This window comes from Ceratotherium simum, chromosome 20 (genome assembly GCF_057802395.1).
Source record: "Ceratotherium simum simum isolate JZ-2026a chromosome 20, ASM5780239v1, whole genome shotgun sequence".
Taxonomy (NCBI): Eukaryota; Metazoa; Chordata; class Mammalia; order Perissodactyla; family Rhinocerotidae; genus Ceratotherium; species Ceratotherium simum.
In genome coordinates, this window is record NC_141919.1 from 7,708,909 (window position 1) to 7,764,332 (window position 55,424).

The following is a 55,424-nucleotide window of genomic DNA, read 5'->3' on the forward strand; positions in this document are numbered from 1 at the left end:
GGTAATAAACATGCTTGCCTGTAATGGAGTTTATCCATGGAGAGTAATGAGAGTGCAGCGTGACAGACAGACCAGGAGTTAGTTTGGCAGGCCTTGAAATCCTAGTTAAGAAGCTTGGGTTTTATCTTCCAGACAGTGGAAGCTTATGATGAATTTAAAGTACGAGAGTAAAATGATGATGCATGTTATTTACACCACTTCTTTGACATGACATATGTACTACCTTGTGTTGAAGTTATATAAGTTCCTGGACATAGGATTAAACTTTGCTCAATAAATTCTTGTTTATTGAGAATTAACTCATTCTGTCAAGGAAGTATTCTTCTACTATGTGAATAATAACCTCGTATACTTTAAGTTTGAATATTGGGACCTATAAAAAGGGACCTATCCAGTTAGAGCTGCCTCATATTGGCTCATGAAACTGACTGGTGAAATTTCAGGTTATTTTGTGAGCCAGTTGACCTCAAGTTGGTAGCTTGAGATTGGCTATTTAGCAAGTATTTATATCAAGGAACTTGGCAAATGCTATAAATTGGCTTGTTTTCTGGAGAGTTGCTTATTAAACATTTACCAGCACCTCACTGCTTATCTTCCCCTCCCTCTCTCCCCCCAACCTCCATCCAACTAGCCACTAAGTTTTTTGAGGGCAGAGACTGAGTCTTATTTGTCTTTGTTATCCTCAACAATATTTGGACATTAATTGTCCTCACTTAATGTTTGTAGAATTAAATAAATAAGCTCTTGTAATTTTTTTCCAGACTGACCATTTAATAAACAAAAATCATTCAGAAGAAAATGCCTCAAATAGACATCTAGACTCTGTGGGCCACATCAGATCCTATGCCTGTTGTTGTAAGTTGTTTTATTGGAAAACAGCCTCACTTATTCATGTATGTATTGTCTATGGTTGCTCTGTGCTACAAGGGCAGAGCTGAGGATTTGAGACAGAATGTATGGCCACAAAACATAACATATTTACTATCCAGTCTTCCCTGAAAGACTGCTGATCCCTGATCTAGACCCCCACCTCCAATGTTTCCTTAAAAAGTAGGATTATTTCTAAAAAGTGCCATACCAAATAACTAAATATACTGTATATTCTCACAGATAAATTATTTCATAATTTGTGCATACACATAAGAATTTTTTAGAAATTAATGTAGACACAGATAATTACACTTTTATAAGTGCAGGATTAGAGATAAATGATTGGTTGTCCAATGGTGGAACTTTCTACCTTGAGAAGTAACGATTACCCCACATCTAGACATAAACAAGAAGACATCCTTCAGCAGAGAGCCTTGTGTAATTTCATGTTACTGAACAATGCTGCAAGAAATTTAGCTGCTGTCTGATGATGTCTATGTATGTATTTGAACTTATACTTTCAGAACTTCTCTTACACCCAGATTCCAAAGGGGATCTGCTAAAAAGTAGTCTTAATGCAAGAGTATTTATTCCCACAACAGAGTTGGACATTTTAAAAACAGAAATACAGAGCGTATCTTTGCATATTTGGGTTATAGTTAGCTGTCAAGAGTTTACATTTGCGCAATGCTGATTAATAAAGTTAATGTTCTGGGTTGTATATTCCTTGCAAGTCATCTTTAAAGGCAAATGATGACGTCATTTCAAATTTAGAATTCTCAAGGGGAAATTAACTTCCTGTTTCTTATTTGTACCCATATTACAGGGAAAATAATTTTTGAACAACTATCTTGAACAGCACCTGAAGTGTGAAATGGCGCAGTAACTTAACCGGATAGAAGAATATAAAATGAACACCTCAGCTACATTAAACTGTTCCAGTGGGGCGGGCACTCCTTGGGCACCGTTTCCGTACCAAACATTCTGGGGGATAGTGTTCACAGACAACTCGGGGATGCTCGCGCACGGCTGTCGGCGCGGGAGCGGAGTCCACTGTCGACACAGGTGTTCTGATCACCTGACCGAACCTGGCTGACCCAAGGGCGGAAGCCCTGCCCAAGAAGCAATGACTCCGCGGGATTGCGCAGGGTGGCTACAGGCATCGACTCCATTTTCCTTTGGTTATGATGAGGCTCTTTCCCTCATTAATAACTCCCGCACCCCAGGCAGTACGATCAAGCATTTTAAGTCTTCCAAGTAGGCAAAAACAACCGTATTAAAATAGCAACAACAGAACAGCTCGCAGGCATTTACTACCCAGCCTCCTCCCAGCAGGGTACGCGACGCACGAAGGGGCGCTGCGGAGACGAAGACACGAGCACGGCCACCGCGGTGCCTAAAGTGACGGGGTGGGGAAACTTCCTGGACCACCAGCGCGCAGGCGCATCCCCGGCCGCAGCGCCCAGTGGTCGAGCCTTCTTTCTAGTAATTTCGCTAGCCGTGACGTCATCCCCGTGCGCCATTATAGTGCCTCCTAGAACCCGCGAATTTATTTTTGTAGTGAGAGGGGTGAAAAAAAATGAACTGACTTCTGCCGCTCCAGCTGGCTTTTAGTCCTTCTCTCTGAACGCGCCCAGACTTTGAGCAATGGAGCGGGAAAGGCCAAGAACAGCATCCGTGGCTCGAAGCGACGCCCGCCGAAGATGACTCGGCGACGCCGCCCGCCGCCTTACCCGGCGTGCTCCGCGCGGCGCCGGCGGAGGGACGTGGGGGGAGGGGCGGGAGGAGGAAGCGGCGGCTGCGGATGTCGCTGCGACCGAGCGGCGTCTGAACACACGGCGGCTGCCGAGCGCCCGACCCGGGCCTGCGCCGGAGCCCACACCGACTCCGCGGCCCCTTGCCCGCCAGGGTGGCCCCGCGCCCGTTGCCATTGAGGCGGCGTGCGCCGCATTCTCCGCTGCCCGGGCCGGTCGGCTCTGGCGTCTCCTGGCTCTCCCTCGCTCGCCTGCTCCCTCCTGCGCGCCTGAGTCACTGCCGCCGCCGCCATGGCCGAGAAGAGTGAAAGCGGCGGCCCTCCGAGCTCCCAGGACGGCGCCGCCGCGGCCGACGGTGCCGGCGCCCCCGCGACCGCTGCCTCTGCGGAGCCCAAGATCATGAAAGTCACCGTGAAGACCCCGAAGGAGAAGGAGGAGTTCGCTGTGCCCGAGAACAGCTCCGTCCAGCAGGTGCGGGCCGCCCTGGGCTCAGGCTGCGGTGGGGTGGGGATGGCGGCGGGACCTCCGCCCCCGGCAGGCGAAGGCGTTTTAGAAGGGCTTGGGAGGGGGTGTCCCCGGAGGTGCCCTCGGCCTTTCTCCGGGGTTTATCCCAAATGAGATCACACCCAAGTTCGTGGGTTTGCTCCTTGCGACACCGCAGAGGTTTGTGGCGGGGCCGCGCGGCCTGTTTGTGGGACGCGCCGACGCCGCGCCGTTCGCGCCTCCCTCCTGCTTCGGAGACCCCCGGCCTCCTCCCGGGCTCCCCGCCCCCAGCGCCTCCCTCTTGCCCCTCACAAAGGAAGGGACCCTCCACCGGCTCCGGGCGGGGTGGAGGCCTGGAGGCTGGGCTGGGGCGAGGGTTCGCTTTAGCCTAGTCTGCGGTTTTGTCTCGTGAATTAAAAAAAAAAAAAAAAAAAGCGGGGGATGGGGTGCTCATTGTTTTACCTTGCTGCGGGTTAAGGTAGATTTTGGGGTGAGGAGCACGTGTACATTTAGTTATGCGTTTTGACTGCTGAAATCTTTCCCACTTTCCAATTTTTAGAAATAAAATTATGACGTAGAAACTGTTTTCAGCCACATCTTAAGTAATAGTACTAGGCCTGAGGAGAAAGGTGGATGACTTTCATTGATGACTTGCTGTTTCCTTTTTACTATATTTGTCATCCCTCAGATGCCAGTCATTGGGGAGGTTTTTGTTTGACTTTAGACGGATGATAGCTATGTTATTCAGATAATAGCGGTTGCAATCCAATAAAAGAGAACAAAAGTGGAATTAGTGGAGAATATTACAAATAATTTACTATTTAAAATCTGTTGAGGAATACAAATTTTGCAGTTAACTAAGAATCTTGAAGAATTCAAATTGTTTTAGCTTATTCCTGAATATACATCCCAGGATATTTTCCATAATAATTGAGTTGATCTCTGATGATCTCAATGTGAAGTTTATCAGGAAACGGCAGTTCCCGAAATCGACCTTTGTTTCCCAGAGACAGTAAATGATTAGGGTATTGGTTTATATAGTTCCGAAAGGTGGTGTGTTTTGTGAAGCAGTAAGTAGTGTGTAGCATCAAGTGAGAGAAACTTTTACCAGCCAGGGAATCACATTTTTTTGTCTGTCAATTTTCCTGTAAAAATTTTCCTTAACGTTTTTATATTTTCCAACATACAAGAAAGTTGAAAGAATTGTACAGTGAACACCTGTATGTCCATCACCTACAATTAACATTTTGCTTTATTTGCTTTGTCACACAGCTAATCGTTTATCAGTCCTTTTTATTTTTTGGATGCATTTCAAAGTAAGTTGTAAATATCGGTACATGTTACCTTTAAGAGCACTTCAGCAATGTGTCCGTCATTAAACTGAGTGCAATTTTTTTTTTTTAGGTAAATTTGACATGCAATGAAATGCACACGGTTGCCATTCCATGAAATTTCACAAATACGTATACACCTCTGCAATCCAAAGCCTTATCAAGATGTATAACTTCATAATTGACTGGAAAGTTCCCTCTTGCTTTTTCTCAATCAGTTCAGTTGCTCTCCCCTCCATCAACCACTGTTGTGATTTTTTTCGCCATGGATTAGTTTTGGGTATTCCAAAACTTCATATAAGTGGGATTATATGCTATGTACTCTTTGGGGTAAGGCTCTTTACTCAGCATAACGTTTTTGAGGTTCATTCTTGTTGTGTATATCAGTAGTTCTTTTTTATTGTTGTGCTGTCTTCCATTGTGTGAATATACCATAATTTATCCATTTGTCTGTTGAGGGTCACCTGGGCTGTTTCCAGTTAGTTGGCTGTGAACACTCTTGTACAAATCTTTTGTTGGACAAAAGCTTTTCTCTCTCATGTTAAATACTTAGAAGTGGAATGACTGGGTTAGCTAGTTGTAGGTTTCATTTTGTAAGAAATTTTTAAAGGGACTTGTACCGTTTTGCAGCCCCATCTGTAGGTTTAGTTTTATAAGAAACTATATTTTTAAAGAGTGCTTGTACCATTTTGCAATTCTACTGACAGTGCGTGGGAGTTCCTGTTGCTCCACATCCCTGCTAACATTTGATAGTGTCAGTCTTTCATTTTAGCTCTAGTAGTGGGTGTGTAGCCATATTAACTTTTGAAGTCCTTGGATCTTCTTTCTAAGATTCCTAGTTCAGGCCTCCACTATCCTGGCTGCTTTCAGCATTTTACTGTAAAAGATTAGAAAGAGTCAGTGTTTTATAAGTAGGAAAATTCACTTAGGTCATTTTATAATGTTATATCTGTGAGGATTTTTAGTTTTTGTGATGGTGAAATTAGAATTTTAAATTTTGTGGAAGTTTTAATTTTATTGCTCTGTAACCAAAGTAAAATTTTGATAAGATAAAATTAAAGCTTTTCTGAAGCAACTTTTTCTGATGGCAGTTGAATTTTTATTTTGTTAAATGCTTTCTGTTGAAGCGGAAAACATGATGAAAATTGAAGCTCACCATTTGCATTAAGAACCTGAAGACGAATTATCTATGAGCTCTAAGGGAAGTACATAGAGGAAAATGTGCAAGAATAAGAAAAGCAGTTTTCAGATGATTTGTAAAATTCTACATGAAGCACAAAAGGATCTGTCATTTTGTAATTTAAATTTTTCTTAAAGAGTTTGATAGATTTAACCTATTTGCTACAGATTAAAATTTGTCATTAAAATATACTTAATGACATTGATTCCACTAAAAATGTTCAGGAAAAAATTGGGAAGTATTTAGTCCTAAAAATTCTTATCTAATCTTAGAGGTAAAGAGGGGGTAAGCAAGAGACCTACAAAAGGGTAATGTTAAAGGCTTTCTATTAGGCAAATCCCATGTTTTACAATTTAAAATCTCTTTCAATAAGTGTTCCTATATAGTGTAAATTCTCTTGATAGATTATACTGAAATAGTGTTTGCGCGAATGTGTTCTAATAATTGGATGGGATTGTATTAAACCTCCTGGCTCAATTGTAAAATAAGTTGTAAGGTGGTAATTAATTTTCTTATTTTTCCCTCTGTTTCTTTTTGCGTGTGTATCACCAACAGGCAGTAACAACATACTGTAATACATTGATATATAACAAATGTTACTTGTTTAAGATTGATAATGAAGTTTACACTTTTTTGAAATTAAAGTGAAATTTATTTTTCATTGAGCACTCAGAATCAATTGCAAAGTGTTTAAATTTCTACTTAAGAGTGGTTAGACTAAACTTCACTACGTATGTTCCAAGGTGGTTTCATTAGTAGGGGTTTTCATAATATAAGTAAATAGATTAAAAAAGTAGATACATGTATAGTGGTAAAGTCCCTGTGTATTAGATTATGTTTTCTATTAATTGTTCGTTATCTGTTTTTGGAAACAGTTTGAACGTTTCCAAGTGTCAACAAGCAAGATGAAGTCCAGAAAAAAGGTGTGTGTGTGTGTGATTAAAATTAGTGCAGAGAATGGAAGGGAGCTTCCATGTAACTTCTTACTAGCTTGATCTGGGATTTTGTAGCCCTCTAGGTTATAGTGTAAGATTTTGAAATACTGTTAGCTGAAATATTCAAGCAAGGTATATTCTAGTTTCAGAAAACATCCTCATCACTTGAAACTTTTAGAAAAATATTAACATACTTAGACATAATATAAATATTGTGTTGAATAGAATTGAGCCTTTCCTTGATAAGGGAAATTGCGGTGCCTCAGGGTCGTTATCATAAATATCATTTAACGTTATATTTTATAGTGTGGATCTAGAACTGCACTGTCTGCATTGGTACCAGTAGCCACATCCGACTATTCAGCACTTAAAATGTGGTTGGACTGATTTGAAATGTACTGTAAGTGAAAAATACACACGAGATTTTTAAAACTTGTGAATGGCTTCTTTCACTTAGCAAATGTTTTCAAGGTTCATCCATGTTGTAGCATGTATCAGTATTTCCTTTTTATTGCTGAATAGTATTCCACTGTATAGATATATATCACACTTTATTTCTCCATTCATCGGTGGATAGACATTTGGGTTGTTTGTACTTTTGACCATTATGAATAATGGTTCTGTGAATACTCATACTAGTTTTGGTGTGTACATGTGTTTTCGTGTTTCTTGAGTGTATACCTATGAGTGGAACTACTGGGTCATGTGGTAGCTCTCTGTTTAACTTTTTGAGAAACTGTCAAACTATTTTCCAAGGCAGCTGTACCGTTTTATATTCCCACCAGCAATGCATGAGGATTCCGATTACTGTATATTATCTGCAGCACTTGTTATTGTTTTTGATTATAGCCTTCCTAGTTGCTATAAATTGGTATCTCATTGTGATTACTTAGCTTTCTGTTACTCAAGCAGCAGTTCTCAGTATGGTCTGGGGTTCTTGAAGATCCTTCTAGGAGGACTATGAGATCAAAACTTTTTATAATAATTCTGAGATGATGTTTGTGTTTTTCACTCTTAATTCTCTCAAAAACGGACAATGCACTTTTCCAGAAGCTTTAAGATGTGAGATATCACAAAAGATGTGAAATCCAATTATCTTTTATTACGGGACTAAAGTGATTTGCAAAAATTTTAAACAATGCTACTCTTCATGCTAGGAAAGTATAGTTATTTTCATAAGGATGTTACTTATATTAACATGTAATGAGTTGATTGTTATTGTAAAATGAATATTTTTAAAGATTTCTTAGTTTTAATTTCTAATATAGTAAATATCAGTAGATATAACCTACATAAACAAAAACTCTTTGGGGTTTCAATTTCTAAAAGAGTGGTATCCTGACACCAAGAATTGCTGCTGTAGAGTATTTAATAGATTAAGTAGGTACTTTAAGATTGAGGATTGACTCCGTTAAGTTGCTATTTCTTCTTGCCTAGAAACTATGATAGCCTTCTGGTCAGCCTTCCCGCTTTTCTCTCTCGTTCCCCCCGCTATCCCCCCATTCATTCCTAGAGCAATCTCTGAAAAATGTTAATCAGATCATGTTACTGTCTGTCTACATGGAACTAATAGCTCCCCATTGATCTTAGACTTATATAACGTGGCTGTGAGGCCCTGTGTGGTATGGCTCCTGCCTACCTTTCTGTTCTGATGCATTCTTTCCTTCTTGGTCACTTGGCTCTTGCCATATTGACTTTTTAGTTCCTTGACCTGTTATAACATTTTTTTTTTTTTTCCACCTGCCTCAGGACTTTTGTGCAGTTGGTTCTTGTTACGTGGAATGTCTCCCACTCTTTGCCCATTGCCACTCATCCCTTAAATCTCAGTGTAAAGGTCACTTTCTCAGAGAAGTATTCCTGATTGTTCAGACTAGATTGGGATTCCTTGTTGTATTTTCTCATCCTGTTTTTGGTCATAATTCATCACAACTTAAGTTCTGTGTTTATGTGATTATTTGATTAATGTTTATTTCTTCTGGTAGAGAGGATCTGTGATTGTTCCCTTTGTGTTACCAGAGCCTAGCGCGTAGTATGGGCTCAGTAAATACGTCTTTACAAATGAATCTAGAGTATTATGCACAATAATATGTATTTAAGTAACTAGCAATTGTTGAGCCTTTACTGAGTGCGGTGTATACATGATCTCATGGCTTCCTGCACCCCTCTTGCAGCAGCTTCTTAAACTGCTCTCTCCTTAGCTCACCTCTCTCCAAGCACAACTCTTAACTGCCTCAGGACGTTCACTCTTGATTCTGGTTGCTGGAACATAATTCTTCTAGAACACCCTCTCTTAGCTGGGGATCTTCATCTGAACCACAGAACACAGAAAATAATTTGAGTGACTATCCATTTTTCTCAAAGATGGTTCACAACTAATGCATAGGAGAGAAGTTAATTCTTTATCAACAGTCAGTGGTGTGCTGGTAAACGTTATCAACCAGTTCTTCCGGGAAAAACAGCACTGATTTGTAGTGTTTGCTGATTTCTGTGCTGTAAACACTCTTACCATGGCAAATTTTAAGCTATCAATATTAAATTGGCCCAGAGAATTCCTGAAAATTTAGCAGTCTGAGCTGGTAGGAGCCATTGCTTACAGTAGATGTCTTAAAACAAGGATCAGCAAACCGTAGTGGGCCAAATCCACCATGTGCGTTCACTTATTTATTATCTATGGCTGTTTTCAGAACAGACCATGTGACCCACAGAGCTGAAAATATTTACTGTCTCACCCTTTACAGAAAGTTGCTGACCCCTGCCTTAGGGCAATAGGGCTTACTCTTCTAGATCTTCTCATATTGTTCCTCAAAACCCTTCTCATTGAAAAATTTTACCATGAGTTAAATAATAGTGTTCTCCAATAAAAATATAATGCAAGCCACATGTGTAATTTAAATTTTCTCATAGCCACTTAAAAGAAGTGAAATTAATTTTTTTTATTGTGAAAAATAGACATAACAAAATTTGCCATCTTAACCATTTTTAAGTGTACAGTTTAGTGCTGGTAAATACATTCACATTGTGCAGCCATGACCACCATGCATCTCCAGAGCTCTTTTCATCTTGCAGAACTGAAACCCTATACCTATTAAACAATAACTTTCCATTCCGCTCTCCCACCAGCACCTGAAAACAACCCTTCTACTTTGTCTTTATGAATTTTGACTGCTCTAGGTATCTCATAAAAGTGGAATCATAAGTATCTGTCCTTTTGTGACTGACTTATTTCATTAGCTTATTGTCCTGAAGTTTCGTGCATGTTGTAGCATGTGGCACAATTTCCTTCCATTTTAAGGCTGAAGAATAATCTATTTTGTGTATACCCCCCATTTTGTTTATCTGTTCATTAATCAGTGGTCACTTGGGTTGCTTCTACATTTTGGGTATTGTCATTTCAATAATATATTTTATTTAACCCAGTGTATCCTAAATTTCATTTCGACATGTAACTGATATAAAAAATTGAAGTATTTTACATTATTTTCATACTAAGACTTCAAAATCTGGTGTGTATTTTTTACTTATAGCACATCCTCAATTTGGATTAGCCATATTTCAGGTGCTCAATAGCCACGTTGCTAGAGACTTCCAAATTAGATAGCACAGCTAACAGAGTCTTCATGCTTTGCCTCCTGTTTATCTCTTCCCCTTTATTCACTGCATTTCAGCCATTTGTATGTCGTCTTTTCCCCCAAGTATCACTCACTACCTCTTTCCCCCTTTGGGCCTTTGCAAATGATGCTAATGACAGTAACATAATAACTAGTATTTATTCCAGGCTTATCAAGGCATAATGCATTATAAAGTTTCACAACTTTTATTATTCCCTTTTTAAAAGGAAGAAACTGAGACTCAGATTAATAATGTGATCAAATTCATACAGCTATTAAATATTGGAGCTTAGATTAAAATCCAGTGACTAATTTTGGAGCCCACACCTAACCACAGCTCCAAGCTGCCTTAATTTTTCTGTAGCTGGCTTTTTAGTCTTTAGGTTTATTCAGATGTTAGTTTATCAGAGGTTGATTGGACTCACCAATCTAAATTAGATCAAGAATTATAATCTTTGATACCATTTTGTGCTTATATGAACTTTTTTCTCCCCATTACATACTGCAAGAATTTACAAGACTATCTTGTTTACCTCCTAATCCTGTGGTGCCTACCTAGCATTGTGTTTGGCACATGTTGAGTAATGCAAGTGTTTATTCAGTGAATGAGCAAATAGTATTTCAAAGATTTATTTGCAATATTTTGTACTTATTTGGAAATATTTTAACAATGTGGTTTACTTAGAAAAATGTGATGTTTATTCTTAGTTTAATTAAATGTTTAATGACATCTTTTCACTTGTTTTTCATGTGAGCAGCTTCCACTATAGAAAAAGGAAAATCTCTTTAAATTAGGATTGCAAGTATTTTTATACACTAAAGTTGATAGCATCTATAAATCTGCTGTTTCATGCAAAAATTATTGGGTTAGCACATGAAACAGATTCCATTCTTTATAGGTATGAATAAAATGTATATATGTGTGCCTCCGTTTTGCAAAATATTTTCATTACCAGAAGATCTGCACTGGTTTTTCCGGGTACGTTTATGCCATTATGAGCTAGTTTGATGTCCTGTAGATATGACAACATAGACTGCTTGGTTTACTGGTTAAGCAGCTGCTATATAGATTTCTAGACTTGGGTATAATGGTTCCTGTTAAATTATTTTTATAGCCTTTAAAGCGCTCTCCAGTTTTCATAAAGGATATGGCTTTTATTAGTTTTTAAAAATATAGAATGCAAAGAAAACATTAAATATATTATGCATGCTATTACTTTAAGATTAGAAAATTCGAATGATGTAGAAAAGTATGAAATAAAAAGGAGACCAACTCAAAAAAAAGGTAATCTAACTTTATATATATATTTATATATATATATATAGGTGATTTTCTCCAGAAAAGTGCTTATTTGTATACCCATATATAATTTTCTATTTATTTCTGGTAAGTAGATGGATCATAACCCACACTTTTCTTTATCTTACTTTCTTTTTACTTGTATTTTTGTCGTCTTTCCATATTAGCATATTAGCATATGTAGCACTAACTCATTAGTTCTAACCAACTAAAATGTGGTCTGCATTTTGGAGAGAGCATGAAGCTTGGAATTTGAGAGGTCTGACTTAGGGCAAGGTGCTTCCTTTGAGCCTCACTGGCAACATTTTTAACATGTGATATAATACCTGCTTCGCTAGGTTGTTTGTAGGATTTCATGAGATAATATGTATAAAGTACCTGGCTGAGAGTTTATATGCTTTACTTGTATTGCTTTTCCTCTTGCACCCTTTTGTCTGCCAGTGAATTGAGTCAATGTTTTGCAGTAGAAGGAAGCGTAAAGAGTATCCTAGCACATGAATAGTGAAATATTTAGTTTGTTACTCTTTGTCAGATTTAGGTCATAGAAACTCTTATTTTTAAAAATACACGTTTGTTTCTGGATAATGCACTGTAACGTTTATGACTGAGCGTTCATTTTTGCTTATAAGAAGGGGCTCTTTTTTCATGTAGCTGCTTATGTCTCTGTAGTTATGCTCACACTTGACATCTTTGTGTAAGATTTATGCAATGTTTTTTAATGAGGGTATTAACTTTAAGCTTACTCAAACATCAGGCATTTGGAGAGTGATAACTGGTTGAACTATTGCATAGGACGATTTATTGAGCATGGATGTTTTTTCAAGAGATACTAGCAATATTGAGTAAGGAACTGATTAAAAAATAGAGACTCTTGGAGGGCCTGTGACTTAAAATACTGAAATAGCAGATGTTTGAGTGCACTGTATTATTCAGCTATTTAGAAAATTCTTGCTAAATGCTATTAATATGTGGTTCTTCAGGAAATGAAATTAATGTGTATGTTTTAATCTAAAGAGGTTTTTCTTCAGAGGTTACAAGGTTTTACTATTTTTTTCTGAGGATATTTAATATAGAGGAGCAGAGACTGGCTTTTAAAGGCAAGTTTGGTTTGCGGGATATTTGTGAAGGATGACGGTGCTTGTTTTAGCTAACTTAATATCAGATTAACTTAATTTAAAAAAATGTTTATAATTCAAAGTTTAGTCTCACATAATTAGGTTAGCAATATTTGAGCATTTGCATGTGTGTGAATACTGTGTCCAGGCATTTTACGTACATCTCCTAATTCTCCCATCAGCCCTGCAGAATAAATATTATCTCCATTTTACTGATGAGGAAACTGAGGCTCAGGGAGAGTTTGGTAACATCCTCAAGGTCACACATCTAGTAATTGGCAAAACCAAGATTTGAATTCAGATCTGCGTGTTTCAAAAACATGCTGTCTTTCCTAATATAGTAACTCTTTGTTTTCCCCCCGGCCCCCCCAACCATGTGTGTGTCTTGTTTTCTTCCCTTAAACAGAGAACAGGGAGTGAGTAAAGTAGGCCCTGAACAGCTGAGAACTGGTGTCATAAGTTGTTTTACTGAATATTATGCTTTTTCATTTCAGGACAGCGTTTTAAATCTTTCAGCATTCTATTTTATATGGTTTTTCTAATTCTTGATTATTTGCCTCTTCCTCCTCAGATTAAAAACAGCAAATTTAGAGGCAAGGGGAGGTATGCTGTCAAGGTAACAACTGACAATCTGGTTAAAAAGGGGAAATACAGGACACCTTGAGAGCCTGGAACAGTATCACTGTATTGCAGAACAGCAGTTGATATTTGCACCAGTAACTCAGCATTATCAAAAAATTAAATTATAATCGGTGGAATGGAAAAACAATTTTGGTGTTCACACGGGGGTAAACTTCAGTTAGCTGGAGAGTCCACTGATGTGAAATACCTGACTTTGGATTGATGCTGAGAATATGAGAGGTTACCGAATGTTGTTTTGTACATACTAAGTTGATTTAAAATCATTAATTTAAATTTTACTTATTTGAGGCACATTAGAGTTTTGATTCTTATGGTTATTGAGAAAGCATGTAGTAATTCTCAGTTTTCAACTCTTCTGGCCTATTGGTTATTACTGTAGATTGTCGGTGCAAGACCAGACTAGGCAAACATACATTTATAGGAAATACAGATCCTTAGGGGCCCATTATATCATGTATTTTTCGTTTTGAGTTAATGTTGGCCACATGGGCTTAAGGACAGAAATAAGTATATCCATTTAGGTACTTTAGAAGTAACTAAAGGAAATTAGAAAAATCTTTCTTTTATGGTTAGGATTTTTCTTTAGGTAGATGGAGATATTTTATATAATTTGTTGCAATAAGTTTTATGTTTTTGCAGAGGAATAGTGTTTGTGGACTGCCTTTGTCTTAAAGCAACTTTGAGAATTTTTAAGATTGCTAGTTTTCTTTTCGTATGTCAATACTACTGGCTTCTGATTTTTTTCTTGTTGTGTTCAATAAAAGTGTAGTAGACAAAACAGACATGGAATTAAAGTTTAAATGTTAAGAGACAAAATTTTTGAAGCCGTTATAAACTGAAACTATTTCCCTCTACCGTTTTTTAGGGTGCAGAATAAAAGTTTAAGGATATCTAAAGTATGTGCAGAATTTTTGGTTCTTCTATAAAAACATAACGTTGTTTAAATTGATCATATTTGGATTGAGTTTTCTAAAATACACCTTATTTGGAGAAGTGTATCATATCTGTTTCATATGGTACAATTAGGATTAAGACTTATTCACTTTTGTTTCAAAGGAAGTGGCAGGCAGCTGAGTATAGAATTGTAGTAATCCTTGGTTTTTGCTAGTTTGTCCTAGTTTGTTCCAAGCTTTGGATAATTTGCTCAGAATAAATCAATATTGCATTAGTCTTCTCTTTGGGAATGGTTCTAATAGCTAAATTGTTTGACATTGGTTGTTTGAAATACAAAATTTGTTTTTATAAGAACTGAATTATAATGGGTAGTCAGATTGTACAATTTCCTTTTGTACAGTACTAGAAGTATAGCTTTACCTTACTACCATGTCTAACATAATGCTTTCCAACTTTCACCATAAAATGCTATGAACTCATACTTGAATTGCTTTACGTGCCCTTCAGAACCAAGAGTTCCGCCAGGTTGGAGGATCCTAGTATCAGTGATGTTAATTTTAAACAGCATTGTAATTCTGTAAGAGAAAGTGATTTCTTACTGGTCTGTCAGGACTTTGGTTTGGTTTCTTTAGGTTTTGTTGTGAGGATTCAATGAGATAAAGTGTGTGGTGCCAGGCACAGTGTAGCTGCTTAATAAAAAAATGATTAATGTAAATGCTTTTTGAAGTGTGTGCCATAAGGATCATACTCCTTTGCATCTAGGGACACCATAAAGAAACCTTTAGTGTGTCCAGAAAGCTCTGATTATCTTTCAGATAATTGATATTGACAATTTATGGTTAGGAGGACTCCATCCCTTAAATGTTACTAAGGGCTCAACTGAACTATTTGCTGCTGTTTTATAAACTTTTGAGGTTGTGGCTCTTTTTGGTTATCAGGTCTTAACTCTCTCTATCAGATGCGATGCTCATGAATGACCATCTCTTATATTTGGGTGATCATCTGTGTTGTGATTTCCATGTCTTCTGTCTACTCTGGTCTGCTGCCTAAAAACTAGGGCATCTTCATCCCATTTCCTTTCAGATGACCTACCCAAGACAAGTTATATGTTAGTTTTCTGGCTAGTTGAGTCACTTGAAATTGGAACGTTCAGGGAACTTGGTCACCTATGTTTTGATTTCCTGCCGTTTCTTATGTGTATGGCATTCACAATCAAGTTTAAACCTATTTTTATTGAAGGATAGTAAACAAGAATGCACACGTCATAAATGTACAGCTCCATATATTAAAGGTCAAGAGGTAAAAGATACCAACCCCTCAGAAGTCAGATTGTGATCCTTTACAACCACTACCTCCTCCTAAAGGTAACCATTATTTTCAATTTTGACACCATGGATTTGCCTGCTTTCTTTTTTTTAATTTTATATAAATGAAGTCACACAGTTGATCTTCATTTGTGATTGGTTTCTTTTGCTGTACCTTGAGGGATCCATGATGACATGTGGCTGTAGTTCATTTGTGGTCATCGCGTGTAATGGTCTATTTGAAAGTACCACAATTTGTTCTACAGTTGAGGAACATTTGGGTTAAGTTTTTGGCTATAACAAAGAATACTAATTTGAACTTCCTTGAACATGTCTTTTGGTGTACTTGTGGACATGTAATTTGTTAGATAAAATTCCAGAAGTGGAATTGTTGAGTCATTGGGTAAGTATGCTTCAGCAGCTTCTGTGAAGTATTTTTTCAAAATATACCAATTATATTTCTGCTTGCAATATATGTGGGTTCCAGTTGCTTCACGTCCTCTGCAACACTCTGTAACGGTCTTTTAAATTGAACCATTCAGTGAGTGTGTCACTGGTTTTAGTTTGAAGTTACCTGATTATTAATTAGAGTGAGCACCTTTTCCTGTGTTTATTGGCCATTTAGATTTCGTTTTTGTGAATTTCCTGTTTCAGTCTCCTGACTGTTTTTCAATTGCATTTTGTCTTCCTTGCTGATTTGTAGGCTTTTGGTGTAAAATCTGAATTTGAGATCTCTGTTGTTTACTGGTGTTATAGATATTTTCTAGATATTTTCACTCTGTTGCTTATCTTTTTACTCTGTTAATGATAGTTCAATTTATTGTGCCTTTTTTTTATGTTTACATCTTTTTATGTCCCACTTAGGAAATCTTTTCCAGTTCAGCTAATAGTACTGATTTAAATCTTTTTGGTACTGTTTAATTTGCAGGTAGAGCACACACTCAGTAAGATTGTAACTTTTGAAATACGTTGACTTGCTTTATGGCCAGCATATGGTCTAATTTTGTAAATGTACTTAAATAGAATGCTTATTCTGGAGTTGTTGAGTCCAGTGTTCTATACATTCCAGTTAGGTCATTTGTTAATTATTTTGTTGAAATCTTCTTTTATATCCTTACTTATTTTTGCCTGTTGTATTCATCAGTTACTGAGGTAAATGTTAAAACCTCTTACTGTATTTTTGGATTTGTCTGTTTTTCTCTGTAGTTTTATTTAATTTTTGCATTATGTATTTTGAAGCTGTTATGATGTATGTGTACGTTTAAAGTTTTATTTTCTTGTAATTGAACGCTTTATGAAGTTGAAATGTCCCAGTTGCTTTTGTATTAAAGTCTGCTTTGTTGATTGGAATAGCCTCACTAACTTTCTCTGGTTAATTTTTGCATGGGCCATCTTTCCCCATTCTTTTAATTTTCAAAACCTTTCTTTTTGGTTATAGTTTATGTGTATTTTTTAAGCAGGATGAAGTTGGGTTTTTAAATCCAGTCTGACAGTCTTTGTCTTTTTAATTTATAGTCTGTTGTGGAATTAATGATTAATACCTTTGGTTTACATTTACCATTATACTATTAGGTTTCTATTTTTCTTGTGTATTCTGTGCCACATTTTCCTTTCTTTTGGATTATTTTGTATTATTCTAATTGCCTCCTTTATTAGGTAGATGTATGCTGTTTTTACTATTCTTTTAGTGGCTACTCTAGAGATTATCATATGTATCATATCAAATGTCTAAATAGGTGCTTGTATTTCTTTCCAGTTAATGCAAGCACCTTAGAACAACTGAACTCCATTTACCCACCTCTGGACTAGACTTGACTTACTTTCTTATAACGCAAGACATTAACGCTTTATAAAATCACTTTTCATTTCGATTTACACATGTATGTATCCTCTGCTTTATTTTTCATTCCTTCATCTGGGATCATTTTATTCTGTCTGAGGACCACACTAACATTTCCTGTAGTCTATATATGCTAGGTAACAAATTCTCTCTATTTTTATGTGTCCGAACATGTCTATTTCAATTTCACTTTGAGGGATTTTTCACTGGACATAAAATTTTAGGTTGCCAGTTATTCTTTCCTCTTTTAAGTTTTTTCTTAATTTTTTTATAATGGGTAATTTCAAATATACAGAAAGTAGAGATAATAATAAGTTAAACCCCTGTGAATCCTTTGCCTAGCTTTGACAGTCTTACAGCCAGTCTTGTTTTCCCTTAAGGCCCCTCCCCTTCCTCCATTATTTTGATGCATTTCTCATGTATTATATCATTTCATCCCTTAAATTTTAACGTGTATCTCTAAAAGATAAGGACCCTTTTAAAAAAACATAATACATCATCCTGCCTTACCAGTCAATATTTCCTTCATTTCATCAGTTCAGAATTCCCTATTGTCAAAATGATTTTTATTAGCATAATGATAGCATGAAATTATTATTATTACATATTTTTGCTTTTTCAAAAAATAGACTTTATTTTTTAGAGCACTTTTAGATTCACAACAAATTGAGCAGAAAGTACAGTTTCCATATCCACCCCCCATGCTTCCCCCCAACATCACCATCTCACCCCAGAATGGTACATTTGTTAGAAGTGATGGACCTCCATTGATACATCATTATCACTCAAAGTCCATAGTTTAAATTAAGATTCACTCTTTGTGTTTTTATATGCTGTTATGCGTTTTGACAAATGTATAATGACATATGCTCTGTCTATTCATTCTTATCTCTCTCCTAAGCCCTGGCAGTCTTTTATTGTCTACCCATAGTTTTGTCTTTTCCAGAATGTTATATAGTTGGAATTAAACAGTATGTGGCTTTTTCAGATTGGCTTCTTTGGCTTAGTAATATGCATTTGTTTTTTCCATGTCTTTTCATGGTTTGATAGTTCCTCTGTTTTTAGTGCTGAATAATATTTCATTGTTTGTATGTACCACAGTTTATCCATTCATTTATTGAAGAATATGTTGGTTGCTTCCAAGGTGTGACAGTTAATGAATAAAGGTGCTGTAAACTTCTGTGTGCAGGTTTTGTCTGGACATAAGTTTTCAACTCCTTGGGGTAAATACCAAGGAGCATGATTGCTGCGTTGAATGGTAAGAGTATGTTTACTTTTGTAAGAAACTGAGAAGTTGTTTTCCGAAGTGCCTGTACCATTTTGCACTCCTATCAGCAGTGAATGAGAATTCCTGTTGCTCCACATCCTTGCCAGCATTTGGTATTGTGTGTGTTTTGGATTTGGCCATTCTAGTAGGTGTATAGTGGTATCTCCTTATTTTAATTTGCAATTTCCTAATGACATATGATGTGGCACATCTTTTCATATGCTTATTTACCATCTGTATATCTTTTTTGATGAGGTGGCAAAAAGTTTTGCGCTTTATATATCGGGTTGCTCATTTTCTTATTGTTGAGTTTTAAGAGTTCTTGGTGTATTTTGGGTAACAGTCGTTTATCAGATGTGTCTTTAACAAATAGTCCTCTTCATTGTTTTGAAAAAGGTTTCCTTTTTTGTTTTATTGAGGTACCGTTGCTTTGTAACATTATATAGATTTCAGGTGTGCATCGTTATGTTTCGATTTCCTTATAGACTACATTGTGTTCACCACCAAAAGTCTAGTTGCCATCCATCACTGTACGTAGGTGCCCTTTTACCACTTTCACCTTCCCCTTAACCCGCTTCCCCTCTGGTAACCACCAGTCTGTTCTCTGTGTCTATGTCTGTGTTGGTTCATCTTGCATATGAGTGAAATCATAATGGTATTTGTCTTTCTCTGTCTGACTTATTTTACTTAGCATAATACCCTCAAGGTCCAACATGTTGCAAATGGCAAAATTTCATCTTTTTTATGGCTGAGTAGTATTCTATTGTCTATATATACCACATTTTTATCCATTCATCTGATGATAGGCACTTAGGTTGTTTCCAAGTCTTGGCTATTATGAATAATGCTGCGGTGAACATAGGGGTACATATATCTTTTCAAATTAGTGTTTTCGTGTTCTTTGGATAAATACCCAGAATTGAAATAGCTGGATCATGTGGTAGTTCTATTTTCAATTTTTTGAGGCATCTACATATCGTTTTCCACAGTGGCTGTGCCAACTTACATTCCCACCAGCAGCGTATGAGGGTTCCCTTTCTCCACATCGTCTCCAACTCCACATCTTCTCCAACAGTTGTTATTTTTTGTCTTGTTAATAATAGCCAATCTGACAGGTGTGAGGTGATATCTTATTGTGGTTTTGATTTACATTTTCCTAATAGTGACGTTTAACATCTTTTCATGTGCCTGTTGGCCATCTGCATATCTTCTTTGGAAAAATTTCTGTTCTTATCCTCTGCCCCTTTTATAATTGAGTTCTTTGGTTTTTGTTGTTGTTGAATTGTATGAGTTCTTTATGTATTTTGGATATTAACACTTTATTGGATTTATGATTTGCAAATATCTTCTCCCAGTTGGTAGGTTGTCTTTTCATTTTGTTGATGGTTTCCTTTGCTGTGCAGAAACTTTAGTTTGATGTAGTCCCATTTGTTTATTTTTTTCTTTTGTTTCCCTTGCCCGAGGAGACCTATCCAAAAAGATACTGATAAGACTGATGTCAAAGAGCATACTGCCTATATTTTTTTCTGGGAGTTTTATGGTTTCAGGTCTTAGATTCAAGTCTTTAATCTGTTTTGAATTAATTTTTGTGTATGGTGTAAGATAGTAGTCTAGTTTAATTCTTTTTATGTGGCTGTCTAGTTTTCCCAACACTGTTTATTGAAGAGACTTTCCTTTCTCCATTGTATGTTCTTGGCTCGTTTGTTGAAAACTAGCTGTGCATAAATGTGTGGGTTTATATCTGTGCTCTCAATTCTGTTCCATTGCTCTCTGTGTCTGTTTTTCTGCCAGTACCATGCTGTTTTGAATACTATAGCTTTGTAGTATACTTTGAAATCAGAAAGTGTGATACCTCCAGATTTGTTCTTTTTTCTTATGATTGCTTTGGGTTTCTAGGGTCTTTTGTTGTTTATGTAAATTTTAGAATTCTTTGTTCTATTTCTGTGAAAAATGTTGGCGTTTTGATAGGGATTGCATTGAATCTGTAGATTGCGTTAGGTAATATGGACATTTTAACTATGTTAATTCTTCCAATTTGTGAGCATGGAATATCTTTCCATTTCTTTATGTCTTCAATTTCTTTCAACAGTATCTTATCGTTTTCAGTGTACAGATCTCTTACCTCTTTCATTAAGTTTATTTCTTGGTATTTTATTCTTTTTGTCGCACTTGTAAGTGGGATTGTATTCTTGATTTTTCTTGTTGCTAGTTTGTTGTTAGTGTATAGAAATGCAACTGATTTTTGTATGTTGATTTTTTTTTTTTTTTTACCCTGCAGCTTTACTGTATTCGTTGGTTATTTCTGATAGGTTTTTGGTGGATTTGTTAGGAATTTTTGTATATAAAATCATGTCATTTGCAAATAGTGACACTTTGACTTCTTCCTTTCCAGTTTGACTCCCTTTTATTTCTTTTTCTTGCCTAATTGCTGTGGCTAGGATTCCCAATACTATGTTGAATAGGAGTGTCAAGAGTGGGCATCCTTACCTTGTTCCTGTTCTTAAGTGGGGGGATAGCTTTCAGTTTTTGACTGTTCAGTCTGGTGTTGGCTGTGGGTTGGTCATGTATGGCCTTTTTTATGTTGACGTATTTTTCTTCTATATCCACTTTATTGAGAGTTTTTACCATAAATGGATGCTGATTCTTGTCAAATACTTTCTTTGCATCTATTGAGATGGTCATGTGATTTTTAGTCTTCATTTTGTTAATGTGCTGTATCATGTTGATTGATTTATGGATGTTGAACCATCCTTGCATCCCTGAAATAAATTGCACTTGATCATGGTGTATGATCTTTTTAATGTATTCTTGTATTCAGTTTTCTAATGTTTTGTTGAGAATTTTTACATCGATGTTCATCTGCAGTAATTGCCTATAATTTTCTTTTTATGAGTTCATGTCTGGTTTTGGTATCACGGTAATACCGTGATAATACCTCATAAAATGAGTTAGGAAGTGTTCTGTCTTCAGTTTTTTGGAAGCGTTTGAGAAAGATAGGTATTACGTTTTCTTTAAATTTTATTTATTTATTTATTTTTCCCCCAAAGCCCCAGTAGATAGTTGCATGTCATAGCTGCACATCCTTCTAGTTGCTGCATGTGGGATGTGGCCCCAGCATAGCTAGAGAAGTGGTGCATCAGTGCACGCCCGGGATCTGAACCCGGGCCGCCAGCAGCGGAGCGTGTGCACTCAACTGCCAAGCCACGGGGCCGGCCCTATTAAATCTTCTTTAAATGTTTCGTAGAATTCACCAGAGAAGCCATCTGGTCCTGGACTTTTGTTTTTTGGGAGGTTTTTGATTATTGTTTCAATATTTTTACTAGTGATTGATCTGTTCAGGTTTCTATTTCTTTTTGATTCAGATTTGGGAGATTCTATGATTCTAAGAGTTTATTTGTTTCTTCTAAATTATCCAGTTTGTTGTCATATAGCTTTTTGTAGTATTCTCTTATAATCCTTTGTATTTCTGTGGTGTCCGTTGTAATTTCCCTTCTTTCATTTCTGATTTTACTTATTTGAGTCTTTTTTTTTTTTTGGTTAGTGAGTCTAGCTAAGGGTTTGTCAATTTTGTTTATCTTTTCAAAGAATCAGCTCTTAGTTTCATTGATCTATTATCTTTTTAGTCTCTAATTTATTTTCATTTTATTTCCTTCCTTCTACTGACTTTAGGCTTCATTTGTTCTTTTTCTAGTTCTTTTAGGTGTAATGTTAGATTATTTATTTGAGATTTTCTTGTTTCTTGAGGTAGGTCTGTATTGCTGTATGCCTTCCTCTTATTACTGCTTGTGCTGCATTCCATCGACTTTGGTATGTTGTGTTTTCATTTTAATTTGTCTCCAGGTATTTTTTTTGATTTCTCCTTTGATTTCTTCATTGATTTGGTAGTTGTTCAGTTGCATATTGCTTAATCTTTCACGTATTTGTGACTTTGTCAGCTTCTTGTAGTTGATTTCTAGTTTCATACCATTGTGGTTGGAAAAGATGCTTATGATTTCAGTCTTCATAAATTTATTGAGACTTGTTTCCCAGCTGGTGGTCTGTCTTTGAGAATGTTCTGTGTACGCTTGAGAATGTGTATTATGCTATTTTTGGATGGAATGTTCTATAGATGTCTGTTAAGTTTATCTGGTGTAGTGTTTCATTTAAGGCCACTGTTTCCTTGTTGGCTTTCTGTCTGGATGATCTGTCCATTGATGTAAATGGAGTATTGACGTCACCTTCTATTATTGTGTTGCTGTCACTTTTTTCCTTTACGTTTGTTAATAGTTGCTTTATATACTTTAGTTCTCTTGTGTTAGGTGCATATGTAAGTTAATAAACGTCGGCATCTTTTGATGGATTGTTCCCTTTGTCGTAATATAATGTCCACCTTTGTCTCTTGTTATTTTTATGGCTTCAAATTTATTTTGTGGGACACAGGTATGGCTATACCTGCTTTTTTTTGGTTTCTGTTTGCTTGGCGTATCCTCTTCTGTCCCTTCAGTTAGAGCTTGTGTTTGTTTTTAAAGCTGAGATGAATCTCCTGGAGGCAGCATATTGTTGGATCTTGTTGTTTAATCCATCCAGCCACTCTTGTCTTTTAATTTCAATTTTTTTATTTCTTTGCTGAGGAAGATTCGCTCTGAGCTAACATCCGCTGCTGATCTTTTTCTTTTTTTTTTCTTTGAGGAAGATTAGTCCTGAGCTAATATTCATGCCAATCCTCCCCTATTTTTCATATGGATCGCCACCACATGCATATCATCATGGCTGACAAGGGATGTAGGTCCATACCTGGTGTCTGAACCCGTGGACTCGGACCCCCGAAGCAGAGCGTGTGGAACTTTAACCACTAGCCTATGGGGCTGGCTCCAGAGAGCTCTTTTTAAGATTTCTCATGAGGCAGGTTTAGTGGCAATGAACTTTTCAGCTTTTGTTTGTCTGGGAAAGACTTTATTTCTCCTGTATGTTTGAAAGATAACTTTGCTGGAGAGACTATTCTTGGCTGACAGTTTTTTTTTTTTTTTTTTTTTGCAGAGGAAGACTCAGCCTGAGCTAACATCCGTTGTGAATCTTCTTCTTCTTTTTTTTTTTTTTTTGCTCTGAGGAAGAGTAGTTCTGAGCTAATATCTGTGTCAGTCTTCCTCTATTTTGTATGTGGGTCGCTGCCACAGCATGGCTGATGAGTGGTGTATGTCCATGCCCGGGACCTGAACCTTGTTGCTGAACTTAACCACTATGCCATAGGGCTGGTCCTTTGGCTGACTGTTTTTTTCTTTCATTATTTTGATATATCATTCCAGTCTCTCCTGGCTTGTAGAGTGTCTGCTGAGAAATCTGCTGATAGCCTAATGGGGATTACTTTGTTTGTTATTTTTTCTCTTTGACTGCCCTTACTATTTTTTCTTTGTTTTTGACTTTTGACAGTTTTAATATGATGTGCTTTAGAGAAGGTCTTTTTGTATTGAGATAATTACATGCTTTATTAGCTTCATGTACTTGTATACCTAGTTCCTTCCCCAGGTTTTGAAAGTTCTCAGCTATTATTTCTTTAAATAAGCTTTCTGCTCCCTTCTCTCTTTCTTCTCCTGGGATACCCATTATCATTTTTTGCTTTTTCTAATTGAGTTGGGTATTTCTCATAGGACTTATTCTTTCTTTTTTTTTTTTTTGTGAGGAAGATCCGCCCTGAGCTAACATCTGCCAATCCTTCTCTTTTTTTTGCTGAGGAAGACTGGCCCTGGGCTAACATCCGTGCCCATTTTCCTCTACTTTATATGGGATGCCGCCACAGCATGGCTTGACAAGCGGTGCGTCGGTGCACGCCTGGGATCCAAACTGGCGAACCCCGGGCCGCCGCAGCAGAGTGCGCACTTAACCGCTTGCACCACCGGGCTGGCCCTGGGCTTTTTCATTTTTAAAAAAATTTTGGTTCTCTGTTCTCTTCCACCTGAATCAGTTTTAGGTTTCTGCCTTTGATCTCGCTAATTCTCTCTTTCATATGGTCTGCTTTACTGCACATGCTTTCTGTTTTATTCTTCATCTCATTTGACTTTTTCAGCTTCCAATTTCTGTTTGGCTCTTTTTTAGAGTTTCAGTCTCTGAAGGAATCTTTTTGTTCGTTAATTTTATTTCTGAGTTCGTTGAACTGTCTTTCTGAGTCTTATTATAAGTTGTTGAGTTTTTTCATGATGACTATTTTGAATTCTTTATCAGTTAGATTTCATTCTTTTTTGACTTCAAGTTTGGTTTCTGGAAAATTGTCATTTTCGTTTTGTGATACCGTGTTACCGTGGCTTTTCACGGTGTTTTAGGACTTGTTTTGTCTATGTGTTTGTAGTAGCAAAGATTTCTTTTATTTAGGTAAGGCTTTGTTTACTTTGATTCTGAGGTGCTGCTGGTTGTATTTGAGAGCCTGCGCTTTCCACTCTCCACTGTCTCTGCCACAGGTGTCATTAGTGCCCTTGTTGTGCTGCTTGTGCCTCTGAGGTTGCTGGTGCCTCGCTGCTTACTGTGTCACTGCAGTAGGGGGTGTTGCCACCTGGATCACTGGGCTGGCAAGCACCTCTGCTGCTTGTGGGGTCACCGGTTCCCAACTGTAGCACGGGGAGGGCGAGGTTGGGGAGGGAGCTGGGATCACAAGTACCTTCGCCACCTCCACGTTTGTTGGGTCTGCAGGTGCCACTGCTGTTGGTGGGGAGGCTGGAGTTGCTGGCGTTGCTGCTGCATGTATCTCTTGTGCTGCTGCTCCTAGGTTTTGTGGGGGTGCTGGCACTGCTGCTGCTGGGGGCTCTGGGTTCGCAGGTGTCACCACCACTGCTGGGTGGGCTGGAGTTGTGGGCACTGCTGAGGTTCTTGGAGCCTCTGGTCTCAGGCACTGCCGCTGCTGCCTGGGGCACCGGGGTCTTGTATGCAGCCCTTGTTGCTGGGAGGGCAGAAGCCCTGCCTCTGGGGCGGATGGGGAGGATGAGTCATGGGCAGCTTCTTGGTTCCTGGGATCACTGGTCTTGAATGCCCAGTGGCTCCTGTAGGCCACTGCTATGAGAGGGGGATGGGTAGAGTCGTGAGTGCTGGTGTGATTCCTGGAACCTCAGGTCATAGCACTGCCACTGCTGCTGGAGGTAGCAGGGAATTGGATGGAGCCCCCGCTGCTAGAAGGGCTGGGGCTGTAGGTGCCATTGCTGGGGGTGGGGGAGCAGGCTGGTTTGCAGGGGCTACCTCTCTTCCTGAGGTCTCCATTTATGGGCGTTACTGCAGCTCCTGGAACCTCCGGTCTTGGGACCCGGCGACCTGCTCCCCTGGTTCCATCACCTCCACAAGGTATAGTTCAGCCACCTTCAGATGTATAGGTGTGTGAATCTCTCAGGCATTCTAGGGTGTTGTGCAGAGAATCTTTTTTTGGTCTATGGATGTTCTATTGGTTGTAACTTGGAGAGGAGAGACAGAGGGAGCAGCTTATTCTGCCATGATGCTGACGTCATTTTAATATTTATTTTTAAAATGGGGCGCAAAAATAAGACTCCTACATTGCAAGGGACTGATAAATTTCTTCTTTTCTTTTGCTTTTTTTTTTTTTTTTTTTACCTTATTTTCCACTAAGTGTGCCTTTGTTTCTTTTTCCTGCCTTGTTACATTGGCTGGGACTTTGAATACGATGTTGAATAGAGTGGTGAGAGAGGACATTCTTGCTTTGTTCCTGGTCTTAGAGGGAAAGCGTTCAGTTGTTCACCGTTAATTATGATTTTTAATTGTAGATACTTTGTAGATGTACTTTATCAGGTCGAGGTAGGTCCGTTTTATTCCTAATTTGCTGAGAGTTTTGTCATGAATGAGTACTGTCAAATGGTTTTTTTACTATTGGTTGATAAAGATTGTGGTTGTTCTTCTTTTGTCTGTAGATATATTGAATTAAGTTGATTGGTTTTCAAATGTTGACTTAGCCTCACATTTTCAGGATAAACCCCACTTGGTCATTAAGAATTATTGTTGTTTTTAAATTGGTGGATTTGATATGCGAGAATTTTCTGGAGGATTTCTGCATCTATGTTCATGAGGGATATTGGTCTGTAGTCTTGTACTTTCTTTTCTGGTTTTGGTATCAGGGTAATTTTGGCCTCATGAAATGAATTGAGAAGTGTTGCTTCTTGTATTTTCAGAAGAGAGTGAATGAATTCTGGTAGCTTGAATCTTTGAAGAAATTGGTCCATTTCGTCAGAGTTGTCAAATATTTGCATATAGAGTTTCTCTTAGTATCTTTTTAATATCAGTGAGGTCTGTAGTCACCCCCTTCAGTTCACATATTGTTAATTTGTGTTTTCTCTTTTTTTTGTTCAGTCTACCTAGAGGTTTTGTCAATGTCACTGATATTTCAAAAGATTTTTCTCTTGTTATTCTGTTTTTGTTGTTATTTTTCACTCTTATTAATTGTTTGGGTTTTCATTTGCTCTTTTTCTAGTTTCTGAAGGTTGAAACTTAGATTATTGATTTGTGACCTTTTTTCTTCTTTCTAAATTAAGCCTTTAACGCTGTAAATTTTCCTACACGTGGCTTTAACTGCATCTGATGAATTTTGACATCGTATCTTCATTTTCGTCAGTTGAAAATATTTTGTGATTTCTCTTCAAGACTTCCTCTTTGACCCAGGAATTATTTAGAAGTATTTTGCTTAACTTGGAGATTTTCCAGGTATTTTTCTGTTATTGATTTCTAGGAAAATTCCAGTTTTGTCAGGGAGTATGCTTATATGTTTTCAATTATTCTAAATTTCCAAGGTTGGTTTTATGACTCAGTTTATGGTCTGTCTTGGTGAGTGTTCCATGTGTACTTGAAAAAGTTTCATTTTCATCTACATGTTCTCTGCTTTTTCCCCGTTATCAGTTTATTTGTTGAGAATACTTTTTTTTTTTGTATTTTGTTGAGTTTAGTGGTTTGTATCCTTTTGATGTCACCTAATACGTTCTTTTCTTGCTTACATTTTTGGGGAAAATTTATTATCAGACCTAGATCAGGCAGTGGTTCTTGAACTTCAATGTGTGTCAGATTCACCTGGGAGGCTCGGTCTGTGGTGGGGCCTGAGAATTTGCATTTCTACCAGGTTAACCTGGTAACGGTGAATGTTGCTCAAGTAGGGACTTTGAGAAGAACAGCTCTAGAGCAGAGTTTCTCAATCTCCTCATTATTCACATTTTGAGTTGGATAATTCTTTGTTGTTTGGGCTGGCCTGTGCATTGTAGGATGTTTAGTAGCATCTTTGTTCGCTACCTACCAGATGCCAGTGGTACTCACCCCTGTTGTGATAATCAGAAATGTTTTCAGACATTGCCAAATGCTCCCCAGGGCGGTTAGAGGCCCCCACCCCTGTTGGAAACCACTGCTCTAGGGTGGCTAACTGGGGAAAACTCTTACGTTCGTATCTTTAAGTTCTTTTCTTTTAGGCTGGTTGGATTCCCTTGGAGACAAATTACAATACATATAATCTATTATATCTTTCTGCCTGGATGGTGAAGGCCCATTTTCCAGCATTCTGTTTGATAGGTGTGGGGTGAAGGGGGAAAGGCTCAGCATCTGGTATATCTGTGTTTACTTAGTCTTCTGTTTTTAGTGTTGTACTACTGTGCTCAGTGTGCCTGGTGTGTTCTTTAGTCCAGAGACCCTCTGTTCCTTTTCCAGAGAGGGGGAAAAATATTCTCCAGTCTTTTGTTGGGTTTGAGGAGGGACAGTTGCTTGCTTACTGTGCAGTTGAGGATATGTCTGCTTCTTAGACTTTCAAATAATTCTTCCTAATTTAGCCCTTAGGCACCTCTCATCCCCATACCCCCACCCTCAATCTCTTCTGGTACCAATATTGAGTCTTCTGGGAATTCTGCTGATTCTGGGGATTGAATTAGCTTTTTGCTGTGTTTAGGATTCAGTTCTCTTAGGTTTGGAAAATTAATTGACCATGTGTCCCTCTGATAGCCAGCTTCAAAATTTTATTTTAGTTGAGACCAGAAGATGTCAATTTGTTCTCGCATGTGAGTTTTTCCCTCAAAAAATTTCTTTTTGCAAATCATGTAAGAGACTTGTATCTAGAATGTATAAAGAATTTGTGCAACCCAATAATAAAAAGATAACCCAGTTAAAAAATGAGCAAAGGATCTGAATAAATAGTTCTTCAAAGATAATGTATAAATAAGCACGTGAAAAGATGTTCAACATGATTAGCTATCAGGGGAATGCAAATCAAAACCACTTCACACACAGTAGGATGGCTATAATAAAAAAGTCAGATAATAACAGGTGTTGGTGAGGAGATAGAGAAATTGGAACACTTATACACTGCTGGTGAGAATGTACGGTGGTACTTAGGATAACGCTCTTGATGGTTCCTCAAACAGTTAAACCAAGAGTTACTATATGACCCAGTAATTCCACATCTAGGTGTATATCCAAGAGAAATGAAAACACATGTCCCCACTAAACCTTGTACATGAATGTTTATAGCAGCATTGTTCCTAATAGCCCAAAGATGGAAACAATCTGAATATCCATCAATTGATGAATGGATAAACAAAATGTTGTATGTCTATAGAATGGAATATTATTTGGCTGTAAAAAGGAATGAGATGTTGATACATACTACAACATGGTTGAACCTTGAAAACATGGTAAGTGAAAGAAGCCAGTCACAAAGACCGCATATTGTATGATTGCATTTACGTGAAATGCTCAGAGTAGGCAAATGTAGAGACAGAAAGTAGATTAGTGGTTTCTTATGGCTTGGAGTGATTGGGGGATAGGGAGGTGGTATAGCTAAAGGGTACTGGTTTCTTTTTGAGAAAATGAAAATGTACTAAAATTTTATTGTGGTGATGGTTGCACGTATCTGCGAATATACTAAAAACCACTGAATGGTACACCTTAAGTGGGCGAGTTGTATAGTATGTGAATTATGTCTCCGTAAAGCATTAAAAAATCCTTTACTGTCCTTTGAGTGGGAATTTGAAAGGCTGTAAGAGTAGATGTGTGTCTTCAATCTAGCATCTTACCTTCAAATCCTAAAATATGCTAAAATGCTGTATAATTGTGTGTTAGACAATTAAATCATTTATTTCAGAATGACCTGTTAGGGATATCAAGGAGTCTGAAAAGGATTTCTTAGTTTAAGCTTCAGAAACACAAATCTAGATTAACCTCATTTTACGTATGAAATAGAGTATAGTTAATATGGGCAGATTCGTCCTTGAAGTCAGACCTAGGTTTGAATCCTAACCTGGCAGTTTATTAGCTGTGTCACTGTGAAAGGAGGGGGACATGTTGAACCTTTCTTGTTTCTGTATCTGAAATAAGATTAAAAACTAGCCGCCTTGGAGTCATTGAGGATTGAAAGAGCTGACATAGTAGTAGCTACTATTTATTGATAACCATCTGTGTGCCTGATGCCTGCATTTTACACATTCTCATTCACTCTTTATAAAACCATGTGTTCTGCTAGTCACTACCTTATTATTGTTTATAATAAGGGAGAAATGAGGTATCTGATAATAGGAGAATGGTTAAATTATGGATTGGTCTATCTCTCTGTATAGACTATTATGCAAATGGTGATGTACAAAGATTTTTTTAGTTACTTGGAAGTTGCTTAGATAAAAGGGTTATATATCATATGTTTTCAAATAAAGGAAGGAAAGCTCAGTTGGAAAAGCTGCAAACTATTTACTGCAGTATAACTTTGCATTATCTTTATGATTTTTTTAAAAAACTAGTTGCTTACATTGAGTATTGTTAACTTGATTATGGAAAATTTCATTCTTACACAAAGGTAGAGTGTGATGAGCTTTCATGCCCCTGTCCTTTTCAACACTGATTGATATATGGCCTATCTTGTTTTACTTATATCCCTCTACACTCCCCTTTCTTACCCCAGCAAGATTTTATAAACTCTCAGATATTATTTAATGTGTCTTTCCACTTATTGTGACCATCGAAAATACCCCCTTATGTTTCCAAAACACCCCTTTGGTGATAATGCCGTCATCTGTTGAGAAGCACTTCTGTAGGACATTGGGATAGAGTGGTTTTAGATGTGATTCTTTTCTGAATTTGGACTGATTCCCTGAAATAGCTTATTAATGTAGATTCCTTGGCCCACCCTGAGGTTTTCCTGATTTGGACAGTGGAGTAAAGCCTAATCATGCAGGTGATTTTGATAAAGGCTTGAGAAATGATGATCTAGCGTGGAATAAGTAAGTTTTTCTTTACAGTGTGATGCTTTTTTGTCTTGTCTGTTTTTGCATGTTATTCTTGTCCCTGGAAAGTCTGTCTTCAGGTTTTCCTGGCTACTTTTAGTTTTCACTGGAAAGTTTTCTTTGACTGCCCTCTGCTTTGCCTGTACTATGTAGTTTACTTGACTGACTCTTTCATTAGACTGCTCTCCTTCAGGGAAAGATTTTTGCTTTGTATATTTGCATCTGCGTAATGCTATTTGTTAATAAATGTTAAATGAAAGAGGTGGGGAGAAAAGTCAGTATAATAGGCCGAGAATATGAGGTTGGCTGTATATATATTCAACGAGAAAGGAGCAGGATTGGAGATGGAAATCTGAGGAATAGGTTATTATAAACTTGGTAATAGCTCTGTGTGGCTTGAGCTATATTTAGCACCATTGATATAAAAAGATTAAGGATATCGTGAAGAAATGAAGTGTTAGGCCTTAGCAAAAGATTGAATATAGGATATGTGCACCTATAATAAAATCTTTGTGTTAGAGATGAGTGAAGTGGTAATACTCATTTCCCACTAAGATCAAGATACTGACACAGAAAAGATGCACTTTATATTTGAATTGTTGCATTATCTGTGGTAGGGGGCCTCTTTGTGGTACTACTTCTAGAAACTAGACTGGGTGGTGCTGTGCAAACACCTATAATACATATTTATTTTATTTTTATCTTATTTAGTTCAAGGAAGAAATCTCTAAACGTTTCAAATCACATACCGACCAACTTGTGTTGATATTTGCTGGAAAAATTTTGAAAGATCAAGATACTTTGAGTCAGCATGGAATTCACGATGGTCTTACTGTTCACCTAGTCATCAAAACACAAAACAGGTATGATTTTACAAGTTGTATAGCTTTAAACTGTGAATAAATATTTATATTTTTGTTTAGAAATAACCAGTCATGGTTGTAAATGGCTTTCTCTGTCATTTATATTTAAATGGACTAAAATTCATTTTTTTGTCTTTGTTGATAATAAATGTTTTAAAAAAACAAATGTTTTTTTTAAAAAAAAGCAATGTGATGGAGCTGGCCCAGTGGTGTGGTGGTGAAGTTCTCGTGCTCTGCTTCGGCGGCCCGGGGTTTGCAGGTTCGGATCCCAGGCGGGGACCTACGCACCACTCATCGAGCCATGCTGTGGTGGTGTCTCGTATATCAAATAGAGGAAGATGGGCACATATGTTAGCTCTGGGCTGATCTTCCTTATCACAAAAAAAAAAAAAAAAAGGCAGTGTGATTCACTGATGCTGAAGCTTACACGTTTGATATTTTAGAAGGTTCATGAGTGTTGAGTCATTATATCTAAATTATTTGACTTATAGAACAAGCAAATTAATATGTTTTTAGCTATGCTTTTTGTTTCAGGGACATTTTTGGACACAGGTTAAGGGTGACTCATCTCCTTGGCAAACCACAGATCAGTAACCTTATTTCATTAAATATAAGGCATCATCAATTTTTAAGAGGCACCTTTGTTTTTTGTATCAGTAAGAAAAAAATACTGCCAGTTGAACTGATATATATTTTTTTCACTTAAAATTTTGATTTTATATTTAGTGAAAGAGCTCCCTTAGACTTATTTGGATATGGTATTGTATCATGTCACTCTTATGCATACATACAAAGAAAATATACATGAAATAAATTGGTTAAAGCCTTCCTAACACTGCTTTATGAGTCTGATTTTTTTTTTTTTTTTTTTTTGGTGAGGAAGATTGGCCCTGAGCTAACATCCATTGCCAATCCTCCTCTTTTTGCTGAGGAGGATTGGCTCTGAGCTAACATCTGTGCCCATCTTCCTCCATTTTGTATGTGGGACGCCACCATAGCATGGCTTGATGAGTGGTGTGTCGGTCTGCCCCCAGGGTTCGAACCTGTGCACCCTGGGCCACTGAAGCCGAGTGTGCGACCTTAACCACTATGCCACTGGGCCTGCATTGAGTCTGATTCTTTTGAATCACCTTTTGACTTAGCCATCAGTGTCCATGTTTTTCTATGTGGAATGTAACTTTGTACTGTCAAGAATGTTGGTGGTGCAACATTTCTTAAAAGAGTGCTACAGTATTTTCTCCAGGAGTTTCAAGCCATTGACACCAGCAAATATTTGTCTCACAGGTATAAAATTCATTCTATTTGTTCCTGTGTCTTTGATTTTCTGTATACACAATAACTTCTCTTGGTACCGATTAATGCTGTAATCTTTTTTGAAGATACTTTATGTGGTAGTTAAACGCAGCCTGTCTGGTACAACAAGGTACTCAGTCACTCAGCTGAAGTCATACAGAACACGTGTGCAGGCATGACAGTTGATGCTTGGCTGTCAGCAATTTTAAGACAGATCCTGATTACAAAAATGTTAAAATGAAAAATGTTCATCTTAGAATTAATAAAAAGCAGTGAGTGAGATTTGGAACTATTAACAGGTATCACATGGAAGAAGTTGCACATGAAGTCTCTTTATTCTTTTGCTTAAAAATAATGTTAAGTAATAATCAGTTATTATTTGGTATTGGTTTTTCAGCCTTCTCTTGTTGAAGTCTTTTTAGTTTTTACTTTTAACGATTTTAAGGGTCTGAGTAAAACTGTCCCCCACCCCGAAGAACTTAGAAAGGAATAGATAAAAAGTTGCTTATATAGTCAAGCTTCTGATCATTGATTCTCTTCTGTGAGGTGACCTAGCTCTCTCTCTTCCATAATCCATGTGATTGAAAGTAGTGAAATACTTAACGTACATTCTACTCAAGGAGGAGGAGCAGTTGAAGTATAGTTTGGATTTAGTAAGATTTTACTGTTTCTTTGTATTTGTGTTCCTAATGCTTAGTTATCTCAGGGTACTTACTGTATGATAATTTGTGTTGGTCTGAAAGCTCACACTTATTTCTGGATGTTGGAATTTTGGAAGTTCTTTTAAAAATAATTAGCTCCACTGTTTACACCAGGATTTAATTATTTTCCCCAGGCCTCAGGATCATTCAGTTCAACAAACAAATACCAGTGGAAGCAGTGTTACCACATCATCAGCTCCTAATAGTAACTCTACATCTGGTTCTGCCACTAGCAACCCTTTTGGTTTAGGTAAGTGTCTTTAGTCATTTTTATAGGGATGAAAAAAAAACTCCCTTCCTCTAGTGTAGTTTTGGATAAAATGACAGAATTAAACATGAAGTTACTTTAACAACAAGGAAAAAACTTCTTTACCTCACTTCTATAATTGTAGGTATTAAGGAAGTGGTTGGGAATACAGATGTGCCCAGTTAGCCTAAGTTTTCATTTAGTAAGTGGTCAATAAGTGACATTTCTTTTTAATCGTGAAAGAGATGTAGTGTATGTGTACCTGATCTGACCACCACATAATTGAATTTGAGGAAGGTTAGCTAATTGTTGATCATGAGCTAAACCCCTGAATGTAATTTTCTCATCTGTAAAACAGAGTGATCAGACTGCATTTGTGATTTTCTAACTGTCCTGAACACCCACAGGAGGACTGGGGTCTGGGAGTAAGCCCAGTGGTTAAGGATCTCCTGCATCAGCCAAAGCTACTTTTCTTATATCAGTTTTTATAATGAGGTTCTGTGGAAGGTTTTGTTGGGGGGAAAAAGTTTCTGAAGCTAACAAAAGTTGAACCAGATAAATGGCTTATGCTTCTTTTAGTTCTTAGGTTGTATGACAAGTATAGTACCTTGAAGTGACCTTTTTTAATATGTATAATTTTCACATATCAAGGATTATACCTATTATCCCTTCCAGAAAATTCTTATAGTAATTTAATTACTAAGTTTTATATTTTTTTTTACTGAACCTACTGTTGGAAACTTTTAGGACATGGCATGGATTCACATTTGCTTTTTTTTTTTTTTTTTTAAATTTTATTTATTTATTTTTCCCCCAAAGCCCCAGTAGATAGTTGTATGTCATAGCTGCACATCCTTCCAGTTGCTGTATGTGGGACGCGGCCTCAGCATGGCCGGAGAAGCGGTGCGTCGGTGCGCGCCCGGGATCAGAACCCGGGCCGCCAGCAGCGGAGCACGCACACTTAACCACGCACACTTAACCGCTAAGCCATGGGGCCAGCCCTGCTTTTTTTTTTTTTTTTTTAATGTTTGCTGTTCTAATTTTCTAAAATGATCTTAGGCTAAAATGTGTCTCTTGGTTGAGGCAGATGAGTTTTATTTTATTTATTTATTATTCTGGTAACATTGGTTTATAACATTGTATAAATTTCAGGTGTACATCATACTCTGTTTCTGCATAGATTACCTCATATTCACTACCCAAATACTAATTACATTCTATCAACACACACATGTCCTAATCATCCCTTTCACCCTCCTCCCTACCCCCTTCCCCTCTGGTAACCACCAATCCAGTCTCGAGGCAGATTCGTTTTAGATGGCAAAATTATTAACACGAACAATCTAGAGAGATTAGGAGGAAATTATTTAGTGTTCAGACTCATGAAAGGTATTGTTGAGGTAGATCTCTCCCCTCTTTCCTCATTTATAGGCAAAGAAATTAAAGCCCAGAGAGACTTTGAGTTACTTTCTCTAAGGCCATACACCTGGCTGTACATCTCCCTAATCCCTTCATTTCTAGTCTCATTCCTACCCCCTGCTATCTCAGTTGCTTTTCTTCATCAGTTATTCCATTTACCCTACATATTCAGCTTTTCTTTTTGATGACTCTTCTCTGTAAGGTCTATTTCATGTAAAAGCCACAGACTTCCACTACCACCCTTTCTTTTGCTTCTCTTCTCAGCAGTCTTTGGAAAAGGCATTTTCTGTCCATATTTCCCTTTCACTAAGTTTGCTGTGCTCTATTTTTTGCCCTCATCACTTCATTGCAAGTTCCCTTGATAAGTTCACCATTGACCTCTTAGCTTGCCAAATTTAGTGGACACTTTTTAGATTTTAAATCAATCTCTTTTAATGCTTACCAATCTTTCCTTGAAATTTTCATCCTTTAACTCTGGATACTGTTTTTCCCTGGTTAATTTCCTGACCAGTTATTCTCTGTCTCATTTGTGGCTCTTTTTTATTCCTGTTCCTTATGTTGGTATTGTTCCCCAGAATTCTGCTTTGTCTGTCTTTTCTTCTTTTATTGTATTTATTTTTCTCGAGTGACATTATCCTAACTATTACTATATCTTGGTGACTTTCAATTATGTACCTCAACCTACATCAATTTGGACCTCCATGCCTTGTATTCAACTCTTTGATATTACCTGATATTCTCCAACTACTTTAGCCTGTATCTCCTGAGAAAGCAAAAAAAAACTAAAACAAATGCAAAAACACATCATCTTGCTCCTCAAACTACTACCTCTCCCCCACCAAATCCTTTGGTCCATAACTCTTTTCTATCCCACTCCATGCATTTATTCTCTGTTGCTACCTCCTTCATGCAAGTCCTCAACTTTTTAAATCTGTAATGTTTGCTTTGAGTCATTTCCACACAGTTATTAGAATGAAAACATCTTAACTGACTATTCTGCTTAAAATCTTTCAAGACTCTTTGTGATTTAGCCCTTGTCTACCTCTCCATCCTCATGTCTTACCATGTCACAACAGATATATTAGTCAGGATAGGCTATCCTGTGGTCCAACTCAGTAGCTTATTACTACAAAACTTAATTTCTTGCTCCAGAGCTTTCCTTCATGATGCGTGTTGTTCACTGGTCAGTGAGGCCCCCGACTACATAGTCCTCAGGGACTCAAGCTAATGGAGTTCTGCCATCTTGTAGCTGCATCACTTGGAACATGGCGGAAGAGACAGCTAAAAAGCCTCAACCTGAACCTTCTATACTTTGACCAGAAGTGACACACATCATTTCTTGCAGTCCTTTTGCCATAACTAGTCACATAGGCCTGTCCAACTGCAAAAGAAATATAAGACTGCACATGGAATATTTGGTGGGCACTGCTATCTTCCATTTGAATTATACTGAATTTTTTGCAGTTTTAAGAATACATCAATAATCATTTATGTCTATGCTTTCTGTATATAATGTTTGTTGTACCTAGTATTAAATCTTCCTCTCAGCACTCCCCACTTCTCCTTGCCAACTTATTCATTTTTCAGACTCATTTAGTGTCATCTTGTGGGAAAGCAGCCATCCCACTTAGGGACTATATTACCATGGTATCCTGTGACTATCTCTGTTGAAGTACTTATTCTGCATTCGTTTTCCTTGTCTGTCTTTCCTGCTAGATTGAGCTCTGAGGGTATTACTTGTGTCTTTCTTGTCATCTTATTCCCAACGTGTAGGACAGTCCCTGGCACATGTGGCAAGTGCTCAGTAAGGAATGAATGCATTTGGTTGGTTATGTAATTTTACAAAGTAAATGCTTTACAGTAAGCACTTAATCATTCTCTTGAATCTATTAACGTTTCTCCATAACTTAATGCCTCCAAAGAGACATCTATTTCCATTGTATGTCCTGGCTTTTTCTCTCCTTGATTGGCAGCAGCTCTCTTCTCACCAGAGTTTATAGGTGAATTTTACTTGCTATAAACTTAAACTAGTCTTCTGGAAAGAGATTATTAGAAATATAATCCAGTGCGTGTTTTTCATTTCTTTCTTCCTTTAGTGGGCATATTCTGGGGTGTTTCTCTGACACCAACCAATTCTCCTACACCGTCTGGGTGTCCAGTAGTTCAGTTCTGACACTACCTACCTGGAGTTAGCTTCAGATCCCACACGTTAAAGGGCTCAGTCTCTCAAGACTGCCCCTACTTCAGATACCAGTCCAAGTCCCCAGGCCATCGTACTTCTGACCAGCCTGCTGTAAGTTGGGTGTTCCCATAACTCCACCCTCAGGTTTGATAATTTTCTTCAGTGGGTCACATAACTCAGGAAAACACTTTCCTGATGTTTACTGGTTTATTATAAAGGATACACCTCAGAAATAGACAAATGGAATAGAAGCATAGGGCAAGGTATGGGGGGGGGGCGAGGGAGGGTGTGGCTCTTCCATGTGCTCTCTGGGATTGTCACTCTGATGGCAGCTAGATGTTTTCACTGACCTGGAAGCTCTCAGAGTCTCATTGCTCAAGAGTTTTTACAGAGCTCAATCTCGAGCCCTTTCTCCTCTCCTTCCTGGAGGTTGATGGGTGGGCTGCAAGTTCCACTCTCTAATCATTTGGTCTCTTTGGTGACCACCCCTGAGGCTATCTAGAGGCCCCATCCTAAGTAACATCATTAGCGTAAATGAAGTGTGATTCAAAGGGACTTGTTTTGAATAACCAAAGATACTCCCTCCACTCAGGAAATTCTTAGGGATTTAGGAGCTCTGTGCTGGAAACTGGGACAAAGACCAAATATATTTTGTATTATACCACACATAAAAAGTATATATTTAGTTGGTTTATTACTTAAACATCAAAGTGAACAACTTTTGGGCTAATTTATAGAAATTAAGTGTGTATTTATGAAAGTAATAGGAATTCTATTTTTGCTTTAAAATGGTTTTCTGTAATGAACTGTTGATTCCATTAATATTTTTACGTCTTCGTATTTTAGCACAGTTGTGTTAATGATAAAATTTCTGACTTTCATTTATGTCTTTTTTCTCTTTATTTTCTTAGGTGGCCTTGGAGGACTTGCAGGTCTGAGTAGCTTGGGATTGAATACTACCAACTTCTCTGAACTACAAAGCCAGATGCAGCGGCAACTTCTGTCTAATCCTGAAATGATGGTCCAGATCATGGAGAATCCCTTTGTCCAGAGCATGCTCTCAAATCCTGACTTGATGAGGCAGTTAATTATGGCTAATCCGCAAATGCAGCAGTTGATACAGAGAAATCCAGAAATTAGTCACATGCTGAATAATCCAGATATTATGAGACAAGTATGTGGAAAGTTCTTTCAGTTTCTTTAGCTAAAAATTATATATAGATTCTTATTATTTAATTTTCTATGCTTAAAGAGCTTGTCCTATATATACGGCTAAGCTAAAAAAAAAGAAATCCTAATCCTTGTTCAGGAAAACTCAACAGAGCACTAATTTGGACTATTTGAACTTCGAATTTTCTGCTTTATTTTAAAGATCTTTGTAAACAGTTATTTTGTAGATTTAAACAACGAAAAGAGTTTCAGGAGATGGGCATTCACTCATAACAAAGTGCTTCTTCCTTCATGTTATTTGAATGTTAGCTTGCTTTTTGAGGTGAAATCCAACAGGAATTATTTAAAATAATTTTCTGATTTAAATATCGAAGACTGCTAATTCATAGAATTAGAAAACTTATAAAATCAGCCCTGGCAGTTAATGGCTAAAGTAATTTGTGTGTATTTCAGTGCCTTTTTTTAATAGAAATCTTTTGTTAGACATTGGAACTTGCCAGGAATCCGGCAATGATGCAGGAAATGATGAGAAACCAGGATCGGGCCTTGAGCAACCTAGAAAGCATCCCAGGGGGATATAATGCTTTACGGCGCATGTACACGGATATTCAGGAACCAATGCTGAGTGCTGCACAAGAACAGGTGATAACACTGGCTCCAAAGCTCAGGCCAAAGGACAAACATGTGTGATTGAGGGGTACCTTTATATGGGGAATGTGATTTTCATTAAAAAAAGAGTTCCATATCTGTTATTTAAAACAAAAGCTTATTCTTTGTGATTTTTGTGTCTTTTATTACAGTTTGGTGGTAATCCATTTGCTTCCTTAGTGAGCAATACATCCTCAGGTGAAGGTAGTCAACCTTCTCGTACAGAAAATAGAGATCCATTACCCAATCCGTGGGCTCCACAGGCTTCCCAGAGTTCATCAGCTTCCAGTGGCACTGCCAGCACTTTGGGGGGCACTGGTGGTAGTGCTGCCAGTGGCACTGCTGGGCAGAGTTCTGCTGCGCCAAGTTTGGGTCCTGGAGTAGGAGGTATGCTTATAACAACTCACACTTTTATTCTTTGTTGTCCTCATTTATTTGAATAGTGAAAACATTTCTTATACTGTTCTGTGCTTTTATGTGTGTATGACAAATATCTTTTATGAACTGTCTTTTCATGTTGCAAGGTGTTTGCTTTTTTTTTCTTAGGAAGCTTTAAATATGTAATGATTAGTATTAATCACTTATGTGCATTATAGTGGAAAGGGTTACTGAAGATTTCTAGAGGCAGTTTGTGTTTTCACATTCTCATAAGATGGTTTGGGAGAAGTGGGTGGTTGTCTCATTTCAACAATAGAAAAACTGAAGTGCAGAGGGAACACAGTTACCTGTGTCCTTACTACTGGACCATGTATTTCCTGGCTTTACTCTGTTTTTGTATTCTAGATGAGTGGATTCTCCACCTCCAGTCCTGAGACCAGGGCTAACCTAGCTGTATCAGAGCACATACCAGGTTTATTAAAAATCAGATTCCCAGGTCTTAACCTCAGACCTTGTGGATCAGAATCTTCCACGGTGGGGTTTAAGGTCTGTGTTTGCATAAAGGTGCTGGAGATTCTGATGTGTGAACAGGTTAGGAATTTACTTTTGATTATTTTTCTGTAGACTAGACTCCATAAATGGGTGTTCTTTTTTCAACTATTCAGATATTTACATGTTAAAAATTAGGTCCAAAATCAGTAGCCAGATTGATGATTTTAGTCCTAATACTTGGCATGTAGATGAGAAGAAATGAAAGCATGGGACCACTTCCCTAAAGTGAGAGGGACTGGATATGTTTTAGAAGACGCCTGTGTTTTGGCAGAGGGAGTGGAAAGATGAGGTGCTGTATGAGGAATTTTTGAAAATTCATTACTGAGGGAAAAAATCAGAATGAGGAGATTAATTAATTAGTGGTCATAGAATATAGTGGGTATCATGAGGTTTCTGGATATAATACAAGTTTTATAAAAATTGAAGAATACCATTTTTTTAAGTTGAGGTGTAATTGACATAACATATTTCAGGTGTGCAACGTAATGATTTAATATTTGTATATATTGGCAAAATGATTGCCCTAGTAAGTCTGGTTAACATTCGAAGTAATACTTATATTTTTAAGTCAAGAAAAAAATTTATCCTGTTCTGTATTTTACTTACTGCGTATTTGATTCTTATTAACAGTCTTTTGAGAGAGATGCTTATTCACATTTTAAAGATCTTAGTGGGGCTGGCCTGGTGGCGCAGAGGTTAAGTGCGCGCACTCTGCTTCGTCAGCCCGAGGTTCGCAGGTTTGGATCCTGGGCACGCACAGACACACCTCATGTCAAGCCATGCTGTGGCGGCGTCCCATATAAAGTAGAAGATGGTGGGAATGGATGTTAGCCCAGGGCCAATCTTCCTCAGCAAAAAACGAGGAGGATTGGCATTAGGTGTTAGCTCAGGGCTGATCTTCCTCACACACACACAAAAAAAAGATCTTAGAGCAGACAGGGAGAGCAGAGATTTAATTTGATTTCCTAACTGATAGGTGAATTGCTTTTTTTACTACAGCATGATGCTTGTCTACAGTAACAACTTTTGTCTAAAAAACAAAAAATCAGTTTTGCAACTTTTCACTCAGATTTTTAATTTAATAGCTTGATACTCTATGTAAGATTTCATGTTCATGTTTCCGTCACAGGAAAACAAGAAACAGAAAAAGTGAACATACTCTGCTGGCCTAACAAGTTGTTAGCATATTTGTACACTATTGTGATTTTTACTCAACTCTTTGAAGTTAGATACATGCATATATATGTGTATGCACCTGTATACCTGTAAAGATCAAATTCTTGACTCCTCTTTTGCCCTGTAAGCACTTACTCCAGAAGGTGAGGAAATCTTAGAGCAGGGGTCAGCAAATTTTTCCTGCAAAGGGTCAGATAATACTTTAGGCTTTGCAGGCCAAGAGGCAAAATTGAGAATATTGCATTATGAGAGAAAACAAATTTCCACAAGTTTTTTACTGATGGAATTAAAAACATAATGATTGAATATAATATTTTCTCATATGTATCTACTGATAGGAATGGAATTCTTTTTTGAGGGTGACATTTTGCTTAATTGGTGTTCACAGTATCCCCTGTTGTCAAAATCAGTTGCAAAGACTCATCTATTAATACTGATATGTAATGAAATTTTACCTATTTCATTCAAACATGTACTCCAAGAGTACAGTACAGTTGGAAAGCATTTATAGGATTCTGTTAGGTTCTTCTTTGCTTTTAGCACGTCATTGTGGATTAATCACAATTGAAGGTTAGGTGGTAGTGCCTCAGTTACACAGTTAAATGAATTTTGAAATGTGGAAATTGCCTTTGCACTTGTACTGAGGTCCAAAAAATGCTGCTGGAATGGTAGTGTGAGCTGACACTGTAGATCTACTGCAAATTTGTGGGAATGGGGATCTTGTTTTTACTGTTGACACCATGAGAATGTATAAAGCAGCTTGCCCGTTGCTTATGATTCAAACACTTTCAGTTGTTGTCGTAATGACTTTACGACAGTATGAGTTTTGCATGTGAATACTTTTTTTTGCCTTGTAATTTTGGGTTGAATTCATTGAGAAACATTACCAAGTCTTTAGCAGAAGATAATTTCCCAAGTCATTTAGTGTTTGATAATGGTGGTTGGGTAGTTCAGAAGAATTTCAGTTTTAGCCCTGAGCTAAAAACATTGCAATAAAACTTTTTCTCTTAAAAAAACACACACACACACACACAAAAGCTTTACCTTTGTTAAACTATCAAATGCTGTGTGGTTGGGCAAGTCTGACAAAAATTCATGGAATTGACTGGCTAAGTGCACAAGAGTGAATGATATTCACTATTGTTACTCCTGGTTGAATAACATGATAGTTCAAAATATTTTCCACAGTACCTGCTGATGAATAAGACAGTGAATTAGCCATAGTCTTTAAATACCTTATATTTTTGTAAGCTTTGTATATTTGTCCAACTAATCCTTGTAATCCTCCACATGTATTTTTATCAGATGTAGCACATCTTTGCAGATTCTACTTCAGTTTGTATTGAACTAATATTTTCTCAACTTTGAAAATAGTTTTGTCTGTAGTTGTTCCATGCAGACTGTTTATAGAGGCCAATTTTTCAGTCACTTCAAACTTGGCATTGACTCCTCAAATAAACAAGAACTGAGCAATATCAGTAACACCTGTCAACTCATCAAGAACCAAGGAATGCCACTCAAAATAATTTGCATTGTTTTTTAATTGATTGATGTTGAGCCCAATGTCCTTAACTCTGGAGAAGCTATTCTCTCTGAAAGGCTAATAGTCTTAAGTTTATTTTCTCTGGACACATTTATTTGGCTGCTGCCATCAAGATTCAACAAACAGTGCTAATTAATCACCACTAGTATACTGCTTTCCCTGGTTGGTTAACAAATAAGCCACGTGGAAACTTAACTTTGGTTGCAGCCTTCGTTTCATTTTTTATTTTAGTGAAGAAATTTGGCTATGATGAGATATTGCATTGCATTTTAAATTTTGTATTTATCTGACTGTTGCTTTCCTGTGATGAGTGCTTAGTCTAGCAGTGTTGAAGTATATTGTATTCTTTTGGTGTCATTGCATAAGAAATACAATGTTTTGCCATCTCATTTGATGAAATAATCCATAGTCCACTGTGCCTTAAAAGCATGGCATTTGTAGTCCAGTTCTTTTTCTTCTTGTTCTGACATGATTGGTATGCACTGGTAGTTTAAAAAAAAAAAAAAAAAAAGAAAAGAGAAGAAAAAAACAACATACTACAGTGATTCGTGTGGCGTGAGGTATAAATGAGTCACTGTGATTTGTGATACACGAGCAGTAGTATGATAGTGCCACACGTAAATCCTCTTTCGGAACTACACAATCCTGTTTTTGTAGTGCAAAAGGAGCCATAGACAGTAAACAAGTGAGCATGACTATGTTCTAATAAAATGTTATTTATAGACACTGAAATTTGAATTTCATATAGTTTTCACATTTCACAAATGTATTTTTTTTCTTTAACCATTTAAAAATGTAAAAACCATTTTTATTTTGTGGGCTGTACAAAAACAGGTTATGGGCCATATTTGCCCTGCAGGCTATTGGTCAGCCCTCTGTCTTAGAATATTCTTGGACTCTAGGATGTGGAAAAAAACTAAATTGAAACAACATGAGAAAATAGGAAAAACAAAAATTATTACCAAAAAAACCCCAGCAGAATTATAATAAACTAGAAGGATAAGTGGGAAGAGTCAAATGTTTTAAGCCTGATAAAACTACACTGGATGGAATAAAGAGCAGAAGGGAAATGAAAAAGCTAAGGAGTTAAGTTCACGTGGTGAGTTTGAGAATATATTTGAGTTTGAGTATATCTAGTCAGCAAGTGAGAATCTGGATATATGCTGAACCAATTAATTAGTTTCTAAGCAATTTGCATTCACATAAATTTAGCTGTGCCTTTCAGCAAAAACAAAACGAGAAAAACAAGAGAATAATAGTAACAAGCACTTTACCCATTAACTGATTTAATTGTCACAACCACCCTATGAAGTAGATAACATTTGTCCCATTTTACAGATGGGGAACCTGAAGTATGAAGAAGCCAAATAATTTCCCTAAGGTTACGTAGATTAGATTTGAACACAGGTAATCTTGCTCCAGACACTGCTCTTAATCACTATGCTGTAAGTTCTCTGAAATGTTAAATGTGCCTGGCATTTCGCTCAGTGATTGCCACTACTCAGTGAAAATAGGGTGGAGTCCTGCACCTGTTGTTCCCTGGGCGAGAAGGCTTCTTTTTTTCTCACGTGTGAGCATATTGAGTGCTAAATATGATTCTAATTAAGTGATCCAGGGAGAAGTTGGCTCAGACTTATTCACTTTATAGAATTTTTCAGTAGTAATTTTGACCATATCTGATTTTTGTCTTAAATTGACTTTAGAACCTAGCCTTTCCATTACATGTGATTTTACTGTAAATGCGACCAGAATGTTTAAAATCATAAGCCCTCCTTTACTGGTATATGTTGCGCATGTAGTTTTGGAGATCTTAGTTTTAAAGTTCTTTCTTAGTTCAATTGATAGGTAATATGTGTACTCATCTGCAATTGCTAAAATTATGCATTGTATAATGAAACTTTCACTTTTGTTTACATATCTTTTCCTTGATACAGTGTCTTTTTTTTTAAACAAACTTTCAGCTAGTATGTTCAACACACCAGGAATGCAGAGCTTGTTGCAACAAATAACTGAAAACCCCCAACTTATGCAAAACATGTTGTCTGCTCCCTACATGAGAAGCATGATGCAGTCACTAAGCCAGAACCCTGACCTTGCTGCACAGGTGAGTTTGTATTAAAAAGGACTGTGCGGTGTGAATTGAAATAACCTAATCAAGTAATTGTGATTTTTTTTGGTACATTTGTGTTGTGTGTGCTACCTTAACACACTAGAAAAGTATGTAAAACTGCATCTTCAACTTTTTGGATAGTTTCTTCTTTGCAGTAAATTAATACTTCATATATAATAAAAACAGCTTCATCTCTGCCATTCACTGGCTAGAAAGAAGTGCAGATTTACTTTGTTTCTACATATATTGATTTAGGAGATGAATACTAAAGTTTTGGATTGCTGTCCTTTCTGAAGGTATATTCTTTAGTGAAATGTAAACCTTGAAAGTGATTAAGAACAATGTTAAGAAGTTTGAAATACTTTTATTTATTAGGTCACACAGATTCTGAGTTAATAGTCATGTTCAAAATGGCAGTTGCAAAATAGCCTGAAATTGTTTATTAAAGGCAGAGGGAGATTTGTGGGAACAGTGTTTCTTGTTCTTTCCATTATAGATCCCCCCCCCGCCCCTGGAAGTTAGTATACTGGTTCTTTATTAATTTATTCATTTTTTAACTTGTTTCTCAAGAGACCATAACTAAGAAAATTAGTGGATCTCAACCCTTGCTGAACATTTAGGATCACTTTGGGAGCTTTAAAAAAAAAAAAATTCTTGGCCTCATCCTGAGAGATTTTGGTATAATTGCACTGGATCTTTTTTCCCTCAAGTTCCCTAGGTGATTCTAATTGTACCCCCAGGTTAAGAACCATTGGGCTTGAAAAACCTTGGAGAAAGTAAAATAAGCCTTGATCATCTCTAGTTTATGTTTGCTATTTATGAAAAATGGCTTCTGTAAAGTGTTAGGAATTTGAAATAGTTTCCTTTATAGTTTATTCCCATTTCCAAAATTTTGAAAGCTCTTAATCACGTTCTTCATTATGTCAAATGAAATGGTTTTTATTTTCTAAAGTCTGGAACTGTATTGATTCAAGTATATAGCAGATATCTTTGAGTTACAATTCTCAACAATAACTTCTGCCCTCTTAAAATTTGTGGAATTGGAGATAAAGAACAAGTTTTTAGGTGAATTTTTGTATACTCTTTTAATTTTGCATATTTTAGGTATATTTTATGAAAAATTGTTTTGTTTATATGAAAATTACCAGACTGAGTTATTAGTATTAAATGCCACAACTTACTATGATCATAGCACTTTTGTTTAAAGTAAATGTGGAAAATATATATGTAGAGTGATCCTATTTGTATGTTTTTAAATGTGTATTTGACTAATTAAGAATTAGCATTGAATGTGCATCTTGCTTTAAAATTTTGATTTTAACAAGCACATTTCCAGCCATGTAAACTAACAATTTTACATTATAACATGACTTGAGCACTTTCATATACTATTTTCTTTTACTCTAAAGCAAAATGTTGACAAAGAAGGCTAGATATGAATGTCTTTTATTATACACAATATAGAAACGTTTACAATGTACTCTGTAAAAGTTTGTAGTTTCTCTGTTCTGATTTTGATTTTTAGATACTCAAAGTCTGGGTATAAAAACTGTATTGTTATATAAACAGTCAGGTAAGTTAGGAGAAATATCCTAATCAAATGAGATACAATTTTCTGAGAATGTATAAGTTTAAAATGACATGCTTTTTCAAATGACATGAATCCTAAAAGATAAATGTGGTAACTTCATTAATATGTTCATAATAAAAAGTATTTGGAGCCAATAAAGAAGCAGGTTTGTTGATCTCAGGTATTACTTTATTTACTGTGAACTTATTGGTCACTTCAAAATAAATACTGTATATCCAGAAAACATTGTCTGACTTTTTCCTGCTTTAGCTATTTTGTTGAAATTAACTAAATAATCCACTTTGCAACAATAGATAACTAAAGGAGGGAGAGAGCAGTCCTCTCTACTTCCAGTGTTTACACATAATTACTCTCAAGTATGGTTAACTACTTGAGGGCAAGGATCATCTTTCCCGCAGACTTTGGACAGGTAAATAGGCTATCAGTAAATTATTGTTAGCTGACTTTTCACTCCATCTGGGGAAACCGATACAAAATTTGTCTTTTTTGAAGCTATGAGAATTTACTAGTTTCTGGTTATGCTGATTGTGCATTGTAATCTTATTTTCAGGTATTCAACATGATGTTAATATTGACCTGACTTTTTAATTCTTAACACCTATATGAAGGTTAGGAGGCATGCAAACTTTTCTTATCTCTGGTGGTAGTGAGGTGAAATCCAGAGGCTAATCTTGGTATTCTCAATTGGATTTACATCTTTCAGGTCTTAAAGCTTTTTAATACTTTCCCCAGAGATCTGTTGGTGCTAGTCCTGGGCTGATTTTCACCTAGCAGCTCCATTTCTCTGGCAAGTTGGTTGCTGTTCTGCGGTGTTACTTTTCTGGACCTAATATTAGCTGTTTTGTAGTAGGCAGGTAGATACAGTGGTTCCAGATCTGGATTTTCTCTGTGCTTGCCACTTGCGTGTCGAGGTGTCTAAGCAAGCCATGTATAGTTTCATGTATTGATGCTTATGTTTATTCTGTCAGTGTAGCAGAAATGTACCCTCATGAATGCCAGTTACTCCCATTTTTCTTTCAAGGGCAAATATTCACCTTTGCTCAAGGAAAAGCCTAAGAAAATGATTGCTTTTATTTTTAGGATATTGCATGTCATTATCATAATCACCATTCTCATTGAGAGAGAAGATGCCTCGTTTTTGGTTTTTTTGGAGATCTCTCTTGTGGACAGTGTCTTCCCTTCCCCTTTTTTATTCATGTTCTACCCTCCTCCTTTTTAAGTGCCAGGTTAGGCACTTGGGGGAAGATAGACTATTAAACAAGGTACATTACTTGTTTCAGATATTTCCAGTTAAAATTGTTTGAACACTTGCCCCATAGATGATGCTGAATAATCCCCTATTTGCTGGAAATCCTCAGCTTCAAGAACAAATGAGACAACAGCTCCCAACTTTCCTCCAACAAGTGAGTAAGAAAAGATGCTAGCTATCTTCGGTAATGATTTGCTTGAAAAAGTTTGATGATAAACATTTTCCTTGCTCTTCTCTGACTGATAGCAAAACGTAGAATAGAGTCTGATAATGCTGTCAATTCGCAGAGAATTCAGCTTGATCTTAACTGGGCCCCATTTCACTGCTGACCTTTTGGTTATATTTCTTAAACATAAATTCTGAGGAAAGGTCCATTTTGTTTTTGCTTTTGAGGATTTAGGATTTTCAATGCTTCGATAATACCATAAATCATTTCCTTTCACTTTACTAACTTTGAAGTGCTTCATTGTGTCATATTACGCTTTGATGGTTTAACTAATCTCGAGTAACAGGAAAGAGCTCTACTCTATCCCATTTTACAGGTTTGGTTTCTTTTAATGTTTCAATTCCTCCAAATTAATAGAATATCTATTTTCCAAGGGGTAGATCTCATTTCCTCAAACTCGGAATTAGCAAGATTAAAATTGTCAGTGTTGTCATATAAGGAAGGTTTAAGACAAAAAAGTACTTCAGATTGCTGTGGTATTTTATTATTTAAAAAGATAAACGAGAAGTCAGTCTTGGTGTTTTGAAACTGGTAGTTCTAGGGCTTTTAAAATATTATGCAAATAATTCTCAGGCCTGTAAACCATTATCCAAGGTTAGTTAGTGTCCTTGATCTAGTGTAATGAGGTAAGCCTATCTTTTTTGGTCAGTCAGGTGGTGTATATTTGGAAGTAGCAAAGCTGAGCTCAGGACACATGTATTAACTTCAAATTTGGAACTGTTGTTTTTAGTGTATCTTACTGGTAAAATTGTTACATCAGCAAGAGCTAACACTTGGTCAGGAGGAATATGTGGCTTTCACCATATTACCATGCTGTATAAATTGTGCACTTGGAGGTTGTCTCTTAGAAATAATACTTTTATCTTCTGTTGGAGAAGGGGAACAGTTGTGGCTTCCAGAGTAGCTCCTGATTGTCTTTCATTATGAAAAACGGCTTTCATGATGGATTTGGGTGGAGGTCAAGTAACGGTTTGCACACTAGGTTTGCTGTTAAAGAGAGGTGCTTGTGTTTCTTTTGGGAAAGAAATTATGGATTACCAGTGTTTTAGGAGTAAGGTTTTAGGGTTTTTCTCCAGAAACATAGCAAAGAAAACATTTAAATTTTACCTTCACTGATTTTAATTCTCTTGTTACCACTGGTTTTCTTTCTTCCTTAGATGCAGAATCCTGATACATTATCGGCAATGTCAAACCCCAGAGCAATGCAGGCCTTGTTACAGATTCAGCAGGGTTTACAGACATTAGCAACGGAAGCCCCGGGCCTCATCCCAGGGTAGGTTTATTTGAAGATTATGAAAGTGTACAAGGGTTCCTTTCTCTCTCAGAATTTCAGACCTAATATCATTCTGCCTTTTTGTTGTTGTTGTTGAGATTGTTTTTAAGACAGAATTTTCAAAGTTAAAAACACTCATTTATAACTTTGCTAATATTATGTTAAAATGTATCTGATTCACCACTAGCTGGCCTAGTCTGGCCTCTAGTTTTGCAGGAGCTTTGGTTTATTACTAGTTTGTGCTTTCTCTAGGTTTACTCCTGGCCTGGGGGCATTGGGAAGCACTGGAGGCTCCTCAGGAACCAACGGGTCTAGCTCTGCACCGAGTGAAAACCCAAGTCCCACGGCAGGAACCACCGAGCCTGGACACCAGCAGTTTATACAGCAGATGCTACAGGCGCTTGCTGGAGTCAATCCTCAGGTAATGGTTATTTTGTTGCTCACGTTTTACATTCCTTAATGTTAGAAGTTTATAAATTTTCCCCAAAAAAGAAAGTGGCAGTCCTTTAGAGTTTAGACTGTAATGAAAAGCACAATCTTAAGGCTGTTGATTCTACAGTAGGCATTACAAAAATTGTTAACTTTGGTACTATATTAGGCACTAAAGGAAATGTTCTAGTTGTGAGGAAGAAATGCTACAACCTTGCCTTATTTTTTGGAAGTTGCCTTTAAAAATGCATTCTTTTGGGGCTGGCCTGGTAGCCTAGTGGTTAAGTTCGCACGCTCCACTTTGGCGGCCCGGGGTTTGCGGGTTTGGATTCCAGGTGCGGACCTACACACCACTTATCAAGCCATGCTGTGGCAAGCGTCCCACATAGAAAGTAGAGGAAGATGGGCACGGATGTTAGCCCAGGGCCAGTCTTTCTCAGCAAAAAGAGGATTGGCAACAGATGTTAGCTCAGGGCTAATCTTCCTCACCAAAATTAAAAGAAGAAAGCATTCTTTTTGGGAGTCCTTGTTTGAAAATTATTTGAAATATATTTTATAAAAGTTTGTCAGGGAGGAATAGAAACTTGATTATCCCAAATACCTCCTGAACAATTATATTATATCTAGTCTTTGTATTTGGACTTTAAAAAAAATTCTACCTACCTCACCTTGCCCACTACTACTTCTATGGTAACTTGTGTTATATATATATACACCTCATAAATATGGCTAAAAAATATGAACTCCTAATATTGTCCTTGCATCTGGAAACATTTATTGGCTTTACTGAGAATCGGCAGTTATACAGTGTTGATTGCCAGTTCAAACTTATTATAGTAGCTTGCCCCCAAACCTCTCATGGCAAAAATATAGCATGCTTTCTGATTTTAAGCCTTATTAAATACAATAAACAGAGCAGGGTTTTATCTTACAAAAGTATTTGTAATCCCGCTACCTAGCATAGCTTCTGGCTCAGTAAATACTCATGGAATTAGTAAGAAAAAGATTTTAGGTATTGGACAGAATTGTTATATAAGTTGAACAATCTACAGGCCTCCCCATTATCAGGTTGGCCAAGATTGATTGCTCATTTGTGGATTTTTGTCTTACCTCATTTCTAAAGAAGGATTTGATGGAGCTAAATTGTCAGGAGTATAGTTTGTGGGCCTGAAACTAGAACTGTTTTCTGAAGACTTGACTGGCCAGTGCAGAAGTTGAATCCACCTTCTAAGCCCTATTAGAACTTTAGAATTTTATACATGAGGACATTGGCTTTTATAATTACCCAGTTGGTCAATAGCTACAAAATAAATCATCTAATTCTAAACTATTTCCATATAAATGTTTGTTTGCCTGCATGTTCATGAGTGTTTTAAATATATTTAAAATAATGATGGAGGTTTATTAAGCTATTTTTTTTTTAAGCAGAGTTATGTGTTCTATTTGACATGGTTGTTTAGGTATAAATTAGACTATTTAAAATAACAAAATAAAGTGCTAATGAAGTTTTCAGCATGTTGAATATGTTTCAAGAGAGGCCAGTGCTTTTATAGCTCAGTAGACAATATGTTATTAAAAAGCTATTAAAAAATTTTAGAGGCTATTTAGGTGTGACATGGACTGATTTCCCTTAGAGTTTCAGTTAATTTTTTTTTTCTTTAATAGCTACAGAATCCAGAAGTTAGATTTCAGCAACAACTGGAACAGCTCAGTGCAATGGGATTTTTGAACCGTGAAGCTAACTTGCAAGCGCTAATAGCAACAGGAGGTGATATCAATGCGGCTATTGAAAGGTTACTGGGCTCCCAGCCATCATAGCAGCATTTCTGTATCTTGAAAAAATGTAATTTATTTTTGATAACGGCTCTTAAATCTTTAAAATACCCGCTTTATTTCATTTTGACTCTTGGAATTCTGTGCTGTTATAAACAAGCGCAAGATGATGCATTTTAAGGTGGAGTGCAGTAAGATGTGTGGGTTTTCTGTTTTTTTTTTTTCCTTTTTTTGGTGGAACAATGGGAATCAATGCTTTTTCATTTAAGGCTACTGCATGCGTCAAACACTTCTGCATTTATTGTAATTTTTGAAAAACATGTCACCTTTTATAGTTGGGTGAACAGATTTTTGTCCTGCATCTGTCCAATTTATTTGCTTTTTAAACATTAGCCTCTGGTAGTAATTTATGTAGAATAAAAGCATTAAAAAGAAGCAAATCATTTGCGCTCTATAATTTGTGGTACAATATTGCTTATTGTGACTTGGGCATGTATTTTTGCAAACAAAATGCTGTAAGATTTATACTACTGACAGTTTTTGCTTTATTTGTATACAACATAGTATGCACATTTGGGACTGAATTTCTAGAAGCGTACTACAATAGATTATCTGAGCAAAACACTTGTAACCAAGAAAGTAAAGATGAAGAAATACCTTTAAAGCTGAGTATTTCCTAATTGTGTAGAATCTTACAGCATCTTTGATAAACATCTCTCAGCAAAAGTGCCAGTTAGTCAGGTTTGTTGAAAATATAGTAGAAAAGCTGATTCTGGTTATCTCTTTAAGGACATTTAATTGTACAGACACCATAATGTAACATTGTCTCAACATTCACAGATTGACTGTAAATTACTTTAATCTTTGTGCAGACTGAAGGAGCACTGTAGTATAATCCAAAAGTGCATTTGCCTAGGACTTTTCAGCTTCTCCCATAGGTAGTTTAACAGGCATTACAATTTGTAATTGAAATGTTGCTTTCACTGAAAGTGTCTTGATGTTTCAGTTATTTTTAATCGCCATATAAAAATAGAACTATCTTTTGGATTTATCAGTTTTCTCATGCACAGGCAATACATGAATTTAAAATGATTTGTGAGCCACTTGTTTCTGAAGTGTTTGGTAGTTCTATTAAGAAATAGTTAAATATTGTGCTTCTCAGAGCCTCAGAGAAGGGGAACTTGGGGGGGTGGGGATCTATCCTGGATTGGGCCAGCCTAAATAATACTGGCAACCAAGATTCTGTTAGGATTTCTGTGCATATAGTGTAGTAAAGTAAATTCAGGGGTGAAAAACGAAGAGCCGTTTTAACAATGTTGAGTACATTTGGCTGTTCTACAGCTTTCTTCTTCCCTCCCCAAAGAAGTTCTGTTTGCCTAACTCTCAAACTGTTGGGGTGGTACATTCCTTTAGGACCAATTAAAATATAACTTTGGGGTCAGTAATATATTTGGCTGACTCTGGTTCAGTATTCTCTTAGGTCATTATATTCTCTCATGTACAGTTACAGGAAATTAAAATGTTAAAGTAATCTAAAATGAGTTCAGACCAATAAAATCAAGGGAAATAGAAGTTGAATTCCATTACTTCTGTAAGTTGCTTGCTGTTAAAAAAGGTTAAGAGGCCAGGTTGCCCACCAGCCGGTGCACTGTTCTGCGACTTTCCCCAGGAAGAAAACAGGTATGAAGGTCAAGGTGGAGGCACGACTAGAGGAAGTTGTTAAGGATAATATTCCTGTGTCTTCGCTCTCTCTGCCTTATGCCTCAGTCTGGTTTAAAAACTTTTGTACTGGTGAATGGTGGTATACAGTGCGAGATAGTGTCATAACCAATTTGACAAATTATTAATCATAAAATAACAATAAATCTCTAGCTTTTACACTTGGTTTGTCTTGCCTCTTTTATAGAAAGAAAAAGATGTCTTCAATTTACTTTCTCTAACCATGTCTTTTAAAGACGATTAGAGTTGATTTACCCCATATTCTATCACACTTCAGGTTATTCTTTATTAATTTTTTAAGTTTCCTCACTAAAAATATGTGCAATACACTGTATTGTATGTTAAAAAGATAGCCAATTTAGAAAGCCAAGTGACCTGGGCGTTGCTTGCTTTTTTTGGTACTTGACTAAATATTTGACTTTGAGTAAAGACATCATGATTTCTTTACTGTAAAAGTGCTGGTGAGGCCTTTTCAGCACACTGGACTGGGTGATCTCTTAAGTCCCTTTCAGCTGCTGCAGTGGTATGATTGTTATTATTTCTAATATGTTTATCTTAGATCTGAATATGTTTTAAGGACTTCAAAATACTTAAAATTCTCAAAAGCATTAAAAAAGACATTTAAAATACTGTAGGTTTAAATTGTTTTCATATTGGGTTATTTATTACAAATTGAATAAAGAACCGAGTGATGAAAATAACATTTCAGGATTTTATTTCCCAAGTGGAATATTTGTGATATCCTAAACAAAGTATAGAAAATATTGAACAATCAGATAAATGACAGCTGGCCTTTGTGTATTCAGAATTGGAGTTTCAGACTTGGTTTCAATATAGTAATGAAAGGGGTCTTTTGTTTGGGGAGACATTATTACTGTTAATTTAATAGGCAAACTACAATAAAATAGGACAGATAAAAACATCACTAACATTAGTGATAACAGTGGAAGCTAGGCCTTGTGTCTGTGTGCTTGCACCAAATGAAAAGTTGTGTGGTTAAGGCAGGGGAATATTGCATACTGTACTTCCTCTCTCAGAGATTAACATTAAGTTAAACATGTTAAAGTCAACAAGAAGTTCTCCATTAAAGAAATCTGTTTAAAATTGTTTAATCCAGCCTTTCCTATCTTCTACCATCCTTTTTCCTGAAATATTCTTCAAGGTAATGCTATATCTAGTGAACACACTTTGGGAAAACTGTACTTAGCAAACCTCCACTTCTCTGGCATTGCACATGGTATTCTCTTCTCTGGAATTTCATCTGTCTTCTGCGTATGTAATGCCTACCATTGCTTTCTGGGCTCAGTTCTGAAGTCTGCCTAAACTTTGCTAACCAGTGATTGATTTACTCTGAACCACTTAGCCTTTACTGTCAACTGCTGCATTCTCTCTCATCCACCTTACAGTTTTGAGTTTGTCTGTCTGTTGTCTGCTCCGAAATTTTGTTGGCAGTTAACTTAAGAAACATTGTGTTCCTCCTCAACTTCTTTGTATGTTTCCTCCACTCAACCATAGGCAACCATTGCCTCAGAAAGTCAGTGTTTATTCTGTTGAGTACCAGGTTCTCTTCTAGTTGCTCAAAGTATAACGGTAAATAAAACAAAGTTCTGTCCATATGCAGTTTACATAGTAGAATGTAGGGAGACAGGCAGTAAACAAAACACATATATAGACTGTTAGTGACAAGTGCTTTGGTGAAAAATTAAGCAGAGTAAGCAGGCTAGTTCAGGAAGAAGGTAGTCAGAGAAGGCCTCATTGAGAGGGTGACATTTAAATAGAGACTTGCAGAATACCTGGGAGGGTGACTAACTTCCCAGGAAGAGGGACAACTAAGAAAAGGTCCTGTAATGTGAGTGTTCTGAGTGTGTTTGTAGAACATAGGGAGTTCAGTGTGGCAGGGCAAAGTGAGCTAGGGAGAAAGCAGTGTAGGGAATATGATTGGAGAGATGGGGGCAGGGGAGTGGTTCATGTGTTTGATGTGGAGGATTTAATATCCCAATTTTTGTGTCCCATCCCCAGAGTTTCTGATTTATAGTTCTGGAATTGGAGGAGAATTTGCATTTCTAAAAAGTTCCCACGTGAGAACCACTGGACTAGGGAGACCAAGCTGGAAGCAGAGAGACTGTTAGGAGGTAATCTAGGTGAGAGATCAT

At 37.0% G+C, this 55,424-nt stretch overlaps 1 protein-coding gene across 2 annotated transcripts; it reads left to right on the forward strand.

The window, feature by feature from the left end:
• The first annotated feature begins 2,758 nt into the window (after nucleotides 1-2,758).
• On the forward strand, nucleotides 2,759-53,430 carry UBQLN1 (ubiquilin 1). 2 transcript variants are annotated; one of them, XM_004440782.3, is made up of 11 exons: nucleotides 2,761-3,095; nucleotides 31,441-31,592; nucleotides 33,721-33,836; nucleotides 38,346-38,608; nucleotides 39,088-39,246; nucleotides 39,405-39,639; nucleotides 44,863-45,005; nucleotides 47,922-48,005; nucleotides 49,235-49,350; nucleotides 49,603-49,771; nucleotides 51,445-53,430. In XM_004440782.3, the coding sequence occupies exons 1-11, from the start codon at nucleotides 2,916-2,918 to the stop codon at nucleotides 51,595-51,597; spliced, it is 1,770 nt and encodes a 589-aa protein (XP_004440839.1). In that variant the 5' UTR covers nucleotides 2,761-2,915; the 3' UTR covers nucleotides 51,598-53,430. The 2 variants fall into 2 exon arrangements, with proteins under 2 accessions (XP_004440840.1, XP_004440839.1); XM_004440783.2 differs by lacking the exon at nucleotides 47,922-48,005 and having other exon boundaries at nucleotides 2,759-3,095.
• Nucleotides 53,431-55,424: the final 1,994 nt, after the last annotated feature.

Excerpts from the sequence above, each read along its gene's own strand:
- UBQLN1 (XM_004440782.3), top strand. The coding sequence starts at position 2,916 with ATGGCCGAGAAGAGTGAAAGCGGCGGCCCTCCGAGCTCCCAGGACGGC. Across the intron at positions 3,096-31,440 it reads AGAACAGCTCCGTCCAGCAG|TTCAAGGAAGAAATCTCTAA; the intron begins GTGCGGGCCGCC and ends TATCTTATTTAG. Across the intron at positions 31,593-33,720 it reads GTCATCAAAACACAAAACAG|GCCTCAGGATCATTCAGTTC; the intron begins GTATGATTTTAC and ends TATTTTCCCCAG.